This window comes from Triticum aestivum, chromosome 3B (assembly GCF_018294505.1).
Source record: "Triticum aestivum cultivar Chinese Spring chromosome 3B, IWGSC CS RefSeq v2.1, whole genome shotgun sequence".
In the NCBI taxonomy this organism is placed as follows: Eukaryota; Viridiplantae; Streptophyta; class Magnoliopsida; order Poales; family Poaceae; genus Triticum; species Triticum aestivum.
The window spans coordinates 775,783,888-775,855,976 of NC_057801.1; the positions used below are offsets into that span (position 1 = coordinate 775,783,888).

At 41.5% G+C, this 72,089-nt stretch overlaps 2 protein-coding genes across 2 annotated transcripts; both read right to left on the reverse strand.

Annotated features, from left to right (window-relative positions):
• Positions 1 to 31,191: 31,191 nt before the first annotated feature.
• Positions 31,192 to 34,024, reverse strand: LOC123072345 (nascent polypeptide-associated complex subunit alpha-like protein 1). The gene is made up of 4 exons (XM_044495906.1): positions 33,854 to 34,024; positions 32,836 to 32,923; positions 31,870 to 31,994; positions 31,192 to 31,786 (listed from the first exon to the last, which is right to left on the reverse strand). Exons 1-4 carry the CDS (start codon positions 33,902 to 33,904, stop codon positions 31,451 to 31,453), a joined length of 600 nt encoding a protein of 199 aa, XP_044351841.1. The 5' UTR covers positions 33,905 to 34,024; the 3' UTR covers positions 31,192 to 31,450.
• Positions 34,025 to 41,323: 7,299 nt separating this feature from the next.
• Positions 41,324 to 44,314, reverse strand: LOC123066516 (nascent polypeptide-associated complex subunit alpha-like protein 1). Its single transcript, XM_044489577.1, has 4 exons — positions 44,082 to 44,314; positions 43,055 to 43,142; positions 42,023 to 42,147; positions 41,324 to 41,928 (listed from the first exon to the last, which is right to left on the reverse strand). Exons 1-4 carry the CDS (start codon positions 44,130 to 44,132, stop codon positions 41,515 to 41,517), a joined length of 678 nt encoding a protein of 225 aa, XP_044345512.1. The 5' UTR covers positions 44,133 to 44,314; the 3' UTR covers positions 41,324 to 41,514.
• Positions 44,315 to 72,089: the final 27,775 nt, after the last annotated feature.

Below are 72,089 nucleotides of genomic sequence, written 5' to 3' on the forward strand. Positions count from 1 at the left end.
ATATATTTTTGTCTAATAACTATTGTGTTTCCTAACACCTCCCATTCCAAGAAGCATGTTGCGTGTATATCTAACTCTTCGAGACATGGATTTCTATAGTGATGTATAGTCTATTTTATGGGAAAAAGCTTGTGTGGTGAAATCTATCAAATGCATGCGGAAAGAATATATCGAGCCAAGGTTGGAGGAGGTGGTGCGCTTAAACACTTGAATGTTGGTGGATGCATTAGCTTTCCATCAACCACACATTAACATCATTTATTTTCCCAGTTTAAAAGAAGAACTCCAATCTCACTGTCCATGAGCTTCAATTAATGGCAACTATATTTGAACAGTATCGGTCAAGCTATGTAAACCACAAGTGGATTCGAGATGAATGTGAATGAAAGGGACACAAAGATCAGCTCAATCAGTTAGTTCTTCCACCTCACTTCCCCCTCTCTAGTATAGATGTATGCTCCTTCTCCTATACTCATTTAGCCTATGGTAGCCAATGAGAGTGGCCCACCTACCCAACATAGATCGTCTTTATGTGACATTCCTATAACCACACTTTCAAAATAAGAACACCAAGTGATTTAAGCATGGATCCAAGAGGAATTTTTTTTTTTTTGAAAATGATGCGAGAAGAGAGTAGGCAAAAGCGGAGGGAGCTTTTTGTAAAATCAAGCCACGATGAATAGTACATCAAGCTATCTATTCCAAGAGACTCTAGTTTTCCATTGTTTATGCTCGCCGTCATGAATGCTAAACACTACTTTGTCGACATCCCTCACATGTTGGTCAATGTATGTGATAAGAGAAGAAAACTACAAAGAAACTGGAGGTCGTTACCCTATTAGAAAACACTGTGTCAACACAGCCCCTATGTTTTCCGATGCCTCTCTCTACCATAATGTGTCTAACTCCTCATGATTATAATTGTTTTTTTCCTCATGGTTCAAACCCATTCATGTTAGTTTCTAGGGTGCTTCCGTTGAAAGGACAGATGATAATATGCAAGAGATAAATTGCTAGATGCAATAATCTGATGTATATTTAGCTAGGTTTGAAGGTAGAGTGTGCACTCTGTATAAAGTGGGACTTTATAGAAGCTAGTCATGGTTACACACATATTAAGGTGATGGGCACATTAGATGTTCATCGACATTAATTGAATATACATTTGAGATTATATTTCTAGTACCAAATATATCTCGAAGCTCAACACTCATCTACTTGCGGTTTAAATATTCCACGGCATTGAATTTAGGAAAATAAATTTAGGAACGAAATACTTGTTGATGCGGGTGAAATGCATACATGAGTGAATAGATTATTTGTTCTTTTAGTGTTTATATATTGTGCATGCATATGTGAACTTCAATATCTTGTGGAATAAATTGAAACCTCTGTACGGTGAACACGTGTCTCCAAAAGTTGTCTGTGGGATACTATTCACATGTTCCTGCATGTCTCTCACTCCAAGCAATATTGCACATATGACACATCAAATTTCTTCTCTCCGCCTTGCCTAGTTTTGGGTGCCATGAGTTTGATGAGAGTTATGATAACTAGAAGGTTTTTTTTTTACAAAAACTATGCACAAATGGAGAAAATATATTGATCTAGGACAGGAGGCAATGTGTCGTTCGTGTGGGCAGGGTCAAGCTTAAACAAGGGAATACTTGTGGGTCTTCCAATAACCCTATAAAAATAATATTTGCTTGTTCAAGCAAGAAGAAATGAATGATCTTTGTGTTATGCCGGAACCGATTCATATTTCTTGAATGATATGGGTGAGCTAACACAAATAGTGAACGTACCACCTAGTTCTTGAATTGTATACAATGTACATGATACAGTGGAAAATTTGCCAATACATAGAGCAGGAGGGGGCCCAAGGTCTTGTCTGGGAGTAGGGTAGGCCAGTCCTTGTTGCTAGTAGTATTAGTCGGACAACATCAAAAAAATTGAGGCAACCTAAAGCACATGTGGGCTACCAGAAAGACATGGGCTATGGTGTACTTCCGGCAGTGGTTCTTCCCATTCACAAGCACAACTAGTCGGTCCGAAGGGCTGAATTCATATTTCAATGCATTGAATCACCCTGGCAACTTGATTTGGAAATTTTTGCAGTAGTTTGAGTTGAGCCAGGAGTTTATGCTTGATCGTGAGGATAACCCGGGTTTCACTTGTGAGACAACAAGGTCTCCGCTATGACGCCGGTGAGTCCATTCAACCATTCAGAAAGTTGCTAACTTTGATCAATAAAAAACTGTCTTGCACATACAATTTTAGTTGCAGCATGGGCTTGCAGCGTATGTATAATGGTTGGGTATTGTTTGAAGTGGTGTTTTTGCAGTTACAACATTGACAAGCATGCTTTAGTATTATACACAAGAGAAGTATTTGAGAACTTCCAAAAGCTCATTGTTGAATCCACTGGAAATGGTCTACGTTAGGTGCAAGTGGATGTCTCTTGCTTTCGAGCATGCTGAATGTGTTTTCGTCCTACACTATGGTTGGCATGTTTGTAGTGTTGTCCAAGACAACTTGGAACTGATCCACACATTGCCTATGAATGTCAAGGGGGAGGCAATGTAGGTGCATGTAAAAGCCCCAATGTGGTGGTAGAGGATATTGGATACCAACCGGGTATGCTCCGGTGAACATCTAACCAAAAATTTGTTGTGTTGTTGAGATTGAAGGGAAGGCCATAAGCCATAGAAAGCCCTCCAAGATTGCCATAGAAGATTTGAAAACAAGTTCAAATGGCTTCAATAAGATCATACTATTCTCTGAAAAGGCAAAGACAATGAGGCGGCCCAACGAGAGTTAGTGGTTGTTGAAAGGACCACCTCATCTATGAGGAACCACCCCAACCAATGGTTGAGTCTGATATTGTTTTTCTTAGAATCACGTGAGGAGGGGGCACTTTAACTATGTGTATCTTTTATAGGTTGTTGGGTCAGATGCTTCAAGATTGTATGTGAGTGTTGGTTTCGTCTAAAAAGATATCTTAACTTGGAATTAAGACATATTTTGTTATCTTAGTTCTCGCATTTTGAAGACCACGTGGTTATACGAAATATCAGCTTTTCAATAATCATAGTTAATTAAAACACACACCAACCTTTCGTCGACACCACTCTTATAAAGCCTACTGCTTACGTGGTTGGCTCATATATACCCTTGCCAGTAGTCTTCTTACTTACCATAGCTTTTATTTTGCATCGATACCATGGCTGTCTTTATCAAGCCTACCGAAGGTGGTTAATATACCCAAAAGTAGTAGAACTGTAGAACTAATTTGGTTGCTACATGGCTGCTCTCTCTCTCTCTCTCTCTCTCTCTCTCTCTCTCTCTCTCTCTCTCTCTCTGTGTGTGTGTGTGTGTGTGTGTGTGTGTGTGTGTGAAAACCCCTACCAAGTATCGTGCACGACTCGCCCACGGCCGTATATGCGTATAAAAAGGACCTCCTCCCGAATCCCAGCAACCCACACGGACTCACTGATATCCCCCACAAAAATTATCGCGTTCCAAACACAGGGTCATATAAGTCTCAAAGTTAGTACTGGTAGTTCAACAACATGGACAATGGAACCAAATAAAGACACTTGTCCTTGAGTGTGCAAATCTTCATATAACCTTTCAACAATTTGGAGTACTAACAATGGTAACATACACCTATTTGCTTGCACTAGAACACTAATTCTTGATTGGTAGGTCAATCACATATTTAGCGAATCATATTTAGAGTTAGATATTTAAGCCTCTGGTTTGCCCAATATGCATGCTACTGTTTCATGGTAATTGTGCATTGTTAATGTTGATCTTACTAAATTGCTAAAGATCTGCAAATTATGTTCATCAATTTTAATTAATCCAAGTTAAGAATTAATGCTCACTTTATGTCTGTTTGATTAAAGTTGCTCACGTTTTAGTACTGATTCCGTTTTGGATTAGCAAATTAGAAGAAAGTGGATCAGAAGTACACACACAGCAGGAATACCCAAAATCTTTTACGGGCTCCGGCCAAGTTGTCTCTGCCCAGTAGAAATGATTTATTTATTTCTGGTTTTCAACTACTGGATTGGGCTCTGTAATGGGCTGCCATAGGTATTTTGGCCAAAATATTTTTGTCATTTGTTTGCCTATTGAAAGTGCATTTTAAGTTCATATTTTATGTATTGCACTGGTTTATACAAAAATTGCTTAAAATATGATGGACAAAAATATCACATTAACCGACGAGATGTTTTATTTAGGTTTTATGATGTGTTGATAAAACTTGATGTTTAATTTAAGAATGATATGACTTTAAACGTAATTCTGACAAATGTCGTTTTACTTTTATGAGATCATCACATTACCTCCTCTAAGAGTTTGCACAAGCTCTTTACCACTTCTTCGCTTGCACTAATGGGGCAAGTGGCCATACAAATTAATCTGAATCATCAAAGATCATCAAATCAACAATTTTGGCACTTGGTATTGAAATGTAGTTACTTGCTTGGAATATATCTATTGTTTTTATGTGATAAAAACTTGCTTTTCAGGATGCCTTATCGTCTATCCTAGCTTAACTCAACTATAAGATGTCCATCCAAGTTTTCCATCATTTACATGTGCAACCACCCGTGTGTAATAAAAATAATAAAGAAAAGAAATACTAGCACATCAGACTTAAAGGAAAAAAACAAAGCTATGGTCTCATACAATCGATCATTCCAGTTATACACAAACGATTCTTGAACGCCCGAGCAAAGAAATGATGGCCAATCTATTATGCAATCAAACAATCAAAAAAATTAACAACACATGAGTCTTCACTCCACTTATGAAATATCAACACAAAGTATCGTTAGGTGCGGGGTGCTACCGCACGGGCATAGCTAGTTAGTTCTACATGCATCCTTTTCAATTTATCACCTTTTATTATTTTCCCCGATTCATTATGTCTAAGTCTAGATGTCTAGTGTCTTACTTCCAAGGTTATTATGATGACCTTGCACCCGAGGAAACACTTAGACGAGATGTCCGGAGGGGCATGTCAAGAGAAAGATGGCAAAAATTAGTATAATGTGTCTGACATACGCTGCAACACACATGTTTCCAGAAAAAGATTGACTAGTGAATGGAATTTTCTGGAATGACAAAGGTATTGCGCACCGGCCTAAGTATCATTTTTATCAGAAATTCCTTTAGAGAAAAAAACTAGACCTTATTGCATTGATAGAGACTAGTAACTACAGTTTTGTTGCCCCATTTTTACGTCATCTTTGTGGTGTTCTTGACTTTGCGTGGTACTGTCTTCCTCTTGGCAGATCTGGGGGGATTCTGTTGGGTCTTAACAGACATTCTAGGAACTTGGATGGCCTGATCTTCAAGAATTGAATATGGATTTGCGGAAGAAAATGAGAGAAATCACAAGGGAAAACAAGCGCAAATCAACATACAAAATTAGCAACACAAGATACACATGGATAAATACTTGACCAAATCACCCACAAGAGAGAGATGGAACAAGATATTCCATCCCGGTTTGCAGGTCTTATCGCAAAAAACAATTTCACCCTTTTATAAGTCTCAGTTCTATTGCTCCCCAGCACATGTTCAGATTTCAATGTGCACTAAATTGCTTCATGCAAGCGTGAAAAGAAAACTCACCAATGCATGTAGAAGTTTTTTGGTCAAATTAATTATAGTCACACATGCATGCATTGTAATTAATACATTGGTAAACACATTTTTTTGTGGAAAAGGAGTGCATTAATTGAGTACCTTTGCAAACTACATAAATTTTTCCACCACTCACCATCCTTGATCGGTGGGATTTTTGAATTGAGCAATATAGGGGCAAGTACAATAGCAGGCTTATAGCCTACTTACATGAAAATTTTGGGTATGTGGAGAAGAGAGCCATGAAAAACTAAGGGAGTGGACTCTCATGCAAGAGCCTAGCTATACACATGCTCTTAGGCAGATGCAACAAATGTGAGAAAGAGATAGAGAGAAGATGATAAAAAGTACTCTCTCTGTCACGGTTACATAGCGCACATGAGGTTTCTCTGCGCCCAAGGTTAATGCTAATTGGGTGTAAAATTCACTGCCCAGGACGTAACTTCCGCATCGCTGGTTAGCCCTACATCTCCCGTAGCACCCAATAGAATCATAATTATCTTCCCCGGCCAATAATCGGTGCATGCATTGGGTGCATGCAGATTCCCAACGGCATTCACACATATGCATGCAGCATACACACGAAAGAAAGCAATAGGGAGGAGAGGACACTGCGGTTACTCACGCCCTAACTAAGCCATCAATTAATACAATCGCGTCTGAAATCCTTCTCGACATGAAAATGCATGATTTTGGAACCGCTCGTGTACTGTCATGGAGGGAGTACTAATCTTATAGCTAGCCAACCTTATAGCTAAACTTATTGTATGAGTGACTATAGATGATATGGCAATATATTATAGCTAGCAGATGGTTGTATTATTAACCATGCTCTAAACTAGAAGGGAGGGAGGAGCGTTGCCCCCCCCCCCCCCCCCCCCCCCCAAGTCCTTAGACAAGGAGGTGAATTCCACATGGGTATTCTTCTCCATGGAAGGGGAAATCTTGTCCCTGTAGAGACTTCACCAATAAGGATGCCCTTGTATTCCTCAGAGTCTTCTCCACTGGAGGGAGGTCTTGGTCTCCATGAGGAGCTTCTCCAGTCACGGAGGAATCCCACAAAGGGAGATATAGTGAGTGAAACTCTATATTTGAGTCTATTCTTTGCTAACCCTAGATCTAGAAGGGGACGGGCTATATATATAGGTCCACCCATGAAGGGATAAGTGGGAAGGGATATACATTGGATGGGTCTGAGACACATGCGTGCAAGTAGGGTTGGACATTCAAATTTGGGTCGGACATTCCGACATGTCAGACATTTTGGCCAGTTTCCGAGTCATTCAACAATCCTGACACTCAGCCCGACATTATGTTAGACAGGATATTTTGTCCAACATTGGGTCATAATGTTCAACTTGACTATTCCCTTTTGGTTGCGCTTGTTCTCTATGCGTTGTCTTCGCAATTCTGACTCCACTTCCATGCTTGCCTCTTGGATAATGTAGTAGTTTTGTTGTGCTTGCCCTCCACCACGGCATGTGTGATGTTTGACTAAGACCTAAAGCGCACAAGGTAGGAACATTAAAGTATACCATCCTCGAGAGAATCAAGTAGACACGTGTAAAGGACAAGACTCACCTTTAATTATATGTATTATGTGGAAGATGCATGTGTCTCTTTACGATGTGGCATGGCATGGTGATGTATGTGGGATGCTCTGGATCACATTCCCTCCATATCCAGGATCGATGTGGGGCAATTCTGTTTGAAATTCCAAGGTCTCTCTAAGGATGATGGTTTTGAGTAGGTGCTTGTAGCATTTTATGGGGCTGCCCAACCAGAAATCGAACCTGCCTTTTTAGCTAAAATTCTTTGCATATCACTAGTAGAAAAGGGGGCAATGGTCCAGGCCGGGTCAGCCCATTAGTCCCGGTTCAATCCAGAACCGGGACCAATGGTGGCATTGGACCCGGTTCGTGAGCCCCGGGGGCCGGCCGGGCCACGTGGGCCATTGGTCCTGGTTCGGCTGGACCTATTGGTTCCGGTTAGTGGGACGAACCGGGACCAATGCACCTCTCTCCTGGCCCACAACCATTGGTCCCGGTTGGTGTAGTGAACCGGGACCAAAGGCTGCCCTTTAGTCCCGGTTCGTGGAACGAACCGGGACCAATTAGTTGCCTATATCTACCCCTCGCCTGCGAGCAGAGAACTCCTAGTGCTCTATTTTTCGTGGCCGGCGAGGGGAGAGCTTTGTGGTGCTCTAGCTCACCTCCTATGCACACGAGGTGTTCGATGGAATGCCCGAGCCACACTACTTAAGCTTTCTCCTCTCCAAGCTCGACCTCCAAGCTCCATTTTCCTCAATATTTGTCTAGGTTTAGCGGTCTGTCACGTCCCGTCCCCGTCTTCACCGCCGTCGATCGCCCGCGCCGATCTCGTCGCCGGCACCACCGTGGTGAGCCTCTTGTTCTTATCTTCTTTCTGAAAGGAAAAAAATCTTACTTGTATATTTATATAGATACTTGTATAATTTTCTTACTTTTATTATTGCATCTTATATAGTGCGATGGTTTTGGTATCCGCCCCCGTCGGCCCTCGTCCTGTCTATGATTCAGATGTGGTATATATTATCTTTTCATAACTATTGGTTCATTTATTGTTTATGACAATTATGCCGACCAACGTGACATAGATTTTATTTATCTAGGAGGTTGTTGAACCGGAAATTCCAACCGACCCTATTGTCGAGAGGTTAAATTTAGTTGAAGAAGAAAACAATTTGTTGAAGGAAAAAATTAGAAAAATTGAGGAGGAGAAGATGATATTGGAGTTGCATGTTGCGGATGTCGTCGATGATCACAAGATCAAGATGGATGCAATGCGCTTGAAGATTAGAAAGATTAGAAAATATGCCATTCATACCGAGGCTTGGTATCATTATGCCGTTGGATCAGTTGTTACATTGGTTGCGATTATGATCGCATTTGTTTTCGCATTGAAATGTTTTACATAGTTTCAGTGTATGGTTTAATTAATTTAGATGCTCTGCAGAGCTTTATGTTGTTAGATGAGAACTATGTATGTACTTTGGTTTTAATGTGATGATGAACTTCTATTAATTTGGTCACTTAATTATCTATTCATGATGTTCTGTAATGATTTTTGACACACTTAATTATATATAATGCACGCAGATGAACCGGCAATGGATGTACGGTTCAAGACACACCTCCGAGTACATTAAGGGCGTGCATGATTTTCTCGAAGTGGCTGAGGCAAACAAGCAGAATGGTTTTATGTGTTGTCCATGCCCTATATGTGGGAATACGAAGTCTTACTCTGACCGGAAAATCCTCCACACCCACCTGCTTTACAAGGGTTTCATGCCACACTATAATGTTTGGACGAGGCACGGAGAAATAGGGGTTATGATGGAAGACGGCGAAGAAGAAGAGTACGATGACAACTATGTGCCCCCTGAATACGGTGATGCTACTGAACATCAAGAGGAACCAGACGATGTGCACGATGATGCTGCAACGGGCGAAGCTGCTGAAGATCAAGAGGAACCAGACGATGTGCCCGATGATGATGATCTCCGTCGGGTCATTGTCGATGCAAGGACGCAATGCGAAAGTCAAAAGGAGAAGCTGAAGTTCGATCGCATGTTAGAGGACCACAAAAAAGGGTTGTACCCCAATTGCGAAGATGGCAACACAAAGCTCGGTACCGTACTGGAATTGCTGCAGTGGAAGGCAGAGAATGCTGTGCCTGACAAAGGATTTGAGAAGCTACTGAAAATATTGAAGAAGAAGCTTCCAAAGGATAACGAATTGCCCGACAGTACATACGCAGCAAAGAAGGTCGTATGCCCTCTAGGATTGGAGGTGCAGAAGATACATGCATGCCCTAATGACTGCATCCTCTTCCGCGGTGCGTACAAGGATCTGAACGCATGCCCGGTATGCGGTGCATTACGGTATAAGATCAGACGAGATGACCCTGGTGATGTTGACGGCGAGCCCCCCAGGAAGAGGGTTCCTGCGAAGGTGATGTGGTATGCTCCTATAATACCACGGTTGAAACGTCTGTTCAGAAATGGAGAGCATGCCAAGTTGATGCGATGGCACAGTGAGGACCGTAAGAAAGACGGGAAGTTGAGAGCACCCGCTGACGGGTCGCAGTGGAGAAAAATCGAGAGAAAGTACTGGGATGAGTTTGCAAGTGAGCCAAGGAACGTATGGTTTGCTTTAAGCGCGGATGGCATTAATCCTTTCGGGGAGCAGAGCAGCAATCACAGCACCTGGCCCGTGACTCTATGTATGTATAACCTTCCTCCTTGGATGTGCATGAAGCGGAAGTTCATTATGATGCCAGTTCTCATCCAAGGCCCTAAGCAACCCGGCAACGACATTGATGTGTACCTAAGGCCATTAGTTGAAGAACTTTTACAGCTGTGGAATGGAAACGGTGTACGTACGTGGGATGAGCACAAACAGGAGGAATTTAACCTAAAGGCGTTGTTGTTCGTGACCATCAACGATTGGCCCGCTCTCAGTAACCTTTCAGGACAGACAAACAAGGGATACCACGCATGCACGCACTGTTTACTTGACACCGATAGTATATACCTGGCAAGCTGCAGGAAGAATGTGTACCTGGGCCATCGTCGATTTCTTCCGACCAACCATCAATGTCGAAAGAAAGGCAAGCATTTCAAAGGCGAGGCAGATCACCGGAAGAAGCCCGCCATGCGTACCGGTGATCACGTACTTGCTATGGTCAATGATTTACACGTAATCTTTGGAAAGGGTCCCGGCGCACTAGCTGTTCCGAGTGACGCTGGGGGACACGCACCCATGTGGAAGAAGAAATCTATATTTTGGGACCTACCCTACTGGAAAGACCTAGAGGTCCGCTCTTCGATCGACGTGATGCACGTGACGAAGAACCTTTGCGTGAATCTGCTAGGCTTCTTGGGCGTGTATGGGAAGACAAAAGATACAGCTGAGGCACGGGAGGACCTACAACGTTTGCACGAAAAAGACGGCATGCCTCCAAAGCAGTATGAAGGTCCTGCCAGCTATGCTCTTACCAAAGAAGAGAAGGAAATCTTCTTTGAATGCCTGCTTAGTATGAAGGTCCCGACTGGCTTCTCGTCTAATATAAAAGGAATAATAAATATGGCAGACAAAAAGTTTCAGAACCTAAAGTCTCATGACTGCCACGTGATTATGACGCAACTGCTTCCGGTTGCATTGAGGGGGCTTCTACCGGAAAACGTCCGATTAGCCATTGTGAAGCTATGTGCATTCCTCAATGCAATCTCTCAGAAGGTGATCGATCCAGAAATCATACCAAGGCTAAGGAGTGATGTGGTGCAATGTCTTGTCAGTTTCGAGCTGGTGTTCCCACCATCCTTCTTCAATATCATGACGCACGTCCTAGTTCATCTAGTTGACGAGATTGTCATTCTGGGCCCCGTATTTCTACACAATATGTACCCCTTTGAGAGGTTCATGGGAGTCCTAAAGAAATATGTCCGTAACCGCGCTAGGCCAGAAGGAAGCATCTCCATGGGCCATCAAACAGAGGATGTCATCGGGTTTTGTGTTGACTTCATTCCTGGCCTTAAGAAGATAGGTCTCCCTAAATCGCGGTATGAGGGGAGACTGACTGGAAAAGGCACGCTTGGAAGGGACTCAATAATATGCAGGGACGGATATTCTTGGTCTCAAGCACACTACACAGTTCTACAGAACTCTACCTTGGTGACCCCGTATGTCGATGAACACAAGAACAGTCTGCGCTCCAAACACCCGGAGCAGTGCGACGACTGGATTACATGTGAACACATCAGGACTTTTAGCAGTTGGTTGGAAGCACGTATCAGAGGTGACAACACTGTTTGTGATGAGCTGTACTTGTTGTCCAGGGGACCATCTTTGACTGTATTGATTTGGAAAGGATACGAGATAAATGGGAATACATTTTACACGATTGACCAAGATCAAAAGAGCACCAACCAAAACAGCGGTGTCCGCTTTGATGCAACAACCGAGAGGGGAAAGGACACATATTATGGTTACATAGTGGACATATGGGAACTTGACTACGGAGTAGATTTTAAGGTCCCTTTGTTTAAGTGCAAATGGGTCAATCTGTCAGGAGGCGGGGTACAGGTAGACCCACAGTACGGAATGACAACAGTGGATCTGAAAAATCTTGGGTACACTGACGAACCGTTCGTCCTAGCCAATGATGTGGCACAGGTTATCTATGTGAAGGACATGTCTACCAGACCGAGAAAGAGAAAAGATAAGGAAGCGAATACATCATACGATGAGCCAAAGCGCCACATAGTTCTTTCAGGAAAAAGGGACATCGTGGGAGTGGAGGACAAGACAGACATGTCTGAAGATTATGAAAAGTTTCATGAAATTCCTCCCTTCAAAGTCAAGGCTGACCCCAGCATCCTGATAAACGATGAAGATTATCCATGGTTACGGCGCAATAAGCAAATGACACAAGCGAAGAAAAAGTGAAGACTTTCTCCCGCAACTATTATGATGATACCATGCCAACTTTGTAACTGACGAGTATGATACCATTGTCCGTTTTGTACATGCACATGCTATGTGGGTCAATTTATGATACCATGCCAACTTTCAACTTTTTCATAGTTCATTTGAAATGCTTTAATGTCTTATGGTTCGGCCCTCGTAATAATTAAAAATAGCAACAATAAGTATTTTGTTGTAAGTAGAAACAAAATAAAATAAATAAAGCAAGAAAGAAAACAAAAAAACAAAAAAGTGTTTTCAAATTTGAAAACTAATGACACTAACAGAAAGTTTATAATTTTCCTAAAACTAAAAGCAAAAACAATTAAAAATAAAGCAAAAACAAAAGAAAATAAATAATGCAGAAAACAAAAGAAAAAAACAACAATAAGTATTTTGTTGTAAGTAGAAACAAAATAAAATAAATAAAGCAAGAAAGAAAACAAAAAAACAAAAAAAATGTTTTCAAATTTGAAAACTAATGGCACTAACAGAAAGTTTATAATTTTCCTAAAACTAAAAGCAAAAACAATTAAAAAAATAAAGCAAAAAACAAAAGAAAATAAATAATGCAGAAAACAAAAGAAAAAAACTTGAAAAAAAATAAATATAGCAACAATAAGTAAAGAAAACAAAAACAAAAAAAATGCCTCCTACTGGGCCGCCACGGCCTGAATACGACTAGAAACCCTACTATGGGCCAGGATTCAGGCCCGCAGTAGGCCCAGAAGGCCCATCAGGCAAAGCAATAGCAAGTAGGCCCGAAAGCCTGCGGTGGAGAGGAGCTCGAGAGGGATGCGGCAGTGGGGCTTATAAACCACTGCGCGCCCCTCTCGACTAGCGAGGTGGGACTAAACTTTGGCCCCGAGGCGGGCAGCACAGAGGCCTTTGGTCCCGGTTGATGGCACCAACCGGGACTAAAGGGGGGCATTAGTCCCGGTTGGTGCCACCAACCGGGACCAAAGGCCGACGGTTCCCTCCCTTTGGGCTGCCGAAAAAGAGGCCTTTGGTCCCGGTTGGTGGCACCAACCGGGACTAAAGGGTGCATTAGTCCCGGTTGGTGCCACCAACCGGGACCAATGCTCTTGCTATATATACAGGACTTAGCAGTTTTCGCCAAAACCCATCTCTTTCTTCTCGCCCCGACGCCTCTGCTCCTCGTCGCCGTCGCCGCCGCCGAGCCACTGCCCCGACACCGTCGCCGCGCCCGCCGCCCCTGCCGGCCCCGACCCCGTCGCCGTCGCCGCGCGCGCCGCCCCTGCCCCGACCCCGTCGCCGTCGCCGCGCGCGCCACCCGTTCCCCGACCCCGTCGCCGTCGCCGCGCGCGCCGCCCCTTCCCCAACCCCGTCGCGTCGCCCCGACCACACGCCGCCGCCTTCGGTCCGGCCGCCGGCGCCCTTTCCTCTTATTTTTTGTGCATTTTATGTATATGTTCTCTGTGTATATATGTATATGTTCTCTGTGTATATATGTTCATATATGCAAAAGTTAGATTTTAGAAAAACTTTATATATGCAAAAATTTATACATATATGTAAGTATATATGTATGTATAGATGTATGTATGTGGATACATGAGGGGGGTCGATATACCCCCTCTCCGATAGCATTTTTGTGCATTTTAGGTTAGTGTATATATATGTTGATGTATATATGCAAAAGATAGATTTTTAGAAAAAATACTATTTTTTCTGTTGATGATATGATGATGTTTTTTTTCATATATGCATTTTTTCATATATGTATTATTTTTTTAAGTTGTTAGTAGATATCGATTTTAGGTTAGTGCATTTTAGGTTAGTGTAGAGGAGAAATTTAAAGTAAAATAAGGAAAAGGAAGAAAAGAGGAAGAAGGAAGAAGGAAGAAAGAAGAAGAAAAAGAATGAGAGGAAAAAGGAAAATAAGAAGATGAAGAAGAGGAGAGGAAGAAGAGGAGAAATAAATAAGAAGAGGAAAAAAGAAGAAAAAGAAGAGGAGAAGAAGAAAGGAATAGAGGAGAAGAAGAAAAAATAGAAAAAATTCTATTTTTCTTCTTCTCCTCTATTCCTTTCTTCTTCTCCTCTTTTTTTTCTTCTTCCTTCTTCCTTCTTCCTCTTTTCTTCCTTTTCCTTAATTATTTTCCTTTCTCGTCGTTGTCGCGTCGTTGTCGATATAACCCCCTCGAGATAACTTCGACATGAGGGGCGGTCGATATAAATACCCCCCCCCTCGGCCCTCTCGCTCGACCAAAACTCTCGAGGACACCCAAACCCTAGAGAGAAAACGATGTTGGTCTCCTACCCCCTCCCGCCGCGCCCCTACCCGACAAATTAACTCTCTCGAAGCGTTGTTGTGTCGAGGCGACCCCAAACCCTAGAGAAGCAGCGTCGAGGCCACTAACATGATTCCTTATTGTGATTAGCTGGCTAGTTCTACGTTTGCCACTAGTTCCATCTGTACCATATATAAACATGTTGTAAATATTTGCAGAAACTATGGAGCACTGCCGAGACGAAGAAGCAGAAGCGATATTGAGGGACATAATCTCAAATGGAAGGGATGAAGTTGCGTCATTTCTCCTCGACACCGTTGTTGGTCAGCTGGAAGAACGGGGTGAAGAAGAGGGCTATGTTCATGATGGCTTCGGCCCATTAATGCCGGTACAAGAACAGGACTATGTTCATGATGGCTCCGGTGACACAATGGAGGAACAAGAAGGAGACCGTGCTGACTGCTCCGGTGACCGAACCGAGCCCGACCAGGTATATATATATTAGTTAAGCCCGTGCTGACTAGTTAATTGATGCTTCCATTGTTTTGGTATATGTACACATATTAATTACTCTCGTCTTTCTTCCTTATAATTTCTAGCCCTCCGGATCGAGCACAACTTCGGTAAGGAGACGAGGCCCGAAGAAAAAGTTGAGCTCGGATGAAAAGTTTGAGATCATAGAAATCGCGCCCGACGGCGAACCGATTGAACCCATCCGGACAAGGAAGGCATTTTCTTCTCAGTGCGGGGTTCTTGTTAGGGAGAAGATCCCGATCAGCATCCAGCAATGGTATAAGCCTAAGGAGGAAGACCCTGAGGTGTCTTATGTCAATGATACGCAGAAAGAATATCTTTGGACTGAGCTGAAGGCAAATTTCACCCTACCGCCAGAGGAGGATCCGGAGAACCCAGTTAAAGAGGAATTAATCAAGTCTTGTGCTCTTAAGAAGATGGCAACCCTAATGAGGAGGTGGAGGAAAGAGCTGAACCAGTTTGTCAAAAATAAAAAGACACCAGAATTCATCGGCAAATATGAGAAGATCAAAGATCACTGGCCCGCATTTGTGGCCCACAAGACATCGGAAAAGAGTAAGAAGATGTCGGAGACAAACAAGAAAAATGCTGCGAAGAAGACGCTTCACCATCGCACGGGTTCAGGTGGCTACCTGCAAGCCCGGCCTAAGTGGTCCAAGGCTGAGAATGATCTGCTTGAAAAAGGGATCGAACCAGAGACAATGAGATGGCCAGACCGTTGCCGGACTTGGTTCTTCGGGTCTGGCGGAACCTTGGACCCTGTAACAGGGTTTTGCCAGTGGACGGACGAGCAACTGGAAATACCAGTCAAGAACCTTCGACACTATATCGATGCAGCGCAGCGAGGGACGTTCCTTCCAAACAGGGAGAAGGACGAGCTCACAATGGCCCTTGGGAATCCTGAGCACCCTGGACGGACACGAGGCACGCCAGGCTCCATTCCGTGGAAGGTTGGTTTTTCCGGACGCAGGGGGTTACAAAACCCACGAGAGGAGGAAGAAACTGGAGCAGGACCAACTGCAGGCGCTGCACAAAAGGGTAATGGGGCTAGAGGATCGAGAAGAGGAACGAGAAGCAGCAGATCGCAGCAAACGACCTGCCGAAGCTTCCCCCGAAGCTACCCCGCCATCTCAGCCGAGAAGCAGCGTGGCTTCCACCGAGCTGCTTCAGCCGGAGCATGTCTTGACGGCTCCTGCCAGCTATCCCGTGGATGGTCTCACGGAGTCTCAAAATTGCCACATGATGGCGCGATGGATGACTTTGAAGGTCAAGGCGACTGTTGGCCAAGTTTATCCTAGTGGACCCGGCACAACTTATCACTGCCAGCCGATTCCAAAAGGATATGCTAAGGTGATGGTGGATGAAATAACAGAGGGATTTGAGGACCTCGTGCTTGACCACCCTACCGGTGAAGGGGAGACTAGGCTGGGTTCTGCTCTGAAGACTCCATGCCTATGAAAGAAGGAGCTCATCAACCTTTTGAACTGGACGCCTCCGCCTCCTCCTCCTGCTCCGGCGAGTCAGGGCACTCCGCCTCCTCCACCGCCTCCTCCTCCGGCGAGTGACGATCAGGGCACGCATGGCGGCACTCCGCCTCCTTCTCCGGCGCATGGCGGCACTCCGCCTCCTTCTCCGCCTGCGCCGGCGCTCCCAAGCAGCCAGCAGCATCCTCCTTCTCCACCTCGCCAGCAAGGGCGGAAGAGACCCTCCGCCGCCCCAGCTGCTCCGGCGCGTCGTACTCCTTCTCCTCCGCCTTGTAAGCAAGCACGAAAGAAGACAGACGCCGCAGCCGCTCCGTCTGCTCCGGCGTCTAGCAGCACAACCAGAGGCGGGAGGCAATACAAATACGGTCCATCATCTCTCAAGCCTCTAGAGAAGTTACCGTACGAGAGGTCCGAGGAGGAAAACGATACGATTGTGTGGACCCACGTGAAGGAGTTCTTTGAAGGGGTGAAAGCAAAGAGACATCCACCTCCGGAGGAGAAGGTAGATCCGGTGAAAGCAAAGCGCACTATCGATGCCCTGAGGAAACCACCAAAGTCTCCGCCGAGAACCAACTATGAGCGCATTACTGAACAAACATATCTCCAAGCCCAGCGGTCGGGAACTACTGTCAGTGCTAAAAGGTCAAAAGAACGAGCAAAGGGGAAAAAATTGCCCAGCTCGGCGAACAAGCACAGCAATCGTGCCCCCCGCTCAATGTGTCTAATGCTCCGGGGACGGTGGCCGGTTATGGCAATCTTGACGATTACCTGCCTGACGATGCACTTCCTGATTTCTTGGAGGTGGACGAACACAGATACGAGTACGGGAAGCCTCTCGTCAAAGATGAAAAATCTCTGACAACAATGATGCGAAGATTCCATAATTGGTACATGGAAACCTGCAGAGAGTCTGAGGGTAAGAATGCTTTGTATCTGCATATTAAAGAGGAGCACGATCTCGTTGCAAATGATCTGTTGACTGTTCCATTTGAGGAGTTCTTCGAGTTCTTCAATCAAAAGGCCCTCGATAAATTAATGGTCTTTTGCTACTGCCTGTAAGTACTATTTCTGTCATTAAGTCTCTATATATAGCTCGGCTCTTTCATTGCATGTATTTATAATTAATTATCCTCAATATATTATGCAGATTGAAGATCGTCGAGTGCAAAAAACAAGAAATTTATGATATTGGGTTCATTAACACAAATATCATAGATGTATTTCTGGTTGAAAAGAACGTCAAAGAGGCCGAGGACAACTTGCTACAATCGTTGATCAAAAATCAAAACAAAGATACCATACTCTTTCCTTACAACGGCCCGTGAGTGTTACTATCGTGTACATATTCGGTTTCCCTTATTACTCAAGCGAGCTTATAGTAATGTAATTGATGAGTTATGCATGCGTGCGCAGGTACCACTATATTCTTCTGGAGATTAAGCTTGAGCATGGACTAGTAACCGTCTTAGACTCGAGACGGAAAGATCCCAAATCCTATGCGGACATCACTGAAATGCTCAGCAAGTAAGTTCAATCGATCATTATCGCACCATATCGGCAACTTTTTGTTCATTTCCTGATATCTCAAGTAATAATAATAATTTTCTTTGTCTTGCAGGGTTTGGAAACAGTTCACCGCAGAAACTCCGGGACTGCCGAAGGAGCTGACATATAAATGGCCGAAAGTAAGTACTACTGGCTAGCTAGTTGCGCGCATCTCCCGTTGATTCTATAGCTATACTTTCATCAATGCCATTTATAATGCTTCATTATCAGTTTGATTGACCTCTATTTCTCGTAAAGTGCTTGTGGCAGGAGGAAGGGAATGATTTCTGTGGATACTACGTGTGCGAGTTCATCCACACCGCGACTTTGAAAAACAAGCGGGGCTACTCTCAAAGACAATATGAAGTGCGTAAGCAATAATATTCACAATTTCATTTTATTACACCATCATTTTTGTTGAGTTTCATTCATATATATGTATTAATTAACCCCCTTCTTCAAATTAGACGTGGCAGATGCGGAATGAACTCCTAGAACCAGATCGCATGAAAGCAATTCAAGAGGAATTTGCGAGATTCTTTCTTGACCACGTCATCAATAAAGCCGGAGAATACCATGTGGAAATTGATTTCAAATGCTAGGGGTTTGTAATTAAGAGATCTTATACATATTGTACATGTATGTAGCCAGTAGCGTCGGATACATGATACGAAAACTTGTTGTTCGACCAATCTCTCAGAGAAGGAGAGGTCGATCGATCACTTCTCTCGGTATGCATGACGAACTTCTGTACTGAATGGTTCTCTCGATCACTTATGTATATATAGTACGTAGCGTCGACCAAACACGGACATAAGAGAGGACACTTCTCTCTATTAATTAGCTAGCTAACACAATATATGAAACACCTAAATTAACCCCCCAAAACCCCCAACCTTCCCTCCTTTCAAAAAAAACAAAAACCCCAGCCAATGGAATGCTGCCGCGTGGATGCTTTTTGGTCCCGGTTGGAGCCACCAACCGGGACCAAGGGCCCCCTGACTGGGCTCGGCGCATAGGGCCACGTGGAGGCACATTGGTCTCGGTTCTGGTTTGAACCGGGACTAATGGGTGGAGGTATTAGTAACAGCCCATTAGTCCCGGTTCCCCTTATGAACCGGGACTATTAGGTGTTTTTCTACTAGTGTATGTTTTTCGAAGACATCGCCCTATGTTGCTAGGGGGGATTTCAATATAATCTGAGGCCGATAGGATCATAATGGTAATTTTGATACTAGGTCGCCCTTTAACTTCAATACTATTTTCTTGAAAAACTTGACTCGGGGGAGACTGCATGTCCGATCCTTGGTTAATTGGGCTAATAGTCTAGCAACACCCACTTACGAGAATCTCGATAGAATTCTTACAACTGTCAAGTGGGAGCAGAAATTTCCCCAATATAGTCTATGCACTACAACGGGGAGCATATCATCACACAACCCTCCTGATGGGTTCACAAGCGACCGCTCATTTAGGAAATAAGTCAGTTTTATCTTTTGAAATCCCATGGTTTTAGAAAGAGTGTTTATTTGATTTAGTAGCGACCGAGTTGGATAAGGATAATAAAGGACATACTTATGTCAAAAGGTGGCAGAATAAGATCCGTCCTCTTCCTAAATTCCTCAAAGGACGGTCTAAACATATGTCTTTGTGTGTGTAAAGAAGAAAAATATAGGCTCGTTGCTCTAATTGATGCCTTATTGGCACACTCCGATGGCACATGATGTGTCGTGTGCTCTATAACACATTGTGTGTAGCTACGTTCAATAAGGACTCCTCGTTTTGGTGAGCAACAAAATTAGTGTGCGTTCTTTTCTTTTAGTGAAAAATGAGAAGTTAGGAGGACGTGGGCATAGCCCAGTGGTTGGGGGCGCATGATTGTAAACCCAACGACCAGAGTTCGATCCACGTCGGGGACGAATTTCTGGAATTCTCATGAGGGATGCTTCTTCTATATCAATAAACCGTGGGTGCTAGTGCCCATGGAGTTTCATTTTTTCATTTTTTGAAAAATGAGAAGTTAGCATGTCCAATCCATATAGGCGTAATGCTGCCCCCGAACGATTGGTACTTCATTGTTAGCATGTGTAATCAATATAACCACATGATGTCCTAGGACATTTGACACTTTTTATAAGAGTGCAAGTCGGTGATATATACAATCCAAGCTCCAATTCATCTACAACTTTCCTTACGTCGCCTATGCCATGTTTGGGACATCTCTTATATACTTTCACTTTCTTTACAAAGGTGTTTTTTATTGACTCATAATGAAGCATTAAGGGGATACAGACACAACTCTGACACACCCAGCCTCTCCATAACTAGGATGCACATAACCAACACCAACGCACACACACACAAATGATTACACCAGGAAAGAGAAAATTCATACAAGACCGAAGCTACGCCTAGAGATGGAAAAAAGAGGTGATACCATTGAACTACAACACAACCATGTTAGGACTTGATTGAAGTGCACCCATGGACATCAAGACTTGGGATATTCCTTTCTTTTTCCTAGAGGGTGTCATTGTAGCTTTTATGGGTAGCCCATGCATCCACAAAACCTACATTTATTTAGGTACGACCCTCCATTATAAAGAAGTCACTCTATTGCCTTGGAGTATTCTAACTTAGGCCTCATACATACATATGTGTTAATTCTTCATGCCCGTATGGAGTCAAGAATCCAAAGAGGACATTAGGAGAAGGTTATACGTGCGCAACATTCATATTAGGAATGAGAGAGATCCACAAACATCTCCCTTGAACTTTTCAATGGTGAAATGCTTCAGTGTGAATCCTCTACCCATTTTGGTTGCAGAAGAGAAATGGCCCACAAACTACAATTGTCGGGGGTGAATGAGAGGGAGTCAAGCTGCCGACACAGAAATCACAAAATAGAGAGTCCTAGTGAGATGGAGGTCATAGGGAGAGAAATTATCTCTTGGCAAAGTGGTGTTGATGAGATAACGAGTTCTGAGATCTTGGAGGCATGGAGTTAAAATAGACATCAAAATATAGAAAATCTAGAGTGTGCTTCTTCTTTTTAATTATTAAGGTATCACCGGATATTATGTGTGTACAATTGAAAATAGCTCTGTGCTTACTAGTATATGTAAGGTTTTTTAAAAGAAAGGGTTACCACTAGGAATTACTCAATGCTAATAAAGAGTACGTGCTTGGATAAATATGTGGTGGTGAGGCGGGGTGAGATCTACATGATTTAGATCTGAGTGATTATAAAACTAGGTTTTTGTTTGTCGGAAACATTAGACATCGTCGCGTAAACCATCTCTAGATTAATATGCTATTTCAGCTCTGATCTTGGAGCACACCGCAAAATAACCTCCTCTTTTAGGTAAACCAGTGAGAAAATTGCAGAAAAAGATGCTCACAAGGAGATAAGCTTAAAATCAAACAAAAGCAGGAGGAAAAAATGGCACTCCAATCAGGCCGAAAGTGAGGACTTAACTCACACACGAATTAGCTACCTCACCTCATGTAGTGGGAGGTCATGCATTTCATCAACCTATGGCACAAGATACAAGCCTACAACGAGGTAAACTTTACCCGACTCCATGTCCAAAGAAAAAATGGGACAAAAAGGCACTACTACTCATCTCGCCTTTGGAGTCATGCCTAGAAAACAAATAAGTCTGTTATATGAAGCTCATGCTAGCACTAGACGACCATAGTATGTGAGGCAACTGGCCCATCAGTGGGGCAAACCTTGGGGCATAATTTCTTGTCATTAGCATCGACCTTGTCCTTAGTAGTTCATCTTTGTTCACTAACCAGATACAAAACACTGTTTTGTCAAATGTGGGAACACCATATATGTAGAATGGAAACAAAAAAGACCTGCTTGTCTAGCATTGATATGCTCGATTACTAAGGATGGACTGAGGCACTGAGCTTCAAAACCCAGCAACCCAGTAGTCAAAGGTGTCGCCTGGTTGAAGAACACGAGGTTGATGAGGATGTGTAGGTCTTGTCACTGTCCCCGTGGAGCTGCTCGTGAACACCACCAATCTAAGCTGAATCATCTGTCGTACGAACCCAATAGACATGCTCCAAAGGCACAAACACCTCAAGCCGAACTGGACGAGGCAGAACACAGCCTACAATGACGCGAAACCATCCCGGGTAAACCTCAATCCAAACATGTCTGCGTACATAACCAGCACGAGTGCAGGGCTATGTTCACTGCAGGTTCAGGCTGGGTAGTCCAACACAATGTCCGCCATGTGCAAATATTATCCACTCTCTCCACAACTTTTGTGGGTACATACAAATACTTCATCGCATAAATAGGGCATGCGACTAGAACCATTTTCACAAACATTAACCTCCCACTGTTGGATAGATTTTTCTGCCCTTCTCAGTGTCAACATGTATGCAATCTTGTCTGACATGCATTGGAACTGAACTGGATATTTCTAGCGGATGCCAAGGGACAAGCCAAGGCTGGTGCACGGAAAAGATCCGGTTGGGAAGTGGAGGACATCGGATATCAACTAGGTATGCTCTTGTCAACATCTGATTAGAAGAGTTGACGACACGTTGAGATTGATGTGAAGGCCAAAGGCCATACCAAAGTACTCCAAGATTGCCAACCAAGCCCTGACGCCGAGTTCAAACGACTCCAAGAAGATCATGCATAGCACCGTCTCTAAAAAGGGAAAGACATGACGCAGCCCAACAAAAGCCAAAGGCCAGTGAGACAAGCCCCATGTGTACCGCACCGAGTGATGCAACACAACCATAACAAGGAGGAATATAAATAATTTATGATTCTCATACTTCTAAACTTCCTTATTTAGAGACATTAAAACTGAGCACTAATCCAGCCATCTCAGGCCATCAATATTCGCAGCCGTTGGATCTTCAGTTTTAGGCATTTCCGGCCGTCTAAATTTTCTCAATCCTGTGCTTTCTCGCTTCGTTCGCTATGAACCAGCCGTATCCGTGTTGGGCGGCTGCTCCAACGACATTTTTGAGTGTCTGGTGTGAAATTGGGCAATTAAAACGCCCACCAACCTTTTGTTAGTGCCATCCCTATAAAGCCCACTGCACATGACTGCCTCCTATCCTTGCATGTAGTCTTCTTATATACACTCTTATCTACCTTAGCCTCTTTTACTTGGGCTACAAAAGCAGATCAAAAGATACCCAAACTTCTAGTCTAGTTTGTTATATTGGATAAATGTGCATTAGGAATGAGAGGTATTTGGAAAGATATCCTTCATCAAGAGTCTCCTTCAAGTGGCCTCACTTACTGCAGTATTAGTGCGCCTGGAAGTGGATGAGCAACGGCACCTACTCGGCCAAGTCCTGTTACCAGGCAATGTTCACCGGCTCCATGATCGCCCCGCATTGGAAGCTCACTTGGCGCACTTGGGCCCCTCTCCGCATCCGGTTCTTCGCTTGGCTGGCTGGCATGGATCGCTGCTGGACTGCCGCCCGGCTGGCCCGGCACGGGCTGCCGCACGATGATCTTTGCACGCATTGTGACCAGGAGCTCGAGGCGATCGATTACCTGTTCCTCCACTGCCCGTTCTCCAGGACCATTTGGCATGAGATTTTCGCTTGGTGCCATGCCCCGATCCCCCCTCCCCAGGGCCCCGAGATCTCCTTCTTCAGCTGGTGGTCGGCTTTCGTCGGGGCCGCACCCACTGCCATGCGCAAAGGGCTCTCCTCCTTGGTGCTTCTCTCCGCCTGGTCCATCTGGCGTCACCGCAACGCATGCATCTTCGACAATGCCAACCCTTCCACCGCGCTGCTTCTCCAGGCCATCAAGTACGATGCTAGGGTTTGGGCTATGGCTGGCGCTAAAGACATAGCTAATCTCATGCCGCCTTGATTTTCTCGGGCTGAGCATTCCCGTGTTCTTCTCGTGTAACCTCCCTCTACGCCTCCTAGCATAGGTAGAGGGTGGTTACCCCCCCCCCCCCCCCGGTAATACTCTTGTTTTCCCGTACCTATCAATGGAATGATACGGAATCGTTGCGTATTCGTGAAAAGTGCGCCTGGAAGAGAATGTGCCGGAAAGGACATCCTCATCGAGAGCTACAATATGCATGGAAAACAAAGGGGAAGTTGTTGAGAAATGAGAATGCTCATTTAGACTGGGGGTGAGAGTGAAACCGTGATCTGGAAAACACCAACATGTAAGGACACACGAATTGTATATGGCTTCCGCTAAAGCACGAATGTGTCATCTCTCCCACCACAAACTCTGCTTGCATGCTGCACCTGAACAACATTGCGGCACCTCAAACCTAGCGACTCCCGTCCTACCCTCTCCATCTTCCCCTCACCATCGCCGGAGGGCCCTGTTGTGCAAACCTGTGCGGCGCTATTGGTGTCAAGGATTTTCCCATGGTCGGCATATAGGGTTTAGAACATGCATGGATAGAATCATCCTCTATGGTATATTCCTAAATAGCTACAACCCACTACCTATTTTTCCTACACATGCAAACATTCCACATTAGCAAATCATGCATGCAAGTTATAAATAACATTCTTTTTCATTACTTTATGCATGCAAGGCTGTTACATCATCAATTCATGTATATTAGTTTTAAATTATTTTTTGCATTAGATTTTGTATTGACAATATATATTTTTGGCGATTTCAGCATACCTATGTATTTCATCCTTCACATTTTATTTGAAATGACATTCTGTTAACTGGAATTCATTTTTTCTCTATTTATATTCTTCATATTTTCACCCTTTTAAGCTTACATTTACTTTTCGTTACTTTTAGATGTTTTAAGCTATAATATTTATGTATAGTTTAACAAGATTCCCGAAGCAATGCGCGGGACATCAACTAGTTCCTATAATAGTGCAATTCACAAAACGTAACACCTAGCTCGTGTTCTCTAATCATTTAGGCATGTATTTCATATATAGTTGGATATGCTTATTTTTATGAATTTGTGCGACATATTTTATCCTACTCTCCCATGTCATCGGGATCAAAATTTAAATTAAGGGTAATTAATGTGCCATTTTTCAAGGCCATCGGAACAAAGTATTAACACTTCATGAATAAATTTAATACTCTCCGACTCAAAAGTGGTTGTAGCTATGGTATGGGTCTGGTCTGAAGAACAACGGGTCAAAAAAGGGGATACCATAGTCACCCTAGAGCTCTCCTTTGAAAAATTGTAACAGATGCATATAACATGTAGGTATAATCAAAATACAAATATATTCATTAAAATACATATGATTTAGATCTGATTTCGTATCACTCGGGCTTTACTAGTGACAAGCATTAAGCATACCAAAGTCATAGCAACATTACTTCTATGACAATCATAGCATTAGGTATTAATTCCTGATGAATCTCAACACTATTATATAACGTATCTTATCCGGTTCTGATTCATCGCATTTGTCGATGTCAGCTTACACGTACATGGGTGAGGAAGACTTGAAAGAGATGATGGAGAAGGGATGAGGTTGGTGTTGTCGATGGCAATGAAGTCTCCTCTTCAGAGGCAACATCTGCCTCCAAACAACCGAATGAGAAGAAGAACGGAGGTGGCGGCAGTTTCCGCATCGAGGAAAAATATGGAAAAAATTGTCTCATGGTTTTCAGGTATAAGAGATATCCTCTATAACGCTATGCTCCTTAGTTTTATAGAGCCCACATACAATTGAGGTCTCCAATTGAAATTGGGTCACCTGATTTTGACCGAGTCAACATTTTCTTAAAGCTATTTCATTCCATCCTTTTATACTATACAACATGCTTCCTAATTTTTAAGCCTCACAATTAATTGAAGTATCCAATTTAAAATTAGATCACCCGATTTTGACCCGGTCAACAATTTCTCAAGGAGCTCTCTCCTTCAATTGTTTTAATTAACCATGTTTTCTAATTTTGAAGCTCTTTCATTCAATTGAGTTATTCACTTTTGAATTTGGTCTCCAATTTTGACCGGGTCAACATTTTTTCAAATCAATCAGCAACAATCGGACTATAAAAACATATCAATCCTACGCACCTTCCCACCACCTAGAATAAAGAAGCTCCCCCATGTGATAGTGTAGCACCAATATACGTTGGTTAACGAATAACACAGAATCACACAACGAAAGGATCATCAAATCACAGCAATAAAAATAAAAATAAAACACACTGCACCATCTCCCCCATCCGCCAAATTAAATATTCCATCACTTCCACAATATACGGGTACTATTATTTGCAAAGTCAAATTTCTTTAACTTTGACCAAGTTCAGTGCAAAAGATATCGGCATCCACAATATTAAACGAAAAGTATGGACATTCATTTCATGATGAATCTAATCATACTGATTTGATATAATGGATTTTGCTATATTTCTCTACAAATTTAATCAAACTTAAAAGGTTTGACTTTTCAAAAGAGTAATAAACCTTATATTTTGAAAAGAGTTAGTATTTTTTTAAAGAAATCTAACAACACCAACGGCGCATCAAAGCGTGCCTAACCCTTCTAGTATAGGTGAAAGATGAAGGCGAGGGTTGCAAGTGGGCACCACAGGGCGCCTCCACCCACTTGAAGGCCAGAGCGTGTGGGAACTGCGTGGCGTCGCTCTACCAACCTGTGGCATCAAGGCTTTATTTGCTCTAAAAACTCACTTCCTGTTTTTTTTTTTTTTGCAATTTGCCAATGAAGTTTATTTTCTACATAAAACAGATAATTCCATGGCTATTCTGTTGAAAATAGCACCAGTCCAATTACTTCTCATTCAGTTGTGCAAGTCTCTAGATGATAAAACTTACGGAGAAGTGTTTTGAAAATTAAATGCGTTTAAGATGTATCAATGTTAGATGTGGTTGTGGCGGTCATGGCTACAACCAGTGGAAGGTGGTGGTGGTAGTGTCAGGGCTTATGTGGTAACGATGGCTGGGTGAGCGAGGTCAGGGTGGTAACAAAGGTTGCGATAGTCGGCTCTTCGGTGTGTCCAAGTAATCATCTCGTATTGATTTTTGTTTTGAAGTCAAAGCTAAATGGCGGGGTTTGGCTGGGATCTTCCGCCGCACCATCCTTACATATTTCTTTTCCGTACCTCATCATCAGAATCATAGTTGTGAAGTCGCCAACATGGGATGATTTCTTGGCATGGATCTTTGTGTGGCTTCTCATAGCCTCTGTGCTTTGAGTTTGGTCAGCAGTCGTTATTGGCAAAGTTGGAGTCGCTTGTTCGGGAAGAAGTGATGGGCGATGATGCAAATGTGCAACCTCGACAAGGTTTTCTTCCCAGTGGTGTGTGTTGTGTATCTTGTGCGTGTCTGTGCCTGATCAGCGCGTTGTGATAGTTTTCTCCCGGTGTTTACCATTCTTGAACTAGGAAACTCTCTCCTTAAATAATGGAGAGCCCTAAGGGCTCCTGCTTCAGGAAAAAATCACTCAGTCCACATTAATTAGATCTCTTTGCATCGCTCCCTCTTCTCTCCATTACACAAACGAACACACTGTTGCACTGGGATTTGCAACTAGGCTGGGAACCATCTTGAGGATTTGATACGCGGCGATGGCTGCAGAGGCGCAAAGGTCTTGTAGACGATCTCACCATTGTCTAGCTGTAGAGGAACGAATTAGGCGAAGTTCGACGTGGCCACAAAGGGTGGCATATGGAAATACATCACAGTTGGATAGCGTAGATGTACCGAAAAAAGGCTTTCACCCCGCTTTATAGATAAAGCACACCGCCACAAAACATACAACCCCAACAGGTTCAGACACACACACCCAAGTAGCACAACAAAGTCAAAAGGTACTGCTGAGGGCACAGCTCAACAAGCCCAAAGAAACAGAAAAGGAAACCGGGCCAGGCCGGGCGAGAGACCCACGCAGGGGGGCTAGTCAGGCTCCGGCGGAGGGGGCGGCGGCGGCGGCGACAGGCGGACGGCCATCGTGCGGAGGTCGGCGATGAAGGCGGAGATGGCGTCGCGCTCCAGGAGACGGCTAAGCGGCCGCCAAAGCTGCAGGAAACCCGAAAAATTGTAGAGAGCGTCAGTAGCACGACGAAGCGGAGTGCGCTCAATCACAAGCTTATTACGAACAGTCCAAAGAGTCCAGGCTAGGGTCCCAACCTCCAGCCACCTAATGTGGCGGGAGGACGGGGGGGACGCTTGGAGTTCAGCAAAAAGGTCGGGGAAGTTGGTGTGAGTCCAATTTCCGCCGACAAGCTCGCGAAAACAGCTCCAGAGGAACTGGGCAGAGGTGCAAGCGAAGAAGATGTGGTTAGAATCCTCGGGGACGGCACAGAGGGGGCAGAGACCAGAACCCGGGCCATTACGCTTGCGGACCTCCACACCGGAGGGGATCCGTCCCCGGATCCACTGCCACATAAAGATACGGATCTTCAGAGGGAGGCGGACGGACCAAACCATTGAGAGGGGGGGAGGGGCGGCGGAGGGGGCAATGGCCGCATAGAGCGATTTGGTAGAGAACTGGCCAGACGGCTCCAAATGCCATCGAACACGGTCTTGGACGCCGTCAACCAGCGGCTCATGAAGAGCGACGCACTCAAGAAGCTCACGCCAGGCGGCGGATTCCGCAGGCCCAAATGGCCGACGGAAAGCGAGGCGCCCTAAGTCAAATAGGGCCCTATCAACAGAGATCATGGGGTCGACAGAGATAGCAAAGAGAATGGGGAAGCGAGCCGCAAAGGGGGCGTCACCGGCCCAACGGTCATACCAGAATAACGTCGAACGGCCAGATCCTACCGAGATAGAGGTACCAATGCGGAGCACAGGGAGGAGCTGGACAAGGGACTGCCAGAACTGAGAGCCCTTAGAGGAGCTAGCGTAGATGTTGGCCACAAAGGGTGGCATATGGAAATACATCAAGTTCAAGGTGTATGGCGGAAGTACCCCTTAGAGGAGCTAGCGTAGATGTTGTCGAGTTGCAGCTCAGTTGGATAGAGAAAGGGAGTGTGGCGGGTGGGCAGAAATGCATAGATGATGTGGGCACCGGCTGGTCATATGTAGTATGTTTGCCATTGGCGGCAAGATGTGGAGTAAGACGTAATACAGCCTAAGGGGAAATTATATTTTCTCGCATCAGGAGGCTTGTTGACTCCACAATGACTTGTCAGAGAACCAGTAAATTTCAATAATTAAAAATATAATACATTATTATCAACTATTTTGTAAATTCCTGGTTTCAATGCGAGGAATGTTCAAAAAAATTGCCTCGGGATAGTACAATAGTTCTAGCTGGGAATAAAATGCAAAAGCTAGAATGACATTTTCAAAATCATGGAGAAGAGGAAGGCTATGAAAGAGCCAACTTCCACTAGAGCACATGGTCCGACACTAAAGGACTGAAAACCTACATTTCAATAGTTTGAAATGATGCACAAATGAAAACTCCCGTTCATGATGACATGACTGAAGGCTCCTATCCAGGCCTTCCATCCTACAGCAGACGCTAACTAAAAGTTCGATCTAGCTAGCATGGAACCACTGCCAAACCCACCACTGAGGCTTCATGCTATACAAACTCCGAGATTTTCCTTAGGTATAGAAACCATCGAATATAAGCATCATGATAATAAGATTTTTTTTTTATTGTGCTATATGGTATGTATATATCAGTTTGGAGTTGATTCATGAACATGATTTACAACCTAGCACAGATCAGAAAGGAAAATACAGGCTCTAAAGAAGAAAGATAGCAATAGGCTATTCTATCAATGGAAATAGGGATGACATGTCATTTACAACCTTGAAGGACACATGCGTCCGCGAGGGGAAGGGAGGTGGTTACATCGAAGATTCGAGCAGTTTGCTAGTTGCACAAATTTCATATGGGGTACACGGCTGTAATGTTGAGCACTACTTTGGTTTTCAGTTCAGGCTTGGAACGCACCATCTCTGACTAGCTTGGCAAATCCTTGTTTAGTGTAGAGACTAGGGTGAGCTAGGCGTGGTGGAGCATAGGCACACATATCTAACATCTTCTTGGAGAAACGGCAATTAAGGCTCAGGTCAGAAAATGAATGAATGAGTAGCTAATGTGCTCACCAACTTTTCTCAGCGAAAGCCTGACCGACACTTATAAAGGAAGCATTGCTCTCTGCAGTCTCTTGTAGCCTCTAACTATGTTATGAGGATAGTGCTAGCAGCTAAATAAACATGACCATAAACATGGTCCTCTCTAGAGACGTGACAATGAAGGATGGGTTGGGTGACGCAATCCGCTATGAAATATGAATGTGAGGCATATGGAAACACATCAACTCTAGAAATCGTATGGGGTGTCGACTTACGAGAATGACAAGTATTTTTTAGGAAACGAAGCAAACGAAGCAATTGCAGCGCTGACTAACTCGTGGAGGAGCCAACATAAGAAGACGGCAGTGCAGATCTGTCGGAGGTGACACACAACTTTGTGGCGACATGCCTCTCCTCCTCCTCAGCCCCCTCAATTGACTCATAAGATCCTAGCGTTGTGCGCATTCAGAATCAGGATAGTGTGGCTTGTCACATCATTGGTTCTTGGAATCGCTATGCCCCTCCAGAACAACGGTGGACCGGTGGTGGTAGGAGAGAGGACGCGCGGTGGGTCGGCTCGTGAGGTGGAGGCAGTTGAGATTCAGAGGGCTGGAGGAGAGACAAAACCAACGGGAGATAAACGGGCCAAGACACAGAAAGGCACTCATGCAGTTTTGTGTGCAGGAAGCAGAAAATACCCGAAGTACACATCACATTAAGTTCATCAGTATACATTTATCTTTTTCACAGTACTACAATTGACAACCTTACTTTTTTACAGGAGCACAATTTACAGCTTAGCATTACATATATATGCATCAAAAGATCAAAGCTGACTCGGAAAAAACGATGCATCTGCAGGAATTTGCACGAGCCTTGGGATGGCCTTGTGGGCACCAAGAGGCCAAGGGTGTGTTTGGTTTATGCCTCAGATGAGAACATAGCTAGTGGAATTTATGGTTGAGGTTTTGGTTGCACGTAAGTTGGAACATTCGCCAGGAAAAGAAACCAGAGTTTGACAGAAATAGTATTCATATATGCAAGAAGTTCAGAACCATCCTCCAAACAGAAACAGATTATATGGTCAAAGCAACAACTTGGTGTGGTATACTTTTGTCAAAATCCAAGCATACCCCAAGATTCTTCAAAGCTATTCATCTCAAAGCTAACTCAAATGACATAGATATTGCCTCAAACACGAATACTGCATTTCAAAACAAAATTTGGCGCACAGAAGATTCAGATTTTCCCAAAAGAGCATGCAGTTTACTGAACATCAGATGTTAAACCGCCTAGGAAACCTACATGAGAGTACTAGTTTGGTGAAAGGAGACGCACAACCACCAATCCCGCAACTGCAACATTCAAGTTTCAAGATGACATGACCAAAAACTGCTTTGCGATCCCACACCCTGTTATCAGGAAAAAAATCCACCTTCTAGCGCCTAGTTAGTCAACTCCATGATGGCGCTGACAATGTCGCCATCCACAGCCTTGAGCACCTTCACAGCCCTGGATCTCGACACCGAGGTCTGCATCATCACGAGCTCGACGTCCTTCTGGTCAACGTCAGTGTCGTCAACCTCCTCATCGTCCTGGGCTGTTGCCACGGATGGCTCGTCCTTCGAGATCACACTGCTCGGGCCTGGCGCCTTGAACTGTTCCGCCGCTTGTGTCGGCAGCTGAGTGCTCGGGTCCTCGACCTTGAGCTCCCCGAACATGACATAGGTGTCTGACTGCGAGCTTTTGAACACATCTGGCTTGGAGAGGACATACATAACCTGCAATTATGTGGAGAAGTTAAGACAATGCAACAACCACCAGCATATAGGGAACAATGGCCTGAAGTGGTCTAGATGCTCGCGGTCTTGCTCTTCTTGAAAGTTACACGGCTCACACCAGTAATGGCCTTCATGCCAAGCTTCTCCATGGCTTTCCTGCTCTTCTTCTCACTCCTACTCTGCCTAGATCTTCCACCAGCATCACCTCCTAGTCCCAGAAAGCACAGATATATTGTCAGATTTTCTAAATTTTGCATAAGACCAGAATTCTACAACTAGACATAGTTCACTCCATGAATTTTTATTTGTAACCACTGGAAATGGCAAGTGTAACATTCAAACAACACATCCCTTTTCTCAAGCAAGACCGAACAGAAACTGTGACTGCAGTCAAGTCTTGTTGGTATCAATTATCATATTTTCTAAAAATGAACAAGATATCCCTTTTGTTTTGCCTCTTAGGTAAGGTACAAAGGATTAGCTACTCGTATAATGTTAATTCCAGCATCACGTCATACTAAATGCATTGAAATGGTTCACCTAGCAGGACTATAATAGCAAAAGCAAGAGTTTGCATTAGAGGATTTGCTCCTATCAAACTAAATGCTACATACGAACATTCATGCATATGTTAATGCAGATTAATATTGATACAACGTGCTACCTCAGTACATAGGTGAACATTATATACAAATGGCAGGCAGTACTCAGAGTGCTGAATAATACAGGAATAAGTGAATATGATAGAGCCAAAAAAAATAAGAATAAAAACCACAAAGGCATAGCAATGGTATGGAAAGAACAGAATATTAGAGGGTACAAACTGGCTAATGTCTAATCGGCACATAGAAAACAGGTCAAAGTGAACCAAAGGAGGTCAATACGGATAAGTAAAGTTTAATTTAAAATTTTCTTACGGTCAATAACTTCCGAAGTTTAAATTTATGTTAGAACTAGGCAGCATTACAATAAGAAATAGGCTTATCTGTAGCTAAGTGGCTACTTGAAGTTTTGAACTGAACAAAAGTAACCACAGAATTAGAACATACCCACGACATCATCGTCATCTTTTTCATCCTCATCCTCGGTATCGTCTTCATCGTCGTCGTTATCCTCCTCAAGGATAGGCTCATCTTCCTTATAGTATGCATTAAAAGCTCATATTACTTTACTGTTATAAGCAGTAAACACTAAACAGCACTCCCTCGGAACAGGGGACGTGCAGAGTAATCAAAAACAGAGTTATCCATAAGCAGAAATGGAGAAAGGGTAAATAGTCCACAAACAGTTTTATCATCCCAGCAAGAAGATGCGAGTACATACTAAGTAGCATCAGCAGAAGATCAAAGGAAATGACACTCCAAAAGTGAAAAAAAAGAAGAGTATGTACATAACAAGGAACTGCCGTCTGTGTTGACAACAGCCAGTTATGGTCACACATTTCTATTGTTGCCACAGGAAACACGCCACACAGCATATAAGCATAAGCACAAGATAGTGAGGTTACTAACAGACTTCCAAAGGTAATTTCAAACAAACAAGGCCACACTTTTACTACAGAAATCGCCAAAGGTGAATGATTTCTCTATGCTCCCTTAAAATTCCCTTCAGATTTTGTATGCACAAGACAAAGCAGTAGGATTTCAGTTTGCAACGCTAGAAATTTATCAGAATCTGTATATAACAAGGAAGAGCTGACAAACAAGTCACCAAACCACAAGGCCTATTACAACAAATTTAGGTACACAAAGACGAGAGGATAGCATTAGCAACCTCTGAAATTAAACTCCTAGTTGGACAAGCAGGCATGATTCCCGTACACACATCACATAGAGGCTAGGCCTGGACCGGGCCGCTGCCCTTCCAGGTGCAAAAATGCAGGATAAGCGCAGAAGGTTCTGGACCTAGGCGACATCGACGGACAAGATCTAGCATATAAGCATTAGCAACGAAGCACGCCGATCTAGAGACCCGAACGAGCAAGAGAGGCGAAGAATTTTGTTTCAGTCGGCACGTACGGCACCAAATCGGAGAGGGGGGGGGGGAGGGGTCGGAATGGAGGATCACCTCGATCTCGTGCTCCTCGAGATCGTCGCGGAGCAGCTCGACGACCGTCATGGTGAATTGGTGATGGGGCGAGGGATTTGGGAGCCGGAGAGGAGCCAAGAGACGGCGACGGGAGGAGAAGTGGGGAAGAGAGGCGCTTGACTCGTGTCGTCGTGTGGACTTGGGTCGGTGGGCTCTGCCGTTTGGGCCGGGTAGGGTGTATCCACGGTTCAGTTTATTTTGGATGGGCTCCTAACGAGCTTATTTCCACTATTTTGTTTGTAATTTCAGACTCGGACATGAAAATGTTTGGGCCTTTGTATCGTGGGAATGTAGTCCAGTTAGCAGTTACACACGACATGTATATCAGAGAAATACTTGGGAATGCCAACTGATGTGGGGAAGTCCGAGAATGGTGCTTTCAAATATTTAAAGGATAGAGTTTGGGCGCAAAGAGATCTTGATTAAGTTAGTCGCAGAGGCTGTACCTACTTACTCCATGGCTTGTTTTAAACTGCCAAGGGATTCATGTAAGCATCTGAATTTACTTATAAGGAGGTTCTGGTGGGGAAGCAAGGAAGGAAAACGGAAGCCACAATGGGTTTCTTGGGATACATTAACTATGTCGAAGCATATGGGCGGTTTGGGCTTTAGATATATGGAGTGTTCAATCTTTCTCTGCTCGCTAAGCAGGCGTGACGATTGTTGGAGGAACCTAATTTATTGAGTGCACGAATTATGAGGGCCGTCTACTAGCCAGAAGGTGATATCTTAGCAGCAGAACTTGGCACGAGGCCTTCTCAGGTTTGGAGGGCTGTGCTTGAAGGGGGAGATGAACTCAAAACAGGGCTGATTAACAGGATTGGTAACGGGAATAACACCTTTGTATGGTGGGACAACTGGCTACCTATGACGGAGAGGCTGCAGCCTTACACCGCTATTTCAGATGCCCCACCCGTTCGGGTTTCAGAGTTAACTAATCATCGGTGGCGCGCATTGCCGCGCCCGTTTGTTATGGCAATAAATGATAGGTGTTTATGTATTATATACAAACAAGCAACATTGAAAGTTAAATTTTCATAAACTGGCATATATTGGTTAGCAACATAGGAGGTTAAGTTTGACTATTTTTTTCATATATACATATGTTGTATCTTATAAACTACAGGGAACTACTAAGCAGTTTCTTGCTTGGTAATGTAAGAAATTTCACTGCTTTGCAGCCGGATATCCATCCAGCCAAAGATTTGTCTGAAATATTTGAAAATTAGTATGCCTGAATAATGATGAAGAAATGTTTTTGCTGACAGCCAGACAAACAATATTCATTAATCAAATTCACAATGCGTAATTTACGGAACGACATGCTCTGAGTTAAAATTGGCTAGCAGTAGGAAATTGTGCCTTAACTCAAAGGTAAATATTTTCTAGGACAAGTAAACTGAACCAAATCCCACCCCTCCTTTTCACGGAATCATCAAGCACTCCATGCTTTGGTGCTTAGAAAATGATAATGTGCCTACAGTCCTAATTCTAAACATGTCAACACAGCATTCAATTGATGGAAAACTGTCTATATTATTCACATAAAATCCAGTTCCATTTGTCTATATTATTGACATATAATACAATACAAAATGTACACGATGTTGTTATAGCATCGTCTATCCTTTCATGTGACAAGTTATTCCAATCCATATAACATACTCCCTCCATCCCAAAATAAGTGACTCGACTTTGCAGTTGTACTAAGATTAGTGCAAAGTTAAGTCACTTATTTTGGGACGGAGGGAGTATATCATACTATGAAACAGGGAGTGAATGGTATTGTCCATTAAAACTGATTACTTTTGACTTGGAAGAGGATAAGAATATAGATCAGTGTATTATTTTTGGCTTGTTGGTTCTTACTTCCAGGTCCAATAAGGCACTGTAAGAAATGTACAAGTACCTAACAAACCAAAAAATAATATCTGACAAAACCATCGATATATGGATAACTCAGGACAAACAATTCAATTTAAAAGGGCGTGTCTAACTAAACAGGTAAGAAAATACAAATTTCATAATGCATAATCTTGATGCGCAGTATTACATTGTTAGGGTAGAGAACTATCATGTTGCATCGGTGTGAGCTTCAGAAAAGAAGGAACAATGAAGATCTCCACAAACTTGACATCTCAACACTTCAAAGGAAAAGAAGACACCCAATATAGTGTCATAAAACCAAGGTAAGCCAGTTTCTGAATAGAAAAGGAAATAAAACGTAATAACAATTTGGTTTTAAATTAAAGCTTACCACGATCTTAGTCAAGAACATCAAGTTGATAAAACAGCTACTTACAAACAGGGCAGGACTCATCCTCTAACTTTATTGTGAATAAAATGAATGCTCGTTGATAGTAATGTCATCAACTGAAACAACTCTTGAAGGTCCCTTTTTGCCATCTTCAAGCTTTCTGTCCCCATATTGTCCATATTATGTATAGCTTTAAACTGATTGTTTTTACACACAAATGAGGACAACATGTTTCGCCTGATAGAACAGATCAAACCAAGTTATAATTGAGTTTGTAATCATGAAAAAACATGAAGAATTAGGGGGAAAAGTGTCAGCTTGACATGAACATGGAGTCGAATTAGATGCCACTAGTGCAGAACCGGGCAATAGCACCGGTTCGTAAGGCCCTTTAGTGCCGGTTCCATAACCGGCACTAAAGTGTGGGCACTAAAGGCCCCCCCCCCTTTAGTACCGGTTCAGCACGAACCGGTGCTAAAGGGAAACCACGTGGCACGAGCCAGCTCCAGGGGCCTGGAGCCCTTTAGTACCGGTTGGTAAGACCAACCGGTACTATAAGGTTTGGGGGGTTTTTAGTTTTATGATTTCTTTTTCATTTAATTTTGTGTTTCCATTTTAATTCTTTTTCGTTTGCTGGTATTTTACGATACTACACATTGTACATGTTATATATATATATATATATATATATATATATATATATATATATATATATATATATATATATATATATATATATATATATATATATATATACACGGTGGCGCTAAACTGCGCGTGCGCGCATAATGGTTTATTCTACGCTCCGGCTTAATCACGCGCCCGCCAAAGCCAGCCAACCCACGCACACCATCCACCACTTTCCTAATTTGATGGTAATGCTTACTACAATTGGTAGTAAAAGTGCTATGCCATTTACTATGTGCCTTTTTGACGGTAATGCTTACTCCCATTTGTAGTAAGGTGCTATGCCATTTACTATATACTACTAGTGCTACAGGTTTGATCGTAATGCCCTTCTTACTTTCTAGTAAAAATGTTATAGCCTTTACTATTGTCCTAGATTCGATCGACCCAATCAATGCACACGGTAATGAAATTGATCATTATGGTAATCTAGTTACGAGCTATAATGCAAAGCTGGTAATCATGTGCTCGGGTCACACTACCCCACCTCCACACGTTTCGGCAATTGATGGTAATATCGCTTGCAGAAAATAGTAATGGATTTAATTCAGTTACCACTCCCACTGCCAACCTCCGGCCCGCGGGGTTCTATTTGCCAATGACAGTCAAAAGGTTAGAAATATGGTAATGGAACAAATAGCTTTACGAGATTGCATGCAACCGCACTACACCGAACGTCTTGTGCCATTATGCATGGTAAAAAAACTGGCACATATGGTAACGGACTAGATCTATTACGAGATGACACACACCACTCCTTAAAATGATAGCTTTTATGCAACCAGTAACCCAATAAATTATGTTACTATATTTTACATGGTTGATTACCATGTGTGATTGGAGCAGACAAGTAATAAAGCAAAACTGTGGTGAGGTGATGAACCATCACAAGCATACCGTAACCAAATTAATATTTTACTACATTTTCCATGGATGATTACTATATGTAATCAGGAGGACGCATATAATAAAAAAGTTGTGGCGGAGTGGTGAACCATTGCTGCAGCCAGTAACCGAATTAATTCAGTTACTATATCCAACATGGCTGATTACTAGTAGGTGGAAGAAAAATTGGAGGCCAGTGGTTGCGCGCTGTTAGGCCAGAGCGTAGAATAAGCGCATTGCGCTCAGGCTCACTTTAGCACACACATATATATATATATATATATATACCACTAGAACCAATCATGCATATATATATATCATCAATTAATGTCTCACAAACCATCATATTAATTAATTCACACATACACACATGTATAGCTATATATAATTTCTCCTACATATGCATGTTGTCTTCGGAGCCAGTGGCATTAGCCTAATTGGTGCCTTCGGAGCACGATGACAATTGAAAGTGGTTTTCATGAGGGCGGTAGCGGGTAATAGTATTCTCCTTTCGGATTTATGACCTGGTCGAGCAAAAATCCCGCTATTTCCTCTTGAAGTGCTTCTACGCGCTCCGTTTCTAGGAGCTTCTCCCGCACCTCTCTGAACTGTTAAGAAGAAGATCAATATGCATGTGTATTAGTTGTGTGACTAGATATCGATAATGGTGTAAAAATTGTGAATAGTGTTTTGACAAGCGTACCCGTTCCTGTCTTTGAGATCTGCTCCTTTCGGACGCCATCATGCGAATGTTCTCGCAAACGCAGAATGCACATAGATCAGTCCCCTGCCCTGCTTCAGGGCCTTTACGAGAATGGAATTTGATCAGATAATAATTAATCAAGCATGATAATTAAAGAGATGGCAGCTAGCTAGCTAGCTAGTACTACTTAATTACTTACCTTGGGTCTTTCCCATTTAAGCTTTTCTTTCCATTCGCCTTCCGTGATGCTGATGAACCTTGCCCAAGCCCTGCCCGCCGACAAAGAAAATGAATAAAGGGGTTATTAAATAGTTCATATCATGAAATGACGAACTAAATAGGCCGAGATATATAGTTAATAATGATTGAAATTACCTGTTAACTATCCCAAACAAGATGTTATAGTCAGTTTTTTTCATTATTCTTGTTCAAAACATTTATTTAGTAAAACAAAATGTATGATGTCAATGCTTTAGGATGACACTTTTAGATTCCTAGTTCATTAACTTGTTGATTAGCAAACTATTAAGGAAATATTCACAAAATCCTTACTCTATGATTAAAAGACGATGAAAATTGTGCATGACTTTGATAATATATAATGAAGTGTAAATGCATAATCTTATTTGACTGCAGTCTAATAAATAATTGTTGTCATCTATCTATCGTTCTATATCGGTGGACATATTGGGCTAGATATCGGCCATATCGGTCGATATTTCGGTCTATACCGGATGATATGTTAGAAAATGATATTTACAAAATAATATGTTATGTTTATAGCGGTAGAGCCCCAAAAGTGATATATTGGCCTAGATTTAAAAGCTTGGCCTGGTGAGTCAATGCTCAAAGTAAATGGTGTTAACTTCCAGCTATATTTATAAATTATATTGAATGGTTTGTGACAACTAATTGAAAATTCCATAATCAAACATCAGCTATAGAGAAAAAGAAAATAGCAATTTGGTGATCATCATTTTTTTGGGGGGAAATTTCTTACCTGTCATTTCGGATGGCAGGTGGAAGCTGGTTCTTGTAAGGCGGAAGCATTTTGGACTCAACAGTGTTGTAGAAGAATCCCACAAATAATATAATGCCAAATACAACAAATATTCACCCCGTCAGTTGATCTCTAGACAAGTATATCATCTTTTCGCCTTTCTTGGGTACACATTGAACCTCCGATCCTCAAGAAACACTAAACAAAGGAGAGAACCAGTAAATTTGAAAATTTCAACAGAGAACAGTTTAATCAGTATGTTATAAATTTCAGGATCTCTCAGAGCATGACTCAAAAGAGCTTTTTTTGAGATAAATTGAGCCTGCTACACTAAGCAAATAGCACATAATATAATAACACAATACTAAGTTACGGACCACTGCTTCGTTTTTCACAAGGACACAAAAGTCTTTGAAGTAAACGAATAATGAATGGACGAATAGTTTGGTACTTGAGAAAATGACCAGGTTGGGTGACTTCTTGCCGCACACACAAAGTTGTAGCTTGCCACGGCTAGCATGGTACCTCTGAATGACAACAATTTTGCGCTCCTGCACGGCCACGCCTACCAGTAATGTCTACTGGTCCGGCATCAATCATTAGCCTTTTCTCTAACTTCACTATATCTTTTAAATTTACCTTACCTCCGTTTTCCTTCGATGCAGAACCATCGAACCAAAGCACCTTAATATTAAGATTTTATATTGTACTAGATGATATGTTGATTTTGTTTGTGGTTAATGGATGGATAGCTAATGCACTCAACAACCTTGCAGATGTAAGCATGCACGGTCCACCCTTATAAACGATGCATTGACTATGTAGCCTCCTAACTATCTTATCGGACATTGCTACCACCCAAACTAAGTTGGAGGTAATCAAGGCTCTTGAGAGAGAGTGAGAGTAATTACAATCATGATGGATTTTTACAGTGCAATATGTTATGAATGAGAAGCGTATTGAAATACATCACATGACTCAATCTACACGGACGTAGAAATAACTCAACACCGCTGGTTTTTGAGTAGAAGAGGAGAAACTAGCAATGTAGCATAATGTCGAGGTGTTTGTAAGTGCCCTTTAGAGGAGCGTAGATGCTGACGAGTGGCAGCTCAGTTGGATAGAGAAAGTTAATGTGTTGGGTGGGCAGAAAGGGATAGAGGATGTGGGCGCCAGCTGCCCACAGTCTATTCGCCATTGGGGCCAAGATGTGGACTAAGACATAATACACCCTAGGGCAAATCGTATTTTCAGGAAACTTGGCGCATGACGTGTGTAAGGAGTATTCCCCAAAACTTGGCGCATACTCCTAAGACTTAGCGAGGTCGTTTACGAGACGCTTTACCTTCTACATGGCCGGTCTAATTGAAACCCTAGACCCCCTGGTACATATTTAAACCAAGGTGTAGGGTTTATTTGTGACAAACATACCATGATATCATGGTATACCAAATTGTACTTTATACTCCATCCAAATCAATCAATACAACCGAAGCATGATGTAGGGTTTTATCTCTTCGGAGAAACTGAAACTAGGTAAACCTCTGTCCTTGTTGCCATCACATCTAGGCTACTAGTTAGGGACCCCCTACCCGAGATCTATTGGATTCGACTCTGCCGGTAGGCTATTCTATCAATGTAAACATGGATGACGTGTCATTTGCGTTGAAGGAAGCATGCCACAGCGAGGAGCGGGAGGTGGTGTCACTGAAGATTCGAGAGTTTTCTACTTGCGCATATTTCTTATAGTGTACAAGGCTGTAATGTTGGGCACGCTTTGGTTTTCAGTTCAGGCTCCAAACTTACGTCTCTCACTAGCTTGGCAAATCCGTGTTTAGTGTAAAGACTAGGGTGAGCTACATGGGCAGTAGAGCAAAAGCACACACATGTAACCATATCTCTTTGGAGAAATGGCAATTAAGGCTTAGTACAACATGCACTGCAAGATTGGCTCAGAAAATTTATGGATGAATGATAATATGCACACCAACCTTTCTCAGCCAAAGCATGAACGCCACTTATAAAGAAAGCATTGCTCTCTGTAGTCTCTTGTAGCCTCTACCTTTGTTATCTGTATAGTACTAGAACCTAAACAAACATGAACATGGTCAAGGGTAGAGAGAGGGAGGGAGGGAGATAGGGAGATGGAGGGAGAGAGGGAGAAAGAGAGAGATGTGACAATAGACGATGCAATCCACTATGAAATATGAATGGAAGGCATACGGAAACGCATCATCTCGAGAAATCGTATGGAACCTTAGGAGTTCGAGCCTCCCAGTATTTTTCAGGAGGGAAGCCTTCTTGTCAACATCAGTGTCGTCGACCTCCTCATCGTCCTGGGCTGCTGCCACGGACGGCTCGCCCTTTGAGACCACACTGCTCAGGCCTGGTGCCTTGAACTGTTCCGCCGCTTGTGTCTGCAGCTCAGTGCTCGGGTCCTCGACCTTGATCTCCCCGAACATGACGTAGGTGTCTGACTGCGAGCTCTTGAAGACGTCTGGCTTGGAGAGGACATACACAACCTGCAATTATGTGGAGAAGTTAAGAAAATGCAACAGCCACCAGCATATAATTATGCCACAGGGAACTGCGCCCTGAAATGGTCAAGATGCTCACGTTCTTGCTCTTCTTGATAGTTACACGGCTCACACCAATAATGGCCTTCATGTCAAGCTTCTCCATGGCTTTTCTGCTCTTCTTCTCACTCCTACTCTGCCTAGAACTTCCACCAGCATCACCACCTAGTCCCAGAGAGCACAGATGTATATTGTCAGATTTTCAAAATTTAGCGCAAGACCAGAATTCTACAACTCAACTAGACATAGTTAGGGTAAGGTACAAAGGATTAGCTACTGGTATAATGGAAATTCCAGCATCACTTCATACTAAATGCGTTGAAATGGTTCACCTAACAGGATTATAATTGCAAAAGCAAGATTTTATATTCAGGATTTGCTCCTATCAAACTAAATGCTATAGCTGAACATTCATGTACTCCCTCCATCCCATATTAATTGACGCTGAAATGGATGTATCTAGACGTATTTCAGTGCTAGATAGATCCATTTCAGCCTCAATTAATATGGGACGGAGGGAGTATATGTTAATGCAGATTGACATTGATACAAGGTGCAACCTCAGTACGGAGGTGAACATTATATACAAATGGCAGGCAGCACTCAAGAGAACTATAAAGTGTGTAAACAAGCAGTGCTGAATAATTGAGGAATATGTGAATATGATATAGTTCCAAAAATATAAGAACATAAACCACAAAGGCATAGCGGTATACGAAAAGAACAGAATATTAGAGAGTACAAACTGGTCAGTGCCTAATGTTCAAATAAAAACAGGTAAAAGTGAACCAAAATAGGTAAATACAGAGTTTGTATCATATTGGGGAACAGATCAGACAACAATTTCTTAATTATGATAATGCCAAAATTTAGTCCAATAGAAAGAAAATAATCCAATTGATTCAGGGGTTGAAAAAGCAACATTTAATCTAAAATTTTGGTATGGGCGATAGCATCGGATGTTTAAATTTATGTTAGAACTTAGAAGGCAGCATCACAAATAGAAATAGGCTTCTCGGTAACTAAGTGGCTACTTGAACTGAATAGAAGGAACTGCAGAATTTCATCATACCCTCAACGCGATCGTCATCTTTTTCATCCTCATCCTCGTCATCGTCTTCATCATCGTCATCCTCCTCCTCAAGGATAGGCTCATCTCCCTGAGAGTATGCATTACCAATATCATATATTCTTGAACGTCATAAGTATTATACACTAAGCAACAGTCCCTTAGAACAGGGGACATGCAGAGGGGGGGAGCAGAGTTAGCCATATGCAGAAATGAAACAATGGTAAGCAGTTTACCCACAGTATTATCTTTTCAGCAGGAAGATGTGAGTACATACTAAGTAGTATCAGCACAAGATTAACATAAATGACAGTCCAAAAGACAAAAAAGGAATAGTATATACATTACAAGGAACTGTTGTCTGCATTGACAACAGAAACTATACTAGAAAAATTATATTGTTGGTACAGGAAATATGCAATACATCTTATAAGCATACACAAATACACACATGATACTAGGTCACAACTGACTTCCAAAGCTAATTAATAAATAAAGTAGCATTTCTACTGTAGCAATCACCAAAGGTGACTGATTTATGTATGCCCACTTAAAATTCCTTTCAGATTTGTATCCATAAGACAAAGCATTAGCATTGTAGTGTGCAACACTATGTATCTCTCAGAAATGAACCACGAACTTTATACAGTAAGGAACAACTAACACACAAATCACAAATCACAGGGTCACAGAAATTACAACAAAGTTAGCTCCAGAAAGACCAAAGGGTAGTATGAGCAAACTCTGAAATTGAACTCCTAGCTGGACAAGCAGGCATCACAAGGCCTGGGCTGGGCCGCTGCCCTCCCCCCATGAAAAACTGTAGGATAATAAGCGCAGAAACAAGGACAGACACAGAACTGCCAACCTAGGCGACATAAAGAGACGAGATCTACCGACCTAGCACCGCCGCCGCAACAAAATAAGCCGACGTAGGGCCCGAACCAAAATGGAGAGGCGAAATTATCATTTTTTCAGTCTGACACGGCGCCAAATCGGAGAGGGGGGAGGGGTCGGAATGGAGGATCACCTCGATCCTCTGCTCCTCGAGCTGGGCGCGGAGAAGCTCGGCGACCGTCATGGTGGTGGGGCGAGGACGGGCGCGCGGGCGAACCTTGGCGGAGGCCGGAGGGGATTGTAAAACCCTAGGAGGGATTTGGGGGAGCGAACAGAGGAGAGGGGAAGCGAGGAAGTGAGTCTCTTTGCTCGTGTAGTGTGGGGGTTTTGTGGACCGGTCGGCGGAGACCTTACTGTTTGGGCCCATCTTGGGAATGTTTGGGCCCAAGTTGTGCAGCTCAGTTGGATAGAGAGAGAATGCGAGCTATGATGTTGAGCATGGCCTTAGTTTTCGTTCAAGCTCGGAAAGCACCGTCCCTCCCTAGCTTGGCAACTTAGTGTTTAGTGTAGTGGCCAATTGAGCTAGGGGCGGTCGAGCAAAATAATAATCCATCCTTCCCAAAATAAGTGTCTCAACTTTCTACTATCTTTAGTACAAAATTATACTAACGTTGAGACACTTATTTTGGGACGGAGGAAGTACTACATATGCAGCCAACCCTCTTTTGAGAAACTGCAATTGAGGATCAGGTACTACACATACTCCAAGACATGTTCAGAGAATAAATGGGCCAATACCTAATGATCTCACCAACCTTTCTATGTGAAAGCATGACCGACCCTTATAAAGGAAGCACTACTCTGAGCGGCCTCTTGTAGCCTCTAACTATGCTATCATGAGAGTACTAGAAGCCAAACAAATATGAACAAGGCCAAGGTTGACGGGCCAGAGAGAGCCGTGACAATAAATGATTGGTTGGACTGATGCAATCCGCTATGTCAATATCTAACCAGTTCAACGCGTGGTAAAATTTCCAAGTGTCAAGAAAAAGTTTTGATACATATTGCTCAATTATTTCGACATGTCAAGAGGATCAATCAGAAAGGGTCCAGGGGGTGGGTGTTGTTTTCTTTGTGACATAATTTTTTATGCGTGTAATGTATACCATTCCTAGTGATATATCAAACTTTTGGAATTATAAAAGGTTGCTATGCTATTTGTAGGAAATTTGCATAATTTAGCTTAGCAATGTTATGTTATACGCAAACATTTCTAATATGTTCTCTAGCAGCGTTTGTAGCATTTAGCAAATGCAATAGTTTTAGGTTTTTTCCCCTGAAACCATTGATATATTTTTCTTTGTGTGTTACAAAATACCATGCTACCAAATTATTTTGTTGTCCTTTTTGCCTTTGTTTCATGAACATAATTCATAAATCCAAACATTCATGACACGGCAGGTGATATTTACTGGAATTTATGTTTTCCGTAGAGGCAGTGTGTGGGTGTGTATGTGTCCGAGAATGGCATGGTGTTTTTGTTTATTTTGTGACATAATTTCTTTTATGCATTTTGTTTGGATTTATGAAAGATTGTATGCTATTTGTGAAAGGGTATTGCATAATACACTAGCAGCGTTCAAGACATCCAAATGCTAAGGAGTGTACTAGCGGCGTTTGCTACCTTCCAAACGCTGCCGGTGCTGTTTTAACATTTTAGGTGTTTAAGCACAACCATTTTTCTTTTGCCTTCAAATTTGTATGAACAAATAAATTTAGTATATACTTAACTATTTATTAACATAATATTTGAAAAATACAAAAAAAATATGAAAGCCAAAAGTTACCAAAATACTTATTATACAATATTTTCTATATTAACACTGTTCATGGGAACACAAGCTGCGCTTCATATACTTAAACGATGTTGGTGTTATTTGTTTTGCCTTCTAACTTGTATGAATAAGTTAAACATAAATAATGGTCTACTACAAATTAGAACACAACAACTTATTGTAAAAAGGATTTCTAAATATAAATATAAGTTTGTCGGAACATGGGCTTCGGGGACCCAAGGAAGGTTCGAATTCTAGGGTGTGCTCAGAGAACTTCGCTGCGCTTGGCCTCGCTGCTCACTGCCTCACGGCGATGCTCCAACGTGCTTGAGCGAGAGGGAAGAAGGATCAGAGACACGACAGTTTACCCAGGTTCGGGCCACCTTGCGGTGTAAGACCCTACTCCTGCTTTGTGTGGTTTATCTCATGAGGGAGGATGAATATCGGAGTACAAGTGGCCTCGGGAGGCTTTAGGAGCGGCTCCGGGCTTGAGGGGGTGGACAGACTCAATCTCGATCGGATCTGATCTCTCTCTAAGGTGGTGGAATGGCTATACTTATACTGGCCTCGGTCCTCTTCCCCCATAACGGGAAGGGTTGCCACAATGGCCGAATTCGAAGGGGGGTAGCAGTACAACTTATCCTAGCAAAAGCAGTCTCCGCCTGCTAAAGCTTCTAGGCATGACGCGTCGGTGGGTTGGGCGATGACCTCCGTCCTGGTAAACCCGCGGTCCTGGTCTTCTAGCACCGAAATGGAAACCTTCAGAGATTGCTTTGTGAACCGATGAGCTGCCCTGCTCCCTTAGCACGAAAGAGGAAATCTCCACCGCACGCGCCTGCTGGCACGGCTCCTGGCGCCGCTCGTCATGTCTTGCATCACCCACGTGCACCGCGAGGCGGGACTTGGCGACCTCAGAGTATCCGCTCGCATGAGGGCCTCGAGAGGCAGCCTGGGGATGCCGCCTAGCATGAGGCCTTGGTGTCGGGGTTATGATCCTGACGATGAGTACTAGGGGTACGAATAAGGGGGCAGAGACTAGCTACGACATAGGTGTAACACTCGGTGTTTAACGAGTGCAGGCCCCTTACTCGCTGGAGGTAAAAGCCCTACATCTCGTGCCCTGAGGCTTGCTTTGATTTGAGGGATATGGTTACAAAGATTCAACATGCCTGGTTGTGGAGAGGGGAGCGGCTAAATAGAGTGTGCTACAGCCCCATGTCTACCTCACCACCGGGGCAATTAATGTCATTGAATGAGACAATTACTAGTGTAATGAGCCTCTATACTGCGGTTACAGGTAACAGTAGCTATAACTATATTTAGTGGATGACTTAGGATTCTTCGACCATTGCAGCTCCCATGACGTCTTCTTGTCCTGTACGTCCGAGTGGTAGCTCGTCCGCCGGGTGACGTGTGATTGTCCGAGTGCTGCAGAGCCGCTCAAGTGGTCCTCCTGATGTATGCATCCGAATGCTAGCATGGTCCAGGGACCTACCTATGATGGTGATGGGCCCTATGTGGGTCCCAAATGATGGGTCCTTGACCCTACCTGTAATATGTGACCACATCATTAGCCCCCAAATCGGTTGGGATTTCGTGGGACAAAGAAAACGACCATTCTGTTGAGTCCAAGTGCTGCAGGGGCACTCGGAATATGTTTCCGAACCTTGATTCATTGTTACTTGGACGAAAACACAACGGATTCTGGACTTTATGTTTACCCAGATGACCGGGAGATGTCGATCGTCGAGAAAAAACCTGGTGGCATTCGTTTTGTCTCTCGGAGGAGATAGACTAGGGGCCCGAGTGAGGGCATGCCAATAAAACCCGAGTGGCGTCGCCGACGCGTGGTCTGACTCTCCAAGGAGACGCCACTCCTTATCCCAGGGGAACGCCAACGCAGGCCTCCTACAAATCCAGGTTTACGAGTCATGCGCCTTGGAGCCTACCGAGAGGGCCAACTGAACCCGCAGAGGGGCGTCAAGCTCGTCACATAAAGATCCTGAAGAGGACTTCAATCGGGTGTTTAACGTGGTTGAGTGCATGGGTCCCCGTGGAGGGTGGTCATTCAGACTGACGCGCGTCCTTTAGGAAAGGAATCGCTGGTAATTAATCAGATTGATTTGTCCCGGAAATCTCGGGATTTGAATTTGTGCGCTGAAGCGGTAGCGTCGTGCATTGGTGGGAAAGTGGGGACGTGGCTCCTCGATTTGCGAGCACAATCCCCGCCATGCGTCGCGCCTGTCCTATGCAAAGCCTTGCCATGCGGGCCGTCGATCCAGGGATTGGCGATGAGAGATCCGGCCAGAGATTTTGTCCGACGATATAAAAGTTTTGAGGACAGAGCCCTGGGTCTCAGATCCCCTTTCTTTCCTTCCGAATCCTCTGTTTCTCCTCTCCATCCGAGTGTGCGGCGATGGTGAGGGACTCCATAGCCAAGGTGGAGAAGTTGAAGAAGGCGGGGAAGGCCACTTCCTCCGGCTCTGGCGCGGCGGCTGGCGGCACGGCGGGGGACTGGATCGCATCGCGCGTCCCCGCTCAGTGGATGGAGGAGCTGGCGGATGAAGGGCTGATCCCGCGCGATGGATGGCATCGTCCAAGTGCGAGGGAGGTCGAGCCGGCGCCTCAGGAGGACGAGCGCATCCTACTCGTCACCTACGTCGAGCGAGGTTTCTCGATGCCGCCCCACCCCTTCTTCCGGGCGTTCCTTGACTTTTTCGGTGCTCAACCCATCACCTTCCTATCCAATGGCATTATTTATCTCTCAGCCTTCATCTCTCTTTGTGTGAAATTCTTGGGTTGCACCCCCACTGGGGCCTCTTCCAATAAATGTTCATGTGTCGACCGATGGCCGTGAAGAAAGACTTGTTGAGGGGGGAGAAAACCCATCTCACCCAGCTATGCAGACGTATGGGTATCCAAGTATGCGGGAGGAGGTCTTTCCCCAAAATGAGCTTTCCCGACTCCGTCAAGGGGTGGCAGGGGACTTGGTTCTACTGTAGGGACATCCCCAGCACCCACACAATCAGTCAGGCCTCCCGCCGTACTCGTCTGAAGGAGTCCGGGCTCCGCCGACCCACACCGTGGCGAAGGAGGAGAAGGTGCGCGTCGACATCTTGTCTAGCACGTTGATTGTAGTTGTGAACGCTGGGGTGAACGGTATGGACTTGCTGGAGGCTTTCTTCAGTCAGCGCATCCAGCCACTTCAGGCCAGGGCCCACCCTATGTGGCTGTACGAGGGGCTGGTTGACTCCACTCGAGTGCATACTGAAGATCTCACCTAGAAGGAGGTGGGCGCCAAGATCAAGGCCATCACCTGCGCCCGAGACAACCCGCGGGCCGAGGACTCGGTTCGTGAGCCATTCACAAGGACTTGCCGCCCATCGAGGTATTTGCTTTTAGTTCAGTCGTCTCGCCTGAATGTTGTCTTTTGTACAGCTGATCCTCACATTCACATGTGTTTGTTTCTCAGGAGGAGGGGGACGAGGCAGAATCTTATCCGTCTTATGAAGCCCCCAAACCCCACTCCAAGGTGTTGCACGAGCCGAAGGGCAAGGCCGGAGAAGCTCAACATCCGACTGCCTTAGGTCGGGCGACTCGGAGCTCCAAGTGTGCTCGCGCCGAAGCTGAGAGTTCGGCGGAGAAGCAGCCCAAACTTCCCAAGCAGATCTCCTTCAAGCCTCAGAAGGTTGGGGTACCGAAGATCAAGGCGGCAGTGCCCGTGGCCTCGAAGTGAGTGTTTTCGCTGACTCTTCATTCATTTTTGAATTGATACGGTTGCTAACTGAGTGTTGTTTGGTCCTTGCAGCAATGACACCTCGACAACCTCAGCAGACCCGAATGCCCACAAGCCTGGTCCGAGTGACGCTGAAGCGGCGGATACCACCACCTCCAAAGGTATGTCAGAGGAGCGCAACGCAGACGACCATCTCCTCCTTGGGGTCTCGTGGGACGAGTTCCCAATAGTCAACGGATTGGGAGGTGTAAGACTTAGATGCGCTACCCGGCATGTCAAAGATGGATAGAGATCGCAGGAAGTAAGCTTGTGGGCGGAGCGTAGTGGAGGGGAGTGGAGTGGAGTGGAGTGCGGCTAGGGTTTCATCCAGAGTGCAGATAGGGTTGAATATATGTGACATCGAATATTTACGCTGACAAACTTTTACATTTAATTCATGTTTTCTAAAAAAATGCGAAGGATGTTTTCTAAAGATGTGGACATTTTAAATATTTCATAAACAATTTTTGTACAATTATGCGAATAACATTTTTTAATGGTAGAAATTTCTTGAAATATTATGCAAACTAATTTTTTACATTTCATGTTTTGTTAAAAAAATATGAGGAACACAATGTAAACTTCTGGACATTTTTCAAATATAATGAAATTTTTTTAAAAAAAAATCTAATGGTAAGCTCTATGTTAGTTAAGGCATTAGTACAAAACACCCTTTTTGCTACGTGTACCATATGACACTTACTGTACAATCCAATTAGTAGTACAAATCCAATTAGTAGTAGAAATCCTTACTATTACCGACATACTAAACTTGGACTTTGACTACTCGGGAAATCTCTCTTTAGCAATGATACATTTGTATGGTCAACATTGGTAATCAAGATATGCTATGTGACATAAAAGATATGCTTATGAGCTGGTCTTATGTACTGGTACCTCTTCAAGAAGTTGATTTTTTTGTTCTGATGATGCAAATGCTGGTCCATTACATTTGTACAACAAAGTGAATATAAATTTTTCCCAGCACCACCCATCTTGTTTTTATAATTTTGGATGGGCCGCCTGAGTTCACACTTAAAACTACAATCTTATATCTTATATATATTTACTAATTGGAGGCACCTTTCTTATTGTCTCATTAATCCACATAATCAATATTAACTAAATTGTTCGATCGTATAATTTACGGCCAGGATAAGAGGAAAAGTTGCATTACAAAGATGGTCCAACAAAAAAGCATCTTCCACATCCAGCAGTTGTGAAAAAAGAACATAGAAGCCTCCACGCATAAACTGAGTGAAGGGAAAAAGGGATTATAGAATTTACTGCCAGGATAAAGGAAAGGTTGCTTTACAAAGATGGTCCAGTAAGAAAATCATGACAACAATCTATGTTTCTCAAGTTTTTATATGTCATCTAAGATGAATTCATCCATTGAGCTGGTGACAAGAGATGTCACCGCTGTGCTATTTGAGAATCTATATGGTAATCCACATACTACTAATAATGATGTTGGTTATCATGAAGGCACTAGCTTCACTAGAAAAGCAGATAAAAAACCTAAGAGGAAATCATAGGCCTAAGGTCCTTAAAGAAAGAAAAATAACAAAAACACAGAAGTCTACAACTGCAAAGCCTCCCAGGGAGAAGAATACCCAGTCAACTTGTGAGAGAAAGTATGTCCACAAAAAGGAACAAAATGCACAAACAAACCAACCTCTATCAGAAGGAGGCCATCATACTAACTTCATCAACATATTTATTAAAACTTTCACTATTTTTAAATATAATGATTTTTAATGGTAGGAACTTATTCAAATATTATGCTCAGAATTTTTTTACATTTCTTGTTTTTTAATAAATGGGAGGAACATTTTCAAATGTGTGGACATTTTCTAAATTTCACAAAAAAATAATGAAATATTTTTGGTACGGTTATGTGAATAAAATTTTACATTTGATAAACAATTTCTAATAAATTCCATGAACTTATTTTCTGAACTACTTAAACATTTTCTTACTAACCTAGGCCTTCATGGTATGGAAATTCCATATCTGCCACTTCATCTAATCTATCGACAACACATTTCACGATAATATGACATTCATATATGTTCTCCACACATTTCGAAATATAGTAACATGAATATTTGACATGTGAACAACGTATCGTCTCGATCTACCTTGTGTTGATATTTTTGGCAAGATTCTTACATTTTGACCACACATCATCTTGGGCTTTGACCTTACTAAAAAAGAATAGTTAAACATTTCGGTTGTACATTCTTATGGTTGGGTCATTTAAGAAATGGTTTCAGCGAGCTGGGTTGTCCCAGTTTTGTAAGTATATGAATAAGTATAGTTTTTTTGAGGGGAATGAACAAGTAGAGTTTGACAGAGCAAACCAAAAATAACCGCATGCTGTAGTTGAAAAGACGAGCACAAAAACTGGGAAGGAATGGGTTTGCCGCTTGCTGTGGTTGCCTACTGCATCCCTAGGCCCGGCCGCTGTATCGACGCCCGAACGTACATCGATGTGCGCCCATTCCTTGGACCATCCTCCGACGTGATGCGCCTGTCGGTGTCAAAACTGGCAGATCTTGGGTACGGGGTCCCGAACTATGCGTCTGAGGATCGAGGGTAATAGGAGACGGGGGATACGATGTTTACCCAGGTTCGGGCCTTCTTAACGGAGGTAATTCCCTACTTCCTGCTTGATTGACTATGATGATTATATGGGTTACAAGAGCCGATCGACCTCGAGATCGTAGTGGCTAAACCCTAGATGTCTAGCCTGTATGATTGTGATCGCCTCTACGGAGTAAACCCTCTGGTTTATATAGACACCGGAGGGGCGTAGGGTTGTACAGAGTCGGTTTACAGAGAAAGGAAACTTCATATCCGAATGCCAGGCTTGCCATCCACGCAAAGGAGTGTCCCAGCCGGACACGGGGGAAGGCCTTCAATCTTGTATCTTCACGGCCCATCAGTCTGGCCCATGTCACATAGCCCAGACGCCTGGGGACCCCCTAATCCAGCAATCCCTCAGCGCCTTCTCCACCACCTAACGGGCCAGCGCCACTGCCATCTCCGTCACTTAGCTAACATTTTCATTATTTTTATTCTGAGGTGAGACCAAGCGTGGTGCACACAGACAAGGCAAGAGTGCATGTTCTGGTTTGGGCCTCCAACATGCGCATTGAGGCTCACTACTGCAAAATTAAGGCAACCCACAATCTTTAACCCCCTAAACTAACACATCTTGTTTCTAAAGAAGAAGAAACTATCACACCTGGCACGCATTCCACCTAACCTTCTGTTTTTTAGAGAAATTTTAAGTTGGTACCAAATTGATAAGCACCTCCGCCATGGTGTTCAGATGCCGGATGGATTGCACTACCTCCGACGAGGCAATGGCGAAGCGCCTCGCGTCGGATCCATGCATCATTTGAGCGGACGGAATGGATTCCCGCTGGATCGAGTCCGACCATTGTCGGGTGGATCCTCCCGTGAGTGGCGGAGCGCAACGCAAACGGCCATCTCCTCCTCGGGGTCTCGTGGGACGAGTTCCCAATAGTCAACGGATTGGGAGGTGTAAGACTCAGATGCGCTAACCGCCATGTCGCAGACGAATAGAGATCGCAGGAAGTAAGCTTGTGGGCGGAGGGAAGTGGAAGGGAGTGGAGTGGATTGGAGTGGAGTGCGGCTAGGGTTTCATCCGGAGTGCAGATAGGGTTGAATATATGTGAGATCGGATATTTACGCTGACAAACTATTACATTTAGTTCATGGTTTCTTAAAAAAGGGAAGAATGTTTTTCAAAGGTGTGGACATTTTAAATATTTCATAACATTTGTTTAATTGTATAGTTTTTGTACAATTATGCGAATAACATTTTTTAATGGTAGGAATATCATGAAATATTATGCAAACTAAATTTTTACATTTCATGTTTTGTTAAAAAAGGCAAGGATCACAATGTAAACTTGTGGACATTTTTTAAATATCATGAAAAAATTAAGAAATAATTTTCAAAAATCTATTGGTAAGCTCTATGTTAGTTAAGGCATTAGTACAAAACACCCTTTTTGCTAGGTGTACCCATCCTTTTTTAGCGGGCACCATATGACACTTACTGTACAATCAAATTAGTAGTACAAATCCTTACTATTACCGACATACTATACTTGGACTTTGACTACTCGGGAAATCTCTCTTTAGCAATACATTTGTATGGTCAACATTGGTAATGAAGATATGCTATGTGACATAAAAGATATGCTTATGAGCTGGTCTTATGTACTAGTACCTCTTCAGGAAGTGATTATTTTTGTTCTAATGATGCAAATGTTGGTCCATTACATTTGTACAACCAAGTGAATATACATTTTTCCCAGCACCACCCATCTTGTTTTGATAATTTTGGATAGGCCGCCCGAGTTCACACTTAAAACTGCAATCTTATATCTTATATATATTTACTAATTAGAGGCACCTTTCTTATTGTCTCATTAATCCGCATAATCAATGTTAATTGAATTGTTCAATTGTGTAATTTACGGCCAGGATAAGAGGAAAAGTTGCATTACAAAGATGGTCCAATAAAAAAGCATCTTCCACATCTAGCAGCTGTGGAAAAAGAACAGAGAAGCCTCCACGCATAAACTGAGTGAAGGGAAAAAGGGATTATAGAATTTACTGCCAGGATAAAGGAAAGGTTGCTTTACAAAGATGGTCCAGTAAGAAAATCATGACAACAATCTATGTTTCTCAAGTTTTTATATGTCATCTAAGATGAATTCATCCATTGAGCTGGGGACAAGAGATGTTACCCTATGCTATTTGAGAATCTATATGGTAATCCACATACTACTAATAATGATGATGGTTATCATGAAGGCACTGGCTTCACTAGAAAAGCAAATAAAAAAACCTAACAGGAAATGATAGGCCTAAGGACCTTAAAGAAAGAAAAATAACAAAAACACAGAAGTCTACAACAGCAAAGCCTCCCATGGAGAAGAATACCCAGTCAACTTGTTAGAGAAAATATGTCCATAAAAAGGAACTAAATGCACAAAGAAACCAACCTCTATCAGAAGGAGGCCATCATACTAACTTCATGAACATACTTATTTAAGTTTTCACTATTTTTAAATAAAAGTGATTTTTAATGGTAGGAACTTATTCAAATATTACGCTCAGAATTTTTTTACATTTCCTGTTTTTTAATAAATGAGAGGAACATTTTTCAAATCTATGGACATTTTCTAAATTACACTAAAAGAATTTGAATAAAACATTTTTGATATTGTTATGTGAATACAATTTTACATTTGATAAACAATTTCTAATAAATGTCATGAACATATTTTCTGAACTACTTAAACATTTTCTTACTAACCTAGGCCTTCATGGTATCAAAATTCCGTATCTGCCACTTCATCTAATATATCGACAACACATTTCACAATAATATGACATTCATATATGTTCTCCACACATTCCGAAATATAGCAACAGGAATATTTGACATGTGAACAATGTATTGTGTGGATCTACTTTGTGTTAATATTTTTGGCAAGATTCTTACATTTTGACTACACATCATCATGGGCTCTGACCTTAATAAAAAAAGAATTGTTGAACATTACGGTTGTACATTCTTATGGTTGCATCATTTAAGAAATGGTTTCAGCAAGCTGGGTTGTCCTAATTTTGTAAGTATATGAATAATATAGTGTTTTTTAGGGGAATGAACAAGTACAGTTTGACAGAGCAAACCAAAAATAACCGCATGCTGTAGTTGAAAAGACAAGCACACGAACTGAGAAGGAATGGGTGTGCCGCTTGTTGTGGTTGCCTGCTACATCCCTAGGCCCGGCTGCTGTACCGATGCCCGGACGTACGTCGATGTGCGCCCATTCCTTGGACCATCCTCCGGCGTGATGCGCCTTCTCCACCATCTAACGGGCCTCCGCCGCTGCCATCTACGTTGCTTAGCTTGCATTTTTTTATTTTTATTTTGAGGCGAGACCAGCAAGAGCGCATATTCTGGTTTGGGCCTCCAACATGCTCATTAAATCTCACTACTACAAAATTAAGGCAACCCACAATCTTTTAACCCCCTAAACTAACACATCTTGTTTCTAAAGAAGAAGAAACTATCACACCTGGCACGCATTCCACCTAATATTCTGTTTAGAGAAATTTTAAGTTGGTACCAAATTGATAAGTATCTCCGGCATGGTGTTCGGATGCCAGACGGACTGCACTACCGCCCACGAGGCAACGGCGAAGCACCTCGCGCCTGATCCATGCATCCTTTCGACGGACGGAATGGATTCCCGCTGGATCGAGTCCGACCGTTGTCGAGCGGACTCCTCCCGTGAGTAGCGGAGCGCAAATCAGACGGACATATCCCCCTCGGGGTCTCGTGGGATGAGTTCCCAATAGTCAACGGATTGGGAGGTGTAAGACTCAGATGAGCTACCCGCCATGTTGAAGACGGATAGAGATCACAGGAAGTAAGCTTGTGGGTGGAGGGAAGTGGAGGGGAGTGGAGTGGTGTGGAGTGTGGCTAGGGTTTCATCCGTAGTGCAGACATGGTTGAATATATGTGAGATCGAATATTTACTCTGACAAACTTTTACATTTAATTCATGTTTTCTTAAAAAATGGAAAGAAAGATTTTTAAAGGTGTGGACAATTTAAATATTTCGTAAAGTTTTTTTGAATTATGAAGTTTTTGTACAATTATGCGAATACCATTTTTTTAATGGTAGGAATTTCATGAAATGTTATGCAAACTATATTTTTACGTTTCATGTTTTGTTAAAAAATGCAATGAACACAATGTAAACTTGTGGACATTTCTTAAATATCATGAAAAAATTAAGAAATTATTTAATAAAAATTCTCTTGCTAAGCTCTATGTTATTTAAGGCATTAGTTCAAAACGCCCTTTTTGCTAGGTGTACCCATCCTTTTTTTAGCTGGCACCATATGACCCAGTTCTTTTGCCAGAATCTGGGGATTCTCCCAGAATCCGACCCCTACACAGCTTCTCCCAGAATCTTTGAGCCCCATTTGTTTTACAATCCTGTCTAATTAGACCCTAATTAGATAGGATTGAAAAACAAATGAGGCTCAAAAATTCTAGGAGAAGCTGGGTAGGGGTCCGATTCTGGGAGAATCCCAAGATTTTGGCAAAAGCACTGGGCCTTACTGTACAATCAAATTAATAGTACAAATCCTTCCTACTACCGACATACTATACTTGGACTTTTACTACTCGGGAAATCTCTCTTTAGCAATGATACATTTGTTTGGTCAACATTGGTAATGAAGATATGCTATGTGACATAATAGATATGCGTATGAGCTGGTCTTATGTACTGGTACCTCTTCAGGAAGTTGATTTTTTTTGTTCTAATGATGCAAATGCTGGTCCATTACATTTGTACAACAAAGTGAATATACATTTTCCCAGCACCACCCATCTTAATTTTGGATAGGCCGCCTGAGATCACACTTAAAACAACAATCTTATATCTTATATATATTTACTAATTGGAGGCACCTTTCTTATTGTCTCATTAATCCACATAGTCAATATTAATTGAATTGTTCGATCGTATAACTTACGGCCATGATAAGAGGAAAAGTTGTGTAACAAAGATGGTCCAATAAAAAAGCATCTGCCACACCCAGCAGTTTTGAAAAAAAGAACAAGGAAGCCTCCACGCATAAACTTAGTCAAGGGGAAAGGGGATTATAGAATTTACTGCTAGGATAAAGGAAAGGTTGCTTTACAAAGATGGTCCAGTAAACAAATCATGACAATAATCTATGTATCTCGAGTTTTTATGTCATGTAAGATGAATTCATCCATTGAACTGGGGACAAGAGATGCCACCCCTATGTTATTTGAGAATCTATATGGTAATCCACATACTACTAATAATGTTGATGGTTATCATGAAGGCACTGGCTTCACTAGAAAAGCAGATAAAAAACCTAAGAGGAATTCATAGGCCTAAGGTCCTTCAAGAAAGAAAACTAACAAAAACACATAAGTCTACAACTGCAAAGCCTCCCAGGGAGAAGAATACCCAGTCAAGTAGTGAGAGAAAATATGTCCATAAAAAGGAACTAAATGCGCAAACAAACCAACCTCTATCAGAAGGAGGCCATCATACTAACTTCATGAACATATTTATTAAAATTTTGACTATTTTTAAATATAATGATTTTTAATGGTAGGAAATTATTCCAATATTACACACTAATTTTTTACATTTATTGTTTTTTAATAAATGGGAGGAACTTTTTTCAAATGTGTGGGCATTTTATCAATTTCACAAAAAAATTGAATGAAATATTTTTGGTATTGTTATGTGAATAAAATTTTACATTTGACAAGCAATTTCTAATAAATGCCATGAACTTACTTTCTGAACTAGTTACACATTTTCTTACTAACCTAGGCCTTCATGGTATCGAAATTCCGTATCTGCCACTTCATCTAATCTATCGACAACACATTTCATGATAATATGAAATTCATATATGTTCTCCACACATTTCGAAATATAGCCATAGGAATATTTGACATGTGAACACTGTATCGCCTGGATCTACTTTGTGTTGATATTTTCGGCAAGATTCTTACATTTTGACCACACATCATCTTGGGCTCTGACCATACTAAAAAAGAATAGTTGAACATTTCGATTGTACAGTCTTATGGTTGCATCATTTAAGAAATGGTTTCAGCGAGCTGGGTTGTCCTGGTTTTGTAAGTATATGAATGCGTATAGTGTTTTTTGAGGGTAATGAACAAGTACAGTTTGACAGAGCAAACCAAAAATAACTGCATGCTGTAGTTGAAAAGACAAGCACAAGAACTGAAAAGGAATGGGTTTGCCGCTTGCTGTCGTTGCCTATAGCATCCCTAGGCCTGGCTGCTGTATCGATGCCCGGACATACGTCGATGTGCACCCATTCCTTGGACCATACCTCCGACGAGACGCGCCTTCTCCACCACCTAACGGACCGCCGCCGCTGCCATCTCGGCCGCTTAGCTAACATTATTTTTATTTTTATTTTGAGGCGAGACCAAGCACGGTGCACACAGACAAGGCAAGTGCGCATGTTCTGGTTTGGGCCTCCAACATGCGCATTGAGGCTCATTACTATAAAGTTAAGGCAACCCACAATCTTTAACCCTCTAAACTAACACATTTTCTTTCTAAAGAAGAAGAAACTATCACACCTGGCACGCATTCCACCTAACCTTTTGTTTAGACAAATTTTATGTTGGTACTAGATTGATAAGCACCTCCGCCATGGTGTTCGGATGCCAGATGGACTGCACTATCGCCGACGAGGCAACGGCGAAGCGCCTTGCGCCTGATCCATGCATCATTTGGGCGGACGGAATGGATTCCCGCTGGATCTAGTCCGACCGTTGTCGGGCGGACTCCTCCCATGAGTGGCGGAGCGCAACGCAGACGACCATCTCCTCCTCGGGGTCTCGTGGGATGAGTTCCAATAGTCAACGGATTGGGAGGTGTAAGACTCAGCTGCGCTAACCGCCATGTCGAAGACGGATAGAGATAGCAGGAAGTAACCTTGTGGGCGGAGGGAAGTGGAGTGGAGTGGAGTGGAGTGGAGTGCGGCTAGGGTTTCATCCGGAGTGCAGATAGGGTTGAATATATGTGAGATCGAATATTTACGCTGACAAACTTTTACATTTGATTCATGTTTTCCTAAAAAATGAGAAGAATGTTTTTTAAAGGTGTGGACATTTTAAATATTTCATAACATTTTTTTGAATTATCTAGTTTTTGTAGAATTATGCGAATAACATTTTTTAATGATAGAAATTTCATGAAATATTATGCAAACCAATTTTTTTTACATTTCATGTTTTGTTAAAAAATGCAATGAACACAATGTAAACTTGTGGACATTTTTTAAATATCATGAAAAAAATTAAGAAATAATTTAAAAAAATCTATTGGTAAGCTCTATGTTAGTTAAGGCATCAGTACAAAACACCCTTTTTGCTAGGTGTACCCATCCTTTTTTTAGCAGGCACCATATGACACTTACTGTAGAATCAAATTAGTAGTACAAATCCTTACTATTACCGACATACTATACTTGGACTTTGACTACTCGGGAAATCTCTCTTTAGCAATGATACATTTGTATGGTCAACATTGGTAATCAAGATATGCTATGTGACATAAAAGATATGCTTATGAGATGGTCTTATGTACTGGTACCTCTTCAGGAAGTTGATTTTTTTTGTTCTAATGATGCAAATGCTGGTCCATTACATTTGTACAACAAAGTGAATATACATTTTTCCCAGCACCATCCATCTTGTTTTGATAATTTTGGATAGGCCGCCTGAGTTCACACTTAAAACTGTAATCTTATATCTTATATATATTTACTAATTGGAGGAACCTTTCTTATTGTCTCATTAATCCACATAATCAATATTATATGAATTGTTCGATCGTATAATTTATGGCCAGGATAAGAGGAAAAGTTGCATTACAAAGATGGTCCAATAAAAAAGCATCTTCCACATCCAGAAATTGTGAAAAAAGAACAGATAAGCCTCCACGCACAAACTCAGTCAAGGAAAAAAGGGATTATAGAATTTACTGTCACATAAAGAAAAGGTTGCTTTACAAAGATGGTCCAGTAAAAAAATCATGACAACAATCTATGTTTCTCAAGTTTTTATATGTCACCTAAGATGAATTCATCCATTGAGCTCGGGACAAGAGATGTTACCCCTATGCTATTTGAGAACCTATATGGTAATCCACATACTACTAATAATGATGATGGTTATCATGAAGGCACTGGCTTCACTAGAAAAGCAGGTAAAAAACCTGAGAGGAAATCATAGGCTAAGGTCCTTAAAGAAAGAAAATAATGAAAACACAGAAGTCTACAACTGCAAAGCCTCCCAGGGAGACGAATACCTAGTCAACTTGTGAGAGAAAATATGTCCATAAAAAGGAACTAAATGCACAAACAAACCAACATCTATCAGATGGAGGCCATCACTAACTTCATGAACATATTTGTTAAAATGTTCACTATTTTTAAATATAATGATTTTTGATCGTAGGAACTTATTCAAATATTACGGTCAGAATTATTTTACATTTCTTGATTTTTAATAAATGAGAGGAACATTTTTCAAATATGTGGACATTTTCTCAATTTCACCAAAAAAATTGAATAATACAGTTTTGATATTTTTATGTGAATAAAATTTTACATTTGATAAGCAATTTCTAATAAATGCCATGAACATATTTTCTGAACTACTTAAACATTTTCTTACTAACCTAGGCCCTCATGGTATCGAAATTCCGTATCTCCCACTTCATCTAATCTATCGACAACACATTTCACGATAATATGACATTCATATATGTTCTCCACACATTCCGAAATATAGCAACAGGAATATTTGACATGTGAACAATGTATTGTGTGGATCTACTTTGTGTTGATATTTTTGGCAAGATTCCTACGTTTTGACCACACATCATCACAGGCTCTAACCTAAATAAAAAAAGAATTGTTGAACATTTCGGTTGTACATTCTTATGGTTGCATCATTTAAAAAATGGTTTCAGCGAGCTATGTTGTCCCAATTCTGTAAGTATATGAATAAGTATAATGTTTTTTGAGGGGAATGATCAAGTACATTTTGACAGAGCAAAACCAAAAACAACCGCATGCTGTAGTTGAAAAGACGAGCACACGAACTGAAAAGGAATGGGTTTGCCGCTTGCTGTGGTTGCCTACTGCATCCCTAGGCCCGGCTGCTGTACTGATGCCCGGACGTACGTCGATGTGCGCCCATTCCTTGGACCATCCTCCAGTGTGATGCGCCTTCTTCGCCACCTAACAAGCCGCCGCCGCCATCTACGTCGCTTAGCTAACATTTTCTTTATTTTTATTTTGAGTCGAGACCAAGCGCGGTGCACACAGACAAGGCAAGAGCGCATCTTCTGGTTTGGGCCTCCAACATGCGCATTGAGGCTCACTACTACAAAATTAAGGCAACCCACAATCTTTAATCCCCTTAACTGATACATCTTGTTTCTAAAGAAGAAGAAACTATCACACCTGGCACGCATTCGATCCAACCTTCTGTTTAGAGAAATTTTAAGTTGGTACCAAATTGATAAGCATCTCCGCCATGGTATTCGAATGCCAGACGGACTGCACTACCGCCCACGAGGCAACGGCGAAGCGGCTCGCGCCAGATCCATGCATCCTTTGGACGGACGGAATGGATTCACGCTGGATTGAGTCCGACCATTGTCGGGTGGACTCCTCCTATGAGTGGCGGAGCGCAACTCAGATGAACATCTCCTCCTCGGGGTCTCGTGGGACGAGTTCCCAATAGTCAACGGATTGGGAGGTGTAAGACTCAGATGAGCTACCCGCCATGTAGAAAACAGATAGAGATTGCAGGAAGTAAGCTTGTGGGTGGAGGGAAGTGGAGGGGAGAGGAATGGAGTGCGGCTAGGGTTATCCGAGTGCAGATAGGGTTGAATATATGTGAGATCGAATATTTACGCTGACAAACTTTAACATTTAATTCATGTTTTCTTAGAAAATGGGAAGTAGGTTTTTTAAAGGTGTGGACAATTTAAATATTTCATAAACATTTTTTCAAATTATATAGTTTTTGTACAATAATGTGAATAACATTTTTTTAATTGCAGGAATTTCATGAAATATTATGCAAACTAAATTTTTACATTTCATGTTCTGTGGTACAAATCCTTACTATTACCGACATACTATACTTGGACTTTGACTACTCGGGAAATCTCTCTTTAGCAATGATACACTTGTATGGTCAGCATTGGTAATTAAGATATCTTATGTGACATAAAAGATATGCTTATGAGCTGGTCTTATGTACTGGTACATCTTCAAGAAGTTAATTTTTTTCCTGATGATGCGAATGATGGTCCATTACATTTTTACAACAAAGTGAATATACATTTTTCCCAGCACCACTCATCTTGTTTTCCTAATTTTTGATAGGCCGCCTGAGTTCACACTTAAAACTGCAATCATATATCTTATATATATTTACTAATTGGAGGCACCTTTCTTATTATCTCATTAATACACATAATCATTATTAATTGAATTATTTGATCGTAAAATATACGGCCATGATAAGAGGAAAAGTTGCGCCACAAAGATGGTCCAATAACAATGCATTTTCCACATCCAGCAGTTGTGATAAAAGAATAGAGAAGCCTCCACGCATAAACTCAGTCAAGGGAAAAAGGGATTATAGAATTTACTGTCAGGATAAAGGAAAGGTTGATTTACAAAGATGGTCCAGTAAAAAAAGCATGACAACAATCTATGTTTCTCAAGTTTTTATATGACATCTAAGATGAATTCATCCACAGAGCTGGGGACAAGAGATGTCACCCCTATGCTATTTGAGAATCTATATGGTAATCCACATACTACAAATAATGATGATGGTTATCATGAAGGCACTGGCTTCACTAGAAAAGCAGATAAAAGAACCTAAGAGGAAATCATAGGCCTAAGATCCTTAAAGAAAGAAAAATAACAAAAACACAGAAGTCTACAACTGCAAAGCCTCCCAAGGAGAAGAATACCTAGTCAACTTGTGAGAGAAAATATGTCCATAAAAAGGAACTAAATGTACAAACAAACAAACCTCTATCAGAAGGAGGCCATCATACTAACTTCATGAACATATATATGAAAACTTTCACTATTTTTAAATATAGTGATTTTTAATGGTAGGGATATATTCAAATATTATGCTCAGAATTTTTTTACATTTCTTGTTTTTAAATAAATGGGAGGAACATTTTTCAAATGTGTGGACATTTTCTAAATTTCACAAAAAAATTGAATGAAATATTTTTGGTACTATTATGTGAATAAAATTTTACATTTGATAAACAATTTCTAATAAATGCCATGAAACTATTTTTTGAATGTTTGAATATCTATTAAATGTCATTATCAGTTTTTTTAATTATACAAACATTTATTTAAAATTACGTGAACAAAGATTTAAGAAACAAAACTAGTAGCTAAGTTCACCTTTCGTGAACAACATTAGTATTATTAATCAAAGTAGTTTTAAACAAATACAAATGTAACTATGTTTTTATAGTGCCGAAGTTGTACAATATTACGATATTATGACAAATTTCTTCTATTTGCTTGTCCTCTACAATATAACAATCATGATACTGCCACTCTATCATAAGAGTTTCAGTTATACCTGAGGGTCAGAAAGCGTTTAAGCTATGATTGAACTGTCAATGTTTTTCTGATCGGGTCTAAATCCCATACTTCCATCACATTATATGCAAGTTAGCTGTCAACCGAGAGCACATTCCACGATAAGATGACCTTCGTTCTGATATGTTCTCCCTACATTTCTAAATATAGCAACAAGGGGTTTGACATGTGAACAATGTTTGTTCTAGTAACAACTAACTTTCCTATATGTTCTACGTATAGTCTGGGAACCTTATATGGGGACGTTTTTCACCATGGCCTCCTCTATATTGAGTTTCAGTTACACCTGGTTGTGAGAAAGCGTTTATGCTATGATAGAATAGTGAACATTTGTGTGATGAGTTCTAAATCCCATACTTCCATCACATTCCCTTTGCTATGACGGTTACTAACTAGAGAGAACAAAGTTGACACGCAAGAGTTGTAAACCCTAGCTCGCCCTGATGGATGTTACAACACGAAGGAAAGACCGTGGTCCATTACTAACAACTTCTGAAAATCAGTGAATTTAATTATTATTCCTTTCATATGTCCAAAATTTCATTAAAAAGGACTAATGAGTGTTCAAATTACAAACATGTTAGCTAACTTTGCATATAATGCAACTTTTCCCTGTGAAACAAGTCCCTAGGAGGAAGATGATACATGCTCAATAGCAAAGAGAAAAAGTGAAATGGGAAGGATCTGTGATACTAGTGAAGGGACCAAACTTGGTTGCACTAAAGAGTTGTCTCGGATAGAGTTTCTACTTGAAGTTTTTCCCATCAATGAGAAAACTGGTGGTTGGAATGAGATGGTTGTTGTGATTAAACCATTTGTTTTGGTAGAAAAATCAATAAGGAAATAATATAATATCTACCTTCTTAATTTATCTACCTAAATTTATATGAGAAATTTTTCTTCCTCCCATTTTTCATCTGTCACTCTTGGGCTGGAAACCAGCCTATATTTTGTAATCAGTGCTCTACACACATGCTTCGACCATGTGCGAGGTGATAGTAATCGTCTGACATGTATTTTTTTGGTAGATCGACTAAAAGACAGTATTGTGCACACTTATGCTTACAAGCCCATAAAGGGACGCAAAAAAGTGATGAAATTATAGACAAGGTAACTTCCTTAGAACAAAATGCAGTGAATTCCCATGAAGTAGTAACATGAGCAAGACGTTGCAAGCTCAATAACAAGGAGAATAAGTGACATGGGAAGTGGTGGCGGCAATAGGGAAAGGGCATAAAACTAGGTTCCATGAGAGATTTCTGCCATCTAGGGTTTCTACCTGAGGTTTACTATAGTCATTGCTCTTCTCAATATTATATAACATTTTTGTATGCTGTCTCTATTAATCCTTTTTTATAGGTGAACACAACTGGGAGTGTAAATAAGACTGTGCTTCATTAAGCCTACCCCTGTAGAAGACAATAGGTAGAATCTTTGAGGAGCACATTCAGGACTGGCTATAGCAATGGTTGCATGGATCACATGCAACATTCTATGTTTCTCAAGTTTTTCCATGCCATCTAAGATGAATTCATCCATTGAGATTGGGACAAGAGATGTCACGCCTATACCATTTGAAATGGTATCTAGTAATTCACAAGCTGTTAGCAATGATGCTAGTCCGGCTCAAGGTACTGGCTTAGCTAGGAAAACACATAAAGAACCTAAGAGGAACAAGCACATGCCTAAGGTTTGTAAACATAGAAAATAACCAAAACAAAGAAATCTAGAACTGCAAAGGCTCCCAAGCAGAAGAATACTCAATCAACTGGTCAGAGAAAATATGTCCGTAAGAAGGGAGTAACTGCAGGAATGAACCAACCTCCATCAGTAGGACCCATCATACCAACTTCATGAACATCTTTGTTAAGTATGTGACTCTTTCTAAGTATTCATACAGACAAACTTTTACATTTCATGTTTTAAAAAATGGATGAACATTTTTTAAGTTGTGCACATTTTTTAAATTTCATAAACAATTTTTCAAATCATATAATTGTTTTAGAATTATGCACCTAAAATTTTCAATTTCATGAACACTTTATAGTAAATGCCATGAACTTATTTTTGAAAGTGTAAACACCATTTAGATATCATTAACACTTTTGAATTGTATGGACATAAAATTAGATTCCATGAGAGAGTTGTGCCATCTAGGGTTTCTACCTGAAGTGTTTGACGCCCATGAGATAATATACGAATGGAATCATATGGCTACCCCGATTAGACTATTTCTCTTGAGTAGAAAAATGGATAAGGAAATAATTTAATCTCTACCTATTTAATTTATCTACCTAATATTAGAGAAAGTTTTCTTGCACCGGTTTTCCTCTATAACTCTAGGGCTGGAAATGAGCCTCTCTTTTAAACATTTTTTAGATCTTAACTATATAAGAAGATACAATTCCAATTGCATTCGAGATAGGAAATCACGTTGCCTGGTGTAAAAGGAGTGAGAGATTTGTTTGCTTTACTTGGATGCATTTGTTTCAATATTATGGTACACGACATGTCTTGAGAGGCATACAAAATTACCAAATTGTTTAAGAATGTTAAAACCGAAAAGTCGTGAAAGAGAATGTTTTCTAACCTTGTGATCTTCTTTAAGATCTGATACGCAAGCCCTCGTCCTTTTTAACATAGATCAGGTAATCGTTTGAAGCATACACAAATTACCAAATTGTTTAAGAAGAATGGTAAACAACAAAGTAGCAAAGGAAATGTTTTCTGACCATGCGATCTGCTTTGACATTTGGTACATGAGCCCTCGGCCTTTCTGACATAGATCCAGTCATGCGCATTGAGGCTCACTACTACAAAATTAAGGCAACCCACCATCTTTAACCACCTAAACGAACACATCTTTTTCTAAAGAAGAAGAAACTATCACATCTGGCACGCATTCCACCTAACCTTCTATTTAGAGAAATGTTAAGTTGGTACCAAATTGATAAGCACCTCCGCCACGGTGTTCAGACACCAAACGGACTACACTACCTCCGACGAGGCAACGACGAAGCGCCTCACGTCGGATCCATGCATCATTTGGGAGAACACAATGGATTCCCGCTGAATCGAGTCCGACCGTTGTTGGGCAGAATCCTCCCGTGAGTGGCGCAGTGCAACGCGGAACACCATCTCCTCCTCGGGGTCTCATGGGATGAGTTCCCAACAGTCAACGAATCAGGAGGTATAAGACTCGGATCCGCTACCTGCCATGTCGAAGACGGACAGAGATCACACGAAGTAAGCTTGTGGGCGGAGGGAAGTGGAGGGTAGGGGAGTGGACTGGAGTGCAGCTAGGGTTTCATCCAGAGTGGAGATAGGGCTGAATATATGTGGGATGGAATATTTACGCTGATAAACTTTTACATTTAATTTATGTTTTCTTAAAAAGGGAGGAATATTTTTTAAAGGTGTGGACATTTTAAATATTTCATAAACAATTTTTTGAATTATATAGTTTTTGTACAATTATGTGAATAACATTTTACATTTCATGAACATTTTTTAATGGTAGGAATTTAATGAAATATTATGCAAACTAAATTTGTACATTTCATGTCTTGCTAAAAAGATGCGAGGAACACAATGTAAACTTGTGGACATTTTTCAAATATCATAAAAAATTAAGAAATATTTTAAAAAATGTATATAGGTAAGCTCTATGTTATTGAAGGCATTAGTACAGAACACCCTTTTTGCTAGGTGTACCCACTCTTTTTTTAGCAGGTCATTTACGTGTACATAACTGTACGAGTCAGGTCCTAGGCATCATATCATAACTAGTGTACAATTAAATTAGTAGTACAAATCCTTCTATTACCGGCATACTATACTTGGACTTTTTTTTGCGGGTCTACTATACTTGGACTTTGACTACTCACGAAATCTCTCTTTAGCAATGATACATTTGTTTGGTCAACATTGCTAATCAAGATATGCTATGTGACATAAAATATATGCTTATGAAATTCTCTTATGTACTTGTACCTCTTCAGGAAGTTGAATTTTTTCATGCTGATGATGCAAATGCTGGTCCATTACATTTGTACAACAAAGTGAATATACATTTTTCCCGGCACCACCTATCTTGTTTTGATAATTTTGGATAGGTCGCTTGACTTCACACTTAAAACTGCAATCTTATATCTTATATATATTTACCAATTGGAGGCACCTTTCTAACTGTCTCATTAATCCACATCATCAATGTTAATTGAATTGTTCGATCGTAGAATAGACGGCCAAGATAGAGGAAAAGTTGTGTTACAAAGATGGTCCAATAAAAAAGCATCTTCTACATCCAGCAGTTGTGAAAAAAGAACAGAGATAGCCTCCATGCATAAACTCAATCAAGAGAAAAAGAAGGGATTACAGAATTTACTGCTGGGATAAAAGGAAAGGTTGCCTTACAAAGATGGTCCAGTAAAAAAATCATGACTACAATATATCTTTCTCAAATTTTTATATGTCATATAAGATGAATTCATCCATTGAGGTAGGGACAGAAGATGTCATGCCTATGGCTTTTGAGAATGTATATGGTAATGCACCTGCTACTTATAATGGTGCAGGTTATCATGAAGGCACTGGCTTCACTAGAAAAGCAGATAAAAAACCTAAGGGAATCATAGGCCTAAAATCGTTAAAGAGAGAAAAATAACAAAAACACAGAAGCCTACAACTGCAAAGCCTCCGAAGGAGAATAATACCCAGTCAACTTGTTCGAGAACATGTCCATAAAAAGGAAGTAAATGCACAAACAAAACAACCTCTATTAGTAGGAGGCAATCATACTAACTTCATGAACATATTTATTAAAAAAAATCACGATTTTTAAATATAATTAGTTTTTTAATGGTAGGAACTTATTCAAATATTACGCTGAGGAAACTTTTACATTTCTTGTTTTTTGAATAAATGGGAGGAATATTTTCTTAAATGTGTGGACATTTTTTAAATTTCATAAAAAATTGAATGAAATTTTTTGGTACAATTATGTGAATAAAAATTTCATTCAATGAGCAATTTCTAATAAATGCCATGAACTTATTTTTTGAATGGTTGAACATTTATTAAATGTCATTAACATTTTCTGAATTGTAGAACATTTATTTAAAATTACGAGAACAAACATTTAAGGAAGCAAACTAGCGGCTAAGCTCACCTTTCATGAACAATATTAGTATTAGTAATCTAAGAAGTAGTTTTAAACCAATAAAAATGTAACTATGTTTTATAGCACTGAAGTTATACAATATTACGACATTATGACAAATTTCTTCTGCCCACTTGTTCTCTACAATATAACAATCATTATACTGCCACTCTATCTTAAGAGTTCCAGTTACACCTGATGGTCAGAAAGCGTTTAAGCTATGATAGAACTGTCAATGTTTGTCTGATGAGGTATAAATCCCATACTACCATCACATTATATGCAAAGTTAGCTATCAACCAAGAGCTCATTCCATGATAACATGACTTTCGTTCTGATATGTTCAGTGTTCTCCCTACATTTCGAAATATAGCAGCAACATGATTTGTCATGTGAATAATGTTTGTTCTAGAAACAACTAACTTTCCTATATGTTCTACGTATAGTCTGGGAACCTTATGGGGACGTTTTCACCATGGCCTCCTCTATCTTAAGACTTTCAGTTACACCCGGTTGTGAGAAAGCGTGTATGCTATGATAGAACAGTCAATGTTTGTGTGATGAGGTCTAAATGCCATACCATCACATTCCCTTTGCTATGACGTTTGCTAACTAGCGAGAACAAAGTTGACACGCAACAGTTGTAAACCCTAGCTCACCATGGTGTATGTTACTACGCGAAGGCAAGACAGTGGTCCATTACTAACAACTTCTGAAAATCAGTGAATTTATTTATTATTCCTTTTACATGTACAAAATTTCACTAAAAAAGAATGATGAGTGTTGAAATTGCAAACATGTTAACGAACTTTGCATACAATGTAACTTTTCCCTGTGAACAAGTACCTAGGAGGAAGATGATACACACTCAACAGCAAAGAGAAGAAGTGAAATGGGAAGGATCGGTGACACTAGTGAAGCAACCAAACTAGGTTGAATGGACGAGATGTCTCTGATAGAGTTTCTACTTGAAGTTTTTGCCATTAACGAGAAAACTAATGGTTGGAATGAGATGACTGTCATGATTAGACCATTTCTTTTGGAAGAAAAACCAATAAATAAATAATATAATATCTACCTTCTTAATTTGTCTACCTAAAATTATATGAGAAATTGTTCTTCCTCCCATTTTTGGTCTGTCACTCTTGGGATGGAAACGAGCCTATCTTTTATACTCAGTGCTCTACACTCACGACGACCACGTGCGAGGTGATAGTAATCGTCTGACACATATTGTTTGTTAGATCAACTAAAAGACGGTTTGATGCACACTTATGCTTACAAGCCCAAAAATGTTCGCCATCTCGCCACTATTGCTATTATGATATAATACATGCCACATCCAGTATGTTGCTTGCAGGCTGCATGAGGCCATCATAGTAACTTCATGAAATCTTTAGTAAACATGTGGATATTTTTACATATCACGAACATTTCTTTGAATGCTAGGAATTTATTAAAAACTTTTTTACATAACCTTTTTGCATGGTGTCTCTTACCTGCCCCTCTAGAAGACAATATCTAGCGTGGGTGAGGCACATATTCAGGACTAGCTAAAGCAATGGTTTCGTGAATCTCATGCCAACAATCTATGTTTCTCAAGTTTTTATATGTCATCTAAGATGAATTCATCCATTGAGCTTGGGACAAGAGATGTCATGCCTATGGCATTTGAGAATGTATTTGGTAATTCAAATGCTATTAGTAATAATACTGATAAGCATGAAGGCACTAGCATCACTAGAAAACCAGATAAAAAACCTCAGAGGAAATCATAGGCCTAAGGCCGTTACAAATAAAAAAATAACCAAGACACAGAAGTCCAAAACTTCAAAGCGTCCCAAGGAGAAAAATACCCAGCCAATCTGCAAGAGAAAATATGTTAAAACGGAAGTAAATGCACAAATGGACAAACCTCTATCAGCAGGAGGCCATCATACTAACTTCATGAACATATTTATTAAACTTGTGACTATTTTTAATTCCAATGATTTTTAATGGTAGGAGCTTATTATGCTCAGAGAACTTTTACATTTATTTTTTTAATGAATGGAAGGAACATTTTTCAAAGGTGTCACATTTTTCATTTTCAAAAAAATGAATGAAATATTTTTGTTGCAGTTATGCAGATAAAATTTTATGTTTCATGTACAATTTCCAATAAATGCCACAAGCTTATTTTTGAATGTTTGAACATTATTAAATGTCCTTAACACTTTTTTGAATTGTACGGATATTTATTTAAAATTGCATGAAGAAACATTTAAGAAACCGAATTTGCGGCTAAGTTCACTTTTCGTCAACAATATTAATATTAGTAATTAAAGAAGTAGTTTTAAACCATTGCCAATGTAACTATGTTTTATAGTGCTGAAGTTGAACATTATTACGACAATATGACCGATTTGTTCTTTTATCTTGGCCTCTACAATATAATAATCATGATACTACCACTCTATCTTAAGAGTTTTAGTTACACCTGATGGTCAGAAAGTGTTTAAGCTATAATAGAACTGTTAGTATTTGTCTTATGAGGTCTAAATCTCATACTTCAATCACATTATTTGCAAAGTTAGCTATCACCAGTGAGCACATTCCATGATAATATCACCTTCCTATATGTTTTCCCTACATTTTGAAATATAGCAACAAGTAGATTTGACATGTGAACAATATTTAATCTAGAAAGAACTAACCTTCCTATATGTTCTATGTATAGTTTGAGAACCTTATATGGAGACGTTTTTTACCATGGCCTCCTCTACCTTTAGAATTTAAGTTACATCCGATTGTCAGAAAGCGTTTAAGCAATGATAGAACAGTCAATGTTTGTCTGATGAGATGTAAATCTCATACTTCCATCACATTCCCTTAGCTATTATGTTTGCTAACTAGAGAAAACAAAGTTGACATGCAGTGGTTTTAAACCCTAGCTCGCCTTGATGGATGCTACTGCATGAAGGCAAGACGATGATCCATTACTGACAACTTCTGGAAAATTCGTGATTTTATTTATTGTTCCTTAAAGAGGGCTAATGAGTGTTGAAATTACAAACACATTATAGCTAACTTCGCATATAATGTAGCTTTTCCCTGTAACGA

Coding starts and splice junctions, on each gene's coding strand:
- LOC123072345 (XM_044495906.1), bottom strand. CDS start 33,904: ATGACGGTCGTCGAGCTGCTCCGCGACGATCTCGAGGAGCACGAGATC. Junction 32,924..33,853: donor TCGAGGAGCACGAGATCGAG/GTGATCCTCCAT, acceptor GCATACTATAAG/GAAGATGAGCCTATCCTTGA. Junction 31,995..32,835: donor AGATGACGATGATGTCGTGG/GTATGTTCTAAT, acceptor TTCTGGGACTAG/GAGGTGATGCTGGTGGAAGA.
- LOC123066516 (XM_044489577.1), bottom strand. CDS start 44,132: ATGACGGTCGCCGAGCTTCTCCGCGCCCAGCTCGAGGAGCAGAGGATC. Junction 42,148..43,054: donor AGATGACGATCGCGTTGAGG/GTATGATGAAAT, acceptor CTCTGGGACTAG/GTGGTGATGCTGGTGGAAGT. Junction 41,929..42,022: donor CTATCAAGAAGAGCAAGAAC/GTGAGCATCTTG, acceptor ACATAATTGCAG/GTTGTGTATGTCCTCTCCAA.